Raw genomic sequence first — 72,089 nt, 5'->3', positions numbered from 1 at the left:
AATAAATGTCAGTGATGAGCTGGTGAAACGTTGACTGACTCTTAAATGATTTAAAATAGTTGTAAATACAAATATAGTTTTCTGTTATAATCTCAGCAGGAATGCCTGTCAATCCCAGGAATTGTACCATTGTCCTACATACACAGCTCAAAGGTTCTCTGAGTCTGTTAACCCATTAGAGAACATGTTATGACTGGCTTTATTTGCATGCCAGCTTAGACCGTTATGTTTGGATCCAGACACATATGTAATCGCTTTGAGTTGCTTTTATTTTCTACTTTTTATTATAGTGATTTTAGAGATCATGTAATCTCATGCAAATGTTTATCTAACTCTTTGTAATCAATAACCTGTTTACTACAAGAGTAAAAATGTTTGTCTGTAAGGGTTAGTATTCACATGTGATTATCGGTTCGATGATGTTTGAAAACCTTTTCCTTTTTACATGATGTCAACATATAGTAAATTGGGTTTATATAAATACATAGATGATGTTTCTTGATTAAGCTGCAGACCTTAAGCATGGTTTAACCTTGACAAAATTATGGTTGTTTTGAAAAAAAGTTAATTGTATATAACATTTGAAATAGGATGTTTGTGAGTTTCTCCATGTAAGTAAATTGGTCCCGCAGTTGATTGGGTTTTGTACAAATTACTTTCCTTAGGCAATAAACTCACTACTAGTGATATCCCCCTTCTCGTTACTACATGCCTGTCAAAAAAAATATTTTCGGTAACAATAATTCTTATAGAAGTAACGCCATTTATTTTAAAAAAAATCTTATTTTGAACGTAATAAGCTTTCAAAGCTGAAGACTACAACCTCGACTAGGTCTAAGCCATCATAACTATTATTGAAATAACGTAATCGTAACTTCTACCTTAATACGATCACTTGAGATATAAGAATAATAAGAAAAGAGTAGCAACTCCTCAATATAATTTGGATAATAGAAATAGAGACGGTTGGATGTTAGCAGGGCTTTGTAACTTGCCCGTACTTCGAGAAATGAGTCGTCGGTTCGCTGGGAAAGTTTGGGCACAAATTCCTAGGTTATGTGTGAGTTTAGCAAGGTGTTTAGGGATGAAATTGGCTCGAGCCCGATGCCTCCTTTTATAGATGAAATTTGGCACCCATCGCGTACAGTGATGAGGTTGGATATGTGCTTGTCGCGATATGCGACGCCACAATCCCTGCAAGCCTGTCATGTGTTGACACGTAGGTTGTGAAATCCTGCCATATGTTGGCAAGTGGTTGGGCCAGTGACTTAATAAGGTATTCGCATGTCACGATGGTCCAATTGGTTTGGCTATCGTGTAGCACGACACCGCCATTTTCTCAGTTTCGTTGAAGTTCCATGGCGTATCGTGATGGGACTATGATTATCCCGTTGCGTAGCATGATGGGTTTAGAAACTCAAAATTTTCATTTTTATCCTCTAACTTTAAGAATTGACATTTTCGGCCTAAACTTAAACAAGGAATTTTCAAGATGTTACAATATTGCTCTCCTTTAGAGAATAATAGGATCACTGAGATTATTTCCTTGTACTTCATCAAGTAAAAGCCTCATGTAGGTTTAAGACTATACCCGTTCAGATATTACTCAAATTAAAACACACTAGATATTTCTAGGTTAATGTAAAGTATCTAAAAGAGTATTAAAATATCTATAAAGAAAACAAGAAACTACAATTTAGAAGTGAGAACTCAAACGATTGATTACTCTAAAATTTGTTATAAATAAAAACAACATAGCTGGCCCCCCATCATTACCGTAGGTGCGACTCTCACAACATACAGCTTGCACAAAGACTCCTAAATTCATCCCGAGCCGTTTCTTCCACCTCTCCTCTCCAATCCTCGAGTTGCCTTATATTTTCTTTATCGGATCGGATTTATGTTGGCTTATCGCGTAGTTTGTTACCTCAGCTCCAAAATGATAAGTTACCGTGGAAATGATAAAGTTGAATGTAATTCATAATTGCATAAAAGGAGGAGAAGTAGCTGCTGCAACGCGTTGAGGCACTTCTTCGACAGTTCCAGGGCAGTTTTTTGGATATATTCTTATGTCTGCAGATAAATCTATCTAATGGAGGAGCCATTATGAACTGACAACAACGTAAGTTATAATGACATAATGAAATTGTAAATAAATGTTGTTGAAAATTTATCAGGTGATTCAAAAGTTTATTAACTCCATATAACTTATATAATGAAGACGTATTGCGATAAAGTCAACAACCGTGATTTCTCAATCGGTACCATATTGAGATGGGTTGCATTAATATATGAAGTTCATTATTCGAATTAAGGAAATTAAATTTTCATATCGAATACATTCATGATATGTTTAAGAATCCTATAACTAATGGTCTATCGCCCATAAGTACTATGAACGCACTTATAATCATGACGAGTTTAGTGATGACTGTTGAGTCAAAGATTTGACCAAAATGAAGTATATGGAAGATTGGAATCTTCTAACCTCCTCAGAATTCGCTAAATATAGATCCGGCCACACCTTAGACCTCCGAGCAAGCTTTTACTTAGCCGGGTACGATATTTTGTCTATCGGGCAATGTTATCTTCAAGAAGTCTACTTTAGTGGATATCCGAGCAGCGTTTGCAAATTAGTGCATTGTCGAGTAAGGTTCACTAGTTTATGTAAATACGGGCAAGGTTCACTTTATCAAGCATGTCTATTCTTCATAGCCAAGAAAAGTTCACTTCCGAGTAAGCTTTTGGCTAACCAAGTCCATGAAGCCAAGTGATTGGATGATCGGGCAAGGTATTCATTAATAATGGTGGTCCAAACAAGCTTGATGATCTAGATGAATATCTTTAAGTAACATCGGGCAAAGTTCAACTCAAGCAACGAACAGTACTCTCGAGTACACTTTGCTAATAAGTTATGTTATAGCAAGGAGTTGAAATGGACCATTGAAGAACAAGGTTGCTCGTAAGGGTTTTTCGGGCAAAGTCAAGAAGATTGAAGTCTACCCGGTGAGTATTTTACTTGGTAAAATACTCTTTAAGTAAAGTCTACCCGGAAACTGATCCCGGGCACACTTCTATGTTTACCAAGTCCTGAAGGATGACAGAGTACACAGCGTACTTGGAAAATGAAGATTGATGCAAAGCCTACCCGGAAGACTTGTTTTACACTTCGACTCTTTTCTGATTATGTAATTTGAATATGTATTTACGTTTGGGGTTTCTAGAAGGAATGACAGCTGTCCTAGGGTGGCAGGCCTATAAATAGAATGTTTTAGGGCACGTCGCCTAAGATGGATTCTAGCCTCTACACTTTTTGGATAAGAAAGAATATTTTCTTGAAAGTGACGGCTGCCCTAGAATACGTACGGAAAAACCCTCCTTCAAGAAACCCTAAATCGATTATCCAATTTGTATGATGAATGTTATATGAATGGAAATCTTTTGAGTGAATCTTGTTTATGTTGGTTACCTTTGAATACTGATTAAGCAACCGTATGTTTATTATTGATTCCGCCTTTAACAAACGGTTATCTTTCTAAATATAGCAACCCGTCATTAACTCTCTTGTCGATACATTTATTTGTGTGAGTTATGAGATGATTAAGTAAGATCCAGCTGAAATCAAGGGACCAGACAAGTGGTATCATAGCTTGTTGCCGCTATTTTGGAAAGATCGTTGCTGATTGAAGATTTGAAGAAGAATGACGTAAGCAGACCACTGTTACATTGAAAAGTGACATCAGCAGCTCTGTTCTTCATTTTTCTTCCAGATCTACAATCTTTTGGTGTTTTATCTTCCTTATTCAATTTAAAGTTTTAATCATTATATATAAATCTTGTTCTAATCGCATCAGACGACTCAGATCCGAACAATCGATTTCTTCAGATCTGATTATTTTAAAAATTCTGTTTTTTACAAAGAAATTACTTTTGATTTCACAAAATGTCTGGTTACGAGGAACAAGAGGTGTCTACTAACAAGATTCCTAGATTGTATGGACATGAAAATTTCACAAAATGGAAGGTCTTGTTTGAAGCAGCCATTTTCTATAATGATGTTGATATGTGGAACTCCATCAAGAATGGTCCACAAGGGGAAGTTGCAGAAGGTGCAAATCCGGCAGCAACTGCTGCTGTGAGAGAAAGGATGAGAAAAGTAGATGACAAGGCTTTAGCTATGTTGAAGCTAGGTCTGTCGTGGGAAATACTTATGAAGGTTTCACATCATCCCAATGCCAAGGAAATGTATGATCCAATACTTGAAATGTTTGAGGGAAATGTTGAACTCAAAAACATCAAGAAGCAGATATTGAAGCAGCAGCTAGAAAGATTCAAGTATAAAGAAGGAGAAAGGTTGAAATCAATTCTGGAGAGGTTTCTGGGAATTGTGAATGATCTCAGAACAATAGATTATGTCATGACTGACTTTGACCTCAATACCAAGCTGCTCAACTCTATGCCAAAGGAATGGTATACTGCCTGCAAGTTCATCCTCACAAAGCATAACTTCAATGAGCTAAAAGTGGATGATGTGGTGTGTTTTCTTCAAGCTGCTGAGATAGAGATGATAGAGAATGAGATGATAAAGGAGGAAAGACCCTGCTTCAATGTTTCAAATGCATTGATTGCACCTATGGGAAATTTGACTACCAAGAATCAACAACAGATACCTATTATTGAAGAACCTGTTGAACTCAATTCTGATACTCCAAAATCATTTGTTGGTGTGAGCACAAGCAATCAAGGAAACCAGCAGAGGTTCAATGTGCAGCTGATTGATGACACTGATTCTGCCTCTATGGCAAGTGGAAATGTTCCTCACACTAATGGTGGACATGGTCAAAGCAGTCATACACAGGCATTGCTTTCAATGTTCACTGAGTCATATAATTTATTTGTTGCAAAGAAATTAATTCACACAAGTGTAGTACAAGATGATCTTGAGCAGATAGATGCTGATGAATTGGAGGACATGGATTTGAAGTGGCAAGCAGCTATGTTGGCTCTTAGAAGCAAGAGGCTTTACAACAGAACTGGTAGGTCACTACTATCAGGGCCAAATGAAAGAATTGGTTTTGACAAGTCAAAAGCCATTTGCTACAATTGCCAACAGCCTTGTCATTTTGCAAGAGAATGTAACATGCCAAGAAATTTCCAAGTAAACCAATTTCAAAATCAACCAAGAAATCAGCACCCTCAGTATCAACAGCAGCCTCATTATCAGCAGAGACCAAACACTAACAACTTCAACAACAACTTCAACAACAACTTTAACAACAATCCCAACAACAACTATAATCCCAACTTCAACAACTTCCAACCTCAAATGAACAATCATGATCAAGGAGTGCCTTAAAATCAAGGTTTTCAGAGAAACAACAACCAAAAACCTTCAAAATGTTCCTAACAACACTGTTCCAGCCAATCAAAACCAGATCAGAAATCAAGAAAATGTTGCTGTAACAACACAGCATGAAGGTAACTTTGATTGGAGCAATCATGAAGAAGATATTGCAGATGATATCAAGAGGGAAAATGTGGCATTCATTGCTATAATTGAGAAAGAAGATGAATAATCATCTCAGGTACATTCTGCTCCTACTATTGATTTAACTGAAGTTATCAATAAAATGAAAATGAAAGTAGGCAAGCTGGAAAGTGAGTGTTTTAAGAAACAAAGTATTATCAATGCATATGAGGCAAGTGAACTAGTGAGTGAAGAAAGAATGAAAGTTTGGAAGAAGACTGTGTAAACAGTTACAGAGCTCAGAAAAGGTTCACCACTGAAATTGATGGGTTGAAGAAAATGATTATAGAAGAGAAGGTGTTGAACACAAAACTTCAAGCTGACAATGAATTCTTGAAGAACTTGGTCTCCACTGGAAACATCTGTGGAATTTTAAACCAAGTTAAAGAAGAAGACAAGTACAAAGCAGTACCACCACCTTTCAACAACAATTTTATGCCAAAAGTTGATAAAGAAAAAAGAAATGCATATCTACAACAATTCAAAGATGTCTTTCAAGACAAAGAAAAACTTGTGGATTTGTATAATAATGTTGAGGTGAGTGAAGAAGGAGAGTTTCTTGTGAAGAAAGACTTGAAAGAAGAAAAGTCAATTGGAGTTCAAGTCTCTGAAGATGACCTTGGGTCTGATGATTTGAACCAATATGACTTGAGTGATTTAAGTGATCAAATTACTGAAGAGGAACTAAAGCTGCTGAGAGAGGAAGAAGATACAAGAAACCAGAATCAGTTGATAAACTTCCAAAGTATCCACCTGTCACACTAAGAATGAAAGAACAAAGAGAAAACATGTTTCTTTTAACATTTGTGAAAGGAAGAAGATAAGCTACAATGCAGTCAGACCACCAAGCAAGGCTGCATTGGAAAGGATAAAACAAAATAAAAGGAAGATGGTGACTGAAGAAATTGATACAGAAAATTTTATCCCAGTTTATCCAGTCTTTTCTAGTCATGAGGTGTTAGATGTTGGAGAAGTAGAAACTATGGAAGAATATGAGAAGAGACAATCAAGGATTAGAGAAAGCAGTGATGAAGAACCTATGATTATGGAGAAAGTTGTCTTTGTCAAAAGCAAACTTGAAAGACAAGATATCAAGATTGAGGAGTTTGTGCCATTCTCAATTAACTTTGATAGTTTAAAGAATCAGAAGACTCTAGGAGTCAAGTCACCCAAGCCTAGTGAAAGATTCAAGAAACCAAAAGAACATGAAAAATTCAAAGGAAAGGTATGGCGCAAGAAGTGTGATGAATATGGACACCATACAGACTCATGCAATGAAAGATTGAAATTTCAACCATTTCATGTCCCAGATGGAACAAAGTATGGCCAAGACTTTGTTCTGTACAAACAGAAGTATGATGAATATCTGGGAAAAGGAAAAGTGTGTGGAAGTGAAACCATGAACAGAGAAGAAAGCAATCAACAAAGGAGACAAGGATTAAGAAGAAAGCTGATGTCAAAACAAAGAAGCAAGTGACTGAATCAGCAAGAAGAAGTATATCTCCTAAGAAGCATGAGAAAGTGATCAAAAAGAACTATCGGCCTTTGAGATTCAAACAAGATACTCAATCTATCAAATCCGATAGTTCTCTAGGATCATCAAGAAGTGAGAAGACAAGAAGAAAAGATGCATATCCTAGAAAGAAACCAACAGAACTCACTGGTGATGAGAAGTTTTTGTTAAAACATGGATTTGAACCTGAAGGATTCCTTTGGAAACCTAAGATTGAAACCAAAGTTGAAACAGTTCCTGATGTGAGAGATTACTGTGAAAAGGACTATGTGATAAAAGAGTATGCTACTGACTCTACTGAGTAACAGAACTCAACCTCACTAGTCAAAACTCCAAGAGAGTGTGGTTATGAAACAGACAGTTCAGACAATCTAGAACTCACTCATGAAGATCCTGAACCAACAACACTCACTTCCCAAGCTGTGTCTAAAACTGAATCTGATAAGCTGCAAGTTGATAAGGCTTGCACTTCATCACTCAACTAATCAAACTTTTTCTTATGTGCAGGAACAGTCCACTCCTCTGAATGACATATGGTACATGGATAATGGTTTTTCTAGGCACATGACTTGTGACAAGAGGTCTCTTATCAATTATGAAGAAAAGTTTGAAGGTCCTGTAGCTTTTGGTAGTGATGAAAATGGTGGAAAGATTGTTGGAAAAGAAATCTTAACAAATGGGAAAGTATCATTTGATAATGTATTTCATGTTGAAGGTCTTAAGTACAATCTGCTAAGTATATCACAAATGTGTGATAAGGGATACAAAGTCAGTTTTGATGATTCACACTGTTTCATTCTAAAACATGAGTTTGTGATTCCACCTGAAATGATTATGATGATGGCACCAAGAAATGGTAACTTGTATGAATTAAATATGAAAGAAGCTGTTTCAAGAGGAGGTGCATGTTTTGTTTCCAAAGCCACAGAAAATGAATCAAAATTGTGGCATAGGAAACTGTGTCATGTGAACTTAAAGAACATGAATAGACTTGTCAAAGGTGAGCATGTCATAGGCTTACCTACAAGAGAGTTCAAATTGGAAGATCATTATAGTTCATGCCAAAAGGGAAAGCAACACAAATCTACTCATAAGCCAAAGCTCATCAACTCAATTGATCAAGTACTTGAATTACTTCACATGGACCTCTTTGGTCCTGTGAGTGTGCCAAGTATAGGGAAGAAAAGATATTGTCTTGTGATCATTGATGACTATTCAAGATATACTTGGGTTTATTTCCTAAGTACCAAGGATGAGACGCTGAGTTGATTAAGGGTTATGTATCAATGATTGAGAACAAATTGAATAAGAAAGTGAAGATGATGAGAAGTGTCAATGGCACTGAGTTCAAGAATGGAGTTATGCAAGAATTCTGTGAAGTAAAAGGAATACAACAACAATTCTGTTAGTGCACGAAATGGTTGTCCGTAGCATTCGAATAAGTTATACATAGTCTAGATTGTTTATTTATTGTAAATGGAGCATGTGGCCTATAAATAGGTGGTTCCATGCTCATAATTAGTATGCACATATTTATAGAGAGATCTAGATCTAAATTATGCTCTCCATAAGTTATTTCCATCCACCATAATGTATTCATCTATATTTATCAATAAAGTAATAATTTAACGTTTAGATCTTGTATATAATTGATGTATCGTATTAGCGGCTAGATCCGTAACGGGTTCTCACAAATTCTCAGCTCCTAGAACTCTTGAACAAAATGGTGTTGCAGAAAGAAGAAATAGAACTTTGATTGAAGCTGCAAGAACCATGTTAGCAGATGCTAATCTGCCTGTCACTTTCTGGGCTGAAGCCATAAATACAGCCTGCTATGTTCAGAACAGGGTACTTGTCAACAAAAGGCATGACAAAACTCCATATGAAATATTTCACAACAGAAAGCCTTACATTAAGTTTTTCAAGCCCTTTGGATGCAAATGTTTTCTTCTGAACACAAGGGACTATTTGAACAAGTTTCAAACAAAATCCCTGGATTGTTTCTTTGTTGGATATTCTACACACTCGAAAGCTTACAGAGTTTATGTGAAAGACCATTTGAGTTTCATAGAATCATCTGACATCATCTTTAATGAGAATTAATTCAATACAGTTGATGGTGCAGCATGGCTGTTTGATCATGAAAAATTGATAAGGTCCTTCAAGATTTATCCTGAAGACTTTAATGAATCTTTCTACAAGACTAGTGAAATTGAAGAGAAAAAGAAGAAATAATTGGACTTGGAAGAATTATGGAAGAAGGTTGCTAGAAAAAAAAGGAATATACTTTTGTGAAGAATTCCTCATGTGACATTGGTGAATATGATCATACTGAGAACAATCAAGATAATCAAGATGTGCAGAATGATCAAGTTCAGAATGAGGGTGACACAGGCAACCAAGAAAGTGGAGAAGAAGTTGCATCTACTGCAAGATTTCAAGATCTATTTCAAAGATTGAATTTAGAAAAAAATGGTGCATCTACTTCAGGACAAAATAATGATGAAGCACCTAAATTTCATGATGCAGAAACTGATTTGATCATTGAAGAACCAGAGCTCAATGAAACAAATCTTGACACAAATTTGTCTACAAATATGATTATACAAACTCCTTATGTGGAAAATAATCATCCTTCTGAAAACATAATTGGATATTTTCATGAAAGAGTTACAAGAAGTCATTCTGAACTTGCAAATATCTATCTTTACTCCTGCTTTCTATCCCAAATAGAACCAAAGAACATTGCTCAAGCACTAAAAGACAATAGTTGGGTAGAAGCAATGCAAGAGGAACTGGCACAGTTCAGAGATCTACATGTGTAGGATCTTGTTGAAAGGCCAATTGACAGATATGGAATAGGAACCAAATGGGTTTTTAGAAACAAAAGGGATGAAAGGGGTTTGGTGATTAAGAATAAAGGTAGACTTGTAGCACTGGGATGTCTTCAAGAAGAAGGAATAGATTTTGAGAAAGTCTTTGCTCCTGTTGCAAGACTTGAGGCTATCAGGATTTTTCTTGCATATGCTGCCTCAAAGAACATTAAAGTGTTCCAGCTTGATGTTAAGTCTGCATTTCTAAATGGAAAGATTGATGAAGAGGTGTATGTAGCTCAATCTCCAGGTTTTGAGGATCCAATGCACCCAAACAGGGTGTATAAGCTAAACAAAGCCCTTTATGGATTGCATCAGGCTCCTAGAGCATGGTATGATGAGCTATCAAATCATCTTCTTGAAAATGGTTTTACAAGGGGAGCCATTAACAAAACACTCTTCTATAAAAGAAAGGGATCAGACTTACTTCTGTTACAAGTGTATGTGGATGACATCATCTTAGGATCTACTAATGAACAAATGTATATGGAGTTTGAAGGGGTAATGAAGTCAAAATACAGCATGAGTTCTATGGGAGAAATGAACTTCTTTCTTGGATTGCAAGTTCAACAAAAGGCTGAAGGGATCTTCATTCATCAAAACAAATATGTTCAGGACATCTTGAACAAGTTCAACTGTCATGAGTACAAGACTGCTTCAACTCCAATGGACACCAAAGAAAAGATGATTGCAGATGAAAAAGGGGAGCCTGTTGATGAACATGAATGTAGAGCCAAAATTGGATCTCTAATGTATCTGACTGCAACAAGACCAGATATCATGTTTGCTGTATGTGTGTGTGCAAGATTTCAATTAAGTCCAAAAATCTCCCACATGAATGCTGTTAAGAGAATATTCAGATATTTAAAGGGAAGACCAGACTTAGGAATTTGGTATCCAAAGAACCAAACTTTTGATCTAATTGCATATACAGACAGTGATTATGATGGCTGTAACATGAGCAGAAAGTCAACCTCAGGAGGATGTCAATTTTTGGGTGAAAGGCTAGTGTCATGGCAATGCAAAAAGCAGACAACAGTCTCAATATCTACTGCAGAAGCTGAATATGTTGCTGCATCTGCCTGCTGTGCACAAGTTCTATGGATTCAAAATCAGATGCTGGAATATGGTTTGAATTTTCTGAACACCCCTATTCTTATTGATAATACTGCTGCATATTTTACTGTTAAGAATCCAGTTCAACATTCTAAAACTAAGCACATTGAAATCAGACATCACTTCATTAGAGATTGCAGTGAAAAAGGTTTGATTGAAATTCAAAGAGTTGATACAAGTGAAAATTTGGCTAACCTATTCACCTAACCACTTGATAGAACCAGGTTCAACTTTCTTTTGAAAGCCCTGGGAATGATCAACTCTGATGAAATCTGATTAAGGATGTGTGCCTGGTTGTGTACCTCTATGTGCTAACTGATTATTTTATTTAGAGGTTTCACAAATTGAATGTTATGTGAATAAGCTTGAGTATGTTACTGATTATGCTACTAAATATGTAAACTAGTATGTGCTTTAACTGATGATGATTGCATAGTTTTGACATGATTGATCTGATTGATATGCTTGTTTGATTATCAGTTGATGTGCATTTGTGATGTTAGTATAAGTGTCTCTGTTAAGATTTAATTGTTAGAGTAAGCTTATCTGACATCATTGCTTAATTGCTTGAATATGTGCTTTATCTGATCTTCTGATGTTATTAAGATAGGTTAGACTTTGAATGACAGTACTGTCTACTTGTCCTGATAATATTAAGTTTGATTAAGATTTGATTATGTTAAAACTGTTGATGTCAAAAAAATTTTTATGCCAAAATTAAGTGATAAAATGAATTCTATAATGAATTTTGCATAAATACTCTATTTTGGTCAAAACATGAGCAAGTTGATTAATGGTGTAGAGATATGATAAGATTATTCAGTTCAAGCTTTAAAGAAGCTTAAAAGAAGGAGTTTTAAAGAAAAGACTCAAGTAGTTATTTTTGCTGAAAATTATGTCATTTGCCCAGTTGGAAGGACATACACTTGTGTATGTTTGGTCCTTAAATCTCTACAGATTCAAAGGATAGCCATTGACCTGAAAACTGAATGCATTTTGGGTAATTATAACTTGGTTCTTATTCCTTCACTTAAAACTATGTCTAAAACTCTAACTTTGAAAGGACATATATTAACATGTATGTTTGGTCCTGCTAATCACTTGTGGTCAAACAGGATAGCCATTTACCTGACAATGAAGATAAATTGAGGTGATTGAATATTAAACTGCAATTTATTGGGAAATGATAGTACATTGACTACTTATCCAATCATATGGATTTAATAGGCTAAAAGGACCTTAGTATAGTCATTAACATGTATGGTTGCTTTCTCATGATGATGTAAAATCTAAGGTGATATAAACATAATGAATATGCTAATCTTTATGTGGAGATACATGGTTGTCTTTGCATGTCTCAAGATAAACCTCTCCAAATGATAGGCAGAAAAGTGATTACCCAGTCATACGCAAGCCTGTTGTTATTTGGTCAACCAAAAATGAAACATCTTTAAATATGACAAAGAACATGTGTTAGAAAAATTTGAGAAAATATCAAAACAAGAGGAAGAATGAATAAATCAACCAAAAGTTGATAAGTGTATTAAATATTTTATCAAACAAGAGTGTTACAACAAAGAACTACAAAGATGTTGACAAAATATGTCTCATCTTGAATGAAAGGCATGTTATTTAACTGTAAGTCCAACGTTCAACCTTTATACATGTTTGAAAATTAAAAATTACAAAAAGATTCAATAAGATCTGTCATACAAAAACAAGCTTTTTGACCAAATACAGGAGGTTGGAGTCAAATTGGGGTGATTTGGGGAAAGCCAAATAATCTTTGAGAAGAGATATGAGGCATCATAGCACAGTGTTGACCGTTAATGCATTATACTTTAATTGAACCTTAGTCATATAACCAAAGAGATGAAATTCATGCTAAGTTTATACCTACTGTTAACCTATCTGTGTTGTTATAATAATGCTGAGAATGAAGTATTGAGAAAGCTACTTAGTCAATATGATTCCATTCTTGAGATCTTTTCAGAAAATGGAAGAAACTGTTTTGAAGAGAAATATAACTGAAATTTGATCTCTAAATGCACCATTTGCTCTTAAACTATGATCTGTAATGAAAAATATATTTTGACAAATGGTTTAAGTCAAAAAGTGTTGCATTTTGCCTTTAATAGGTTGAATATGTAAGTTCGGGTAAGGTTTGGTGTTTTATAACCTTTCTGGGCACAAAACAGTTGAATATGTTTGAATATGTTATTTCGGGTAAGGTTTGATTTGTGACCTTTCCGGGCAAGCTTAGTCATTTTTGACTAGGTTTATGATTTTCGGGCATGCTTTGAAGTGTTTACACTTTTCGGGTAGAGTACACTCTTGTACTAATTTCCCGAGCAAGCTTGAAGTCTTGAGATGATTATGTGTTGTAGCTAGCTTTTAACAAAGATTTCTTGTTTTGGGCAAGCTTTGCATTTTATATGCTGATTGTTAGTTCAAGCAAACTTTGTGAACTTAGGATTAGTACACCGAGTAAGCTTTGCGATTTGTGTGAATATGTTGTTAGGAAAGGTTAGTTAATCTTTCCGGGCACACTTAGATATTATTATTTAAGTTTGTCATGATCGGGTATGGTTTGATATGTTGAAATCCTTCGGGTAAGGGCATACCTGATGATTGAATATGTGTATCCTAGTAAGCTTATTGCTAACATAGGTGTTTTGGGCAAGCTATTTGAAATTCTATATTGTAGCACACTTATCTGTTTATATGTTTTAATTTCATTCCTAGCATGCTCTGTGATATTTGTGCTTATGATTTCTTTGAAATTACAAGTGTTTTCGGGCAAACTTTGTTTTCCTGACACACTTTATATTTCGGGTACATTTTTGTTCCCTCAATATACTTGGTAATTTAAAAACCTGACTTTCCGAGTACACTGTCTGCTAGAAGTCCTTTTCCGGACACACTTTGTACAATAGGAAAGTTATTCAGGTATACTTTGCATAAGAAGGTTGTTCGGGCACGTTAAAACATTGTGAAGATTGCTCGTGCACACTATGCTTCCAAGTATACTTGACTGGATATGTTTATTAAGTATGTCTAATTGATTATGTTTTTCTTTTTAATAGGGTTTATGCTAGATTAAGTCATTTAATTTGAGTTTAATAAATTTATATGGGGATCTTAATTGATTCCTAGCAAGGATGTTTATTTGATGCTAAATACTTTATTATTTGTCTTGTGCTTAATTTCTCAAGAAATCTGGTATTTCGGGTAAGCTTTCTTCAACAGTGTCTTGACTTTAAATTACTTGGTATGACCAAGCAAGGTTTGATGTTTTTATTATTCGGGTAAGCTTTGTGTAAGTGGAAGTATACCGAGTAGACTTTGGTTATATGTTAAAATTTTCCGAGTAAGGTTTACTAAAAGGGTAAAGAAATGTTTTAATATATCAAGTGGATAATTTTATTGTGTGACAGCTAATAACTCACTAAACGACATAAGGCATTTAAAACCCACTTTCAAAAGGTATATACAAGGGAGTTAGGCAAAATTTTCAACATTACTTTTCCCTCTCTCTCCTTTCACTGCAACTGCTTACTCACAAAGAAACCTAAACCGACTCATCGCATTCAAATTTTAATCCAAACCCTAACTTGATTTAGCCCTCTAATTCCGACTCGGTAAGCAACATTAATGTGTTTTCCGATCACGATTAGACTATAATGGGCTTTGATTATGTATTTGATTACTAATACTCTATTTATGTGATTAGGTTATAAATTTGTCGAAGAACAGGTTCTTGATGATTTCTCTCTCTTTCTTCTTCATTTTTATACCTTGAAATTATTTAAAGCACTGAACTTTATAACTAATTACACTTTGAATATGTTTATTGATGACGTTCAGATATGGTAGAAGAAGACCAACCCAAATACTTCTTTGAGAAGAAGCATAATATGTGTGCACTCTTGCAAGTCACACCTGACAACGAGCCGATGGAAAGAATGATTACATGGATGGCTCGGTCAAATGTCAGTTTTGCCTTTACTGAAAATCCTGTCATCTACAGAAATCATTCACTGGATTTCTGGAGATCTGCCGAACTTATTGAAGATATCAATGGAAAGAGAATCGAAGCATCTGTTGCTGGTCATGAGATACATGTTGAATGATGATGATCATAATCCAATAAACTTCAATACTGATCACCTGATGAGGATCTTTGAACAGACAATGGGATATCAGGGAACGGTACATGATGCGCAATTTCAAAAGGGAATGTTCCCTATGTTGTACAGATTCCTTATTCATCATGTGATACAGGGGTTTGCTCCACGAAAAGGATCATGGACTTTGATGAGTCATGATCTAGCAAATGCCACTGTTGAAATCATTTATGATTTGCCATTTAATTTCTCAAAGATGATCTTTGAGGGATTAGTTTCAAATTTGAAAAAGGCTGAGAAGGATAGATTTTTGCAATACCCAAGGTTCCTACAGATAATCTTCAACAGAGAATTACAAGATCTACCCACTATTGGCATAACACACCTACTGCAAAATCCTGACACTTATAAAAGAATTAAGAATCCAGGTGCTGCCAATAGGTTCAATTCTGAAGTTCCATTTGAAATTCTGTCATGGATGTTAGATCATAACTTGGAGGTGATACCAGTGCCTGAGTTAAGCTTAGAGGAGAAAGGAGGAGATGATGTTAAGAGTGATGATGATGGTTCTTATGATGGAGATGATGACATAGATGGAGATGAAGGAGGAGCTGGAGTAGCTATGGATATTGTTGCACCTAATCAGGGGGGAGCAACTTGAGCAACAAGAACAACCTATTCCAACACCACCACAATCACCACCACACATTGACCAACCCATTATACCATCACCACCACAAACTCCACCACATCAAGCCACTCAATCCCCACCCCAAACCCTAACCATAAGCCAACCTGAAACATCAACACATGAATCACCAACACCACAAACACCACCAACATTTAGCCCAAGTCATTCTGATCCTTTTATTCCAAGCCCACCTCATACACAATCACCACCACTATCCACATTTCAAACCCACACCACAAACCCAGAAAAACCTGAACATGAAACATTCTTCACAGCACCACTCACTTACACAGGCTTGTTCCAAAGAAATTTGGATTTGATGTTAGAAAATGCTAAATTGAAGAGGAGGAATGAGGAAGTGACTCATGAAAATGTAATGTTGATTGAGAAGCTGATGCAAGCTGAAATGAGAATCAAATCTTTGGAGCAGGAGGTTGAGAAGACCTCAGCTGCCCCAATATAGGGGGAGAATGAGAATATCCCAACTGTCTCTGATGTGAATGTTGAAGAAACTGTAATAGTTGTGGAGACTGCAGGCAGTTTAAAACTGATTATGAATGTTTATGATGATGGTGAGGAGAGTAGTGAGGAGAGGAGAGCCGAGGATGATGAGTATGATGGTGATAGATCAGATGTAGGAGAACAAGACTACGATTTTAATGATGAAATAGTAAATGTGGAGAGGGATTGAGAGAATGTTGAGACAGAATACAGGGTTGAAAAGACAAATGTTGAGGAAAATGTAGCTACTACTACTAATATAGCTACTGATGTCTTAATTGACACTCAAACTGGAGTTGAGACATAAGTGTTGAATGAAGGGAATACTGCTGCTGAGGATCCCATCACTCAAACTGAACAACCAGAAAGCTCCAAGAGGGCAGAGTATGACCCTGAGTTAGAAGCACTAGAAAAAGAAACTGATGACTATGTATAGTCTAAGGATGAAGAGGATGTGAGGAGGAGAATTGAGAAAGGAAAGGCAAAAATCAGTGTAGAAGAGCCTGTTAAGGCATATCCAGAAAAAGATGTGTCATTTAAAGATGATGTTATTGCCAATGAAGATGCCCTAAGAGAACAAGAGAACATTCTGAGAGAAACAAGGGATAGGGAGATACTGGCTCAATCCATGACTCCTGAAGAAATGGTAGAACAAGAAATCTTGTTCAAACAAGCCAAACTTGCAAAGGAAATTTTTTGATGATGTAGCTGATCAAGAAGCAATTGAAACACTGATTATGATGAACATAACTGAGGAAGTTGAAAATTCCTTGGCTATGGTGATAAGTATGTTTCAACCACAAAGCCAACCTGAAAAGGAATCTAAAAAGGCTTGTGAATCTGAAGAAATGCCTCAAAAGGAACCTGAAAGGCCAACTGATGAATCTGTTGAGGAAATGATGGCTAATATCACTAGAATCAGGATGGAAAGAGCCAAAAGATTTGAACAAGTGTATACAAGAAAGAGGAAGTCTGATGAACAGAAAAGGAATGATGAGAGGAAAACAAAGAGAGGGAGATGGGATGAAAAGAACAAATGCTATGTTGAGACTCCTGAAGATGAAGGTGATAATGATAATAGCCCAATCAGGGCAATTTCATAGCAAACACTGCAACTAGGACAACAGATTCCAGGTGTTCCTGATGTGCCTGCTAGGTCTGAACAGAATCTAGATCATCCACCCTCAGATGAACCAAAGATAGATACAGTCAATGTATCAACTAAAGAGGATGATGAAACTGATGATTCTGATGAAAACAAGGATGATCAAGGAAAAGGTGGAGAAGCTGTGAATGTTGAATCTCCACAAGTTGAAATGACAGATGTGCAGAGAGCCAACATTGAGTTGAATATGAGAGAAGCTAAAAAGAGTAATCCATTGGTTGTAAAGCTGAGAAGATAGGGGATAAGTTTTGAATCTTTGGCTGATCTTGATGATGATCACTTGCAAAAGAGACTTGATAAAGAGAGAGATGCCTTGAAGAAAAAGATGGAAGAGAAAAACAGGGAGAGTCAAAAGTTTAGAGAATACCTCAGAAGGCATAACTATTTAGAGAAAGATCTATCTCACTTTAACTTTGACCAACTCCAAGATCTATATAACAGTGAGAGAGAAAAGGTGATTGAGAAATGTGTTAAAGAAAATGAAAAACTTGAGAAGATGGAAACTTTGAAGAAAAAAGTATGGAGGTATGTGTGGATATCTGCTGGAGAGAGGTATGAAGCCTGAGATTGTTGAGAACCTATCTAGAGAATCAGTGTTGGACCAGTACAACAAGTTGAAAAGAAAAGAAAATTTGAAGAGAGTCCAAACTGAGAGCTCTACCAAACTGTCTGAACCAACTGATGAACCTCAAGCAAAGAAAAGAAGAATTAAGACCATGAGGGAGAAGTTAAAAGAACAGGTCAGAACAGTTGAAACTCCTACTCCACAAGAAGAGAAACCTGAATCTGAAGAAGAACCCATTGTCCCTTGGGAAAATGAAGAGATGATAAATATTCTAAGAAGAGTTATGATTGATCAAAGGGGAATGAGTGAAGCAGATTTTAATGTCTTGGAGAAACAAGATTTGAAAGAACTTTTTTATATACAAAAGGCTAAATGGGAGAAATCTTTAAGGGAAAGTGATAACCCTAGAACCTTTTTGGATGGAAGTTTTGTGCCTGCTGGATTGGCAAACACTCCTGGTATGGCAAGAATGCTGCTGGATCTTAAATAACTAGCAGGACAGAATATTGTTGATTTGGCTAACCTTCCAACAGAAATGGTGGAGGCCATCTACATTAAAGTTTTCAACTTAAGGCCTGGAAAACCAAAGAAGTCTATCCCTTTTAGGCCTCCAATCTCAAGAAGACAACCACAAGGAGGAAGAGGTGAATCAAGTAGATCTGCACAACAAAGAACAACAAGACCACAATCTGATGTGGATCTTCCAAGAGAAATCTACTTTGATTCTGTCACTGAGTCCTTGAAGGTGATTATGAAAAGTAGGCAATTGAGGGAAATTGTTGTAAGAAGTGACTTCCATGAGTATACAGAAGAGCAACTAGAAAGAATGGCCAATCTTAATCTGTATGACTTCAGAAATAGAAACAAGATGGCTGGAAGGCAGATGAACGATCTGTCAAAATTTTTGAGAGATGAAGCTGACAAGGGGTTCAAGTTCTTAAAGGAAAAGAGAAGTTGGAGAATGTCAACTTCACAGGTCAAAGAGGACAGAAAAGTTGAAAAGAATGGATATTGCTGAAAGAGACTTTGTGATGAATATCACAGGAATGAATCCACTGTCAAACATGAATACATGCATAAGTCTTGGAAGAAGAATGATCCGCCCCAATTACACAGTACAAAAGAATGGCATCATAGCTTAAATTGAGTAAAAAGAAAAGGATGACCATTACTTGTTGAGAAACTCAGATGGAAAAATATTGGGGATCATTAAGAAAGATGAAGACTTGACCTGCCTGCATGATGAAGATTTAATGGATATAAGGGATTTGGTTATACCAGAAAGTCATACTCATTACCGAATCCTTAATATCTTCAAAATGAAAGCTGCATCTGAGATAATCAATAGAAGACAAGCCGCTCATAATTCAAGAAAGAGACAAGATTAGTAGAGTAGTCTTTGTGATGTAATGTCTTCGGACAACTTTTGATTATGTAATGTGCTTATGTTATTTGAATATGTAATTTGACTTTTAATTTGATGTGTATTTTGACTAAGTGTAAGTAACCTTAGAAATGTTTTGGGTCAGCTGAGGTGTTCTAATCTAGGGGAGATTGTTGAGTCAAATATTTGACCAAAATAAAGTATATGGAAGATTGGAATCTTCTCAACCTCCTCAGAATTCGCTAAGTATGGATCCGGGCACACCTTAGACCTCCGAGCAAGCTTTTACTTAGCCGGGTACGATATTTTGTCTATCGGGAAAGGTTATCTTCAAGAAGTCTTCTATAGTGGATATCCGAGCAGGGTTTGCAAATTAGTGCATTGCCGAGTAAGGTTCACTAGTTTATGTAAATCCGGGCAAGGTTCACTTATCCAAGCAAGTCTGTTCTTCAAAGCCAAGAAAAGTTCACTTCCGAGTAAGCTTTTGGCTAACCAAGTCCATGAAGCCAAGTGATTGGAAGATCGGGCAAGGTATTCATTAATAATGGTGGTCCGAACAAGCTTGATGATCTAGATGAATATCTTTAAGTAACATCGGGCAAAGTTCAACTCAAGCAAGGAGCAGTACTCCCGAGTACACTTTGCTAATAAGTTATGTTATAGCAAGGAGTTAAAATGGACTATTGAAGAACAAGGTTTCTCTTAAGGGTTTGTCGGGAAAAGTCTGGCAATGTCAAGAAGATTGAAGTCTACCCGGTGAGTATTTTACTTGGTAAAATACTCTTTAAGTAAAGTCTACCCGGAAACTGATCTCGGGCACACTTCTATGTTTACCAAGTCCTGAAGGATGACAGAGTACACAGCGTACTTGGAAAATGAAGATTGATGCAAAGCCTACCCGGAAGACTTGTTTTACACTTCGACTCTTTTCTGATTATGTAATTTGAATATGTATTTATGTTTGGGGTTTCTAGAAGGAATGACAGCTGTCCTAGGGTGGCAGGCCTATAAATAGAATGTTTTAGGGCACGCCGCCTAATACGGATTCTAGCCTCTACACTTTTTGGATAAGAAAGAATATTTTCTTGAAAGTGACGGCTGTCCTAGAATACGTACGGAAAAACCCTCCTTCAAGAAACCCTAAATCGATTATCCAATTTTGTATGATGAATGTTATGTGAATGGAAATCTTTTGAGTGAATCTTGTTTGTGTTGGTTACCTTTGAATACTGATTAAGAAACCGTATGTTTATTATTGATTCCGCCTTTAACAAACGGTTATCTTTCTAAATATAGCAACCCATCATTAAATCTCTTGCCGACACATTTATTTGTGTGAGTTATGACATGACTAAGTAAGATCCAGCTGAAATCAAGGGACTAGACAATGACCATGTACAACCGCATATCGTACTATGAATGATTAACTATTTATTTTTCCTCACCATTTTTGATTTTGTATGTCTCTTATATACATGTATATATAGACAAATTACTATAAAATCAAAACGTTCTGGTGATTACTTAGGTTTTAAATAAGGACTGCGGTATATATAGACAAATTACTATAAAATCAAACGTCATTAAGGGCTTACTTGAAAATTTTGATCATAATTACTTAGGTTTTAATAAGGACTGCAGTATGATTAACGGGATCTTGAACATATGTTTAATTCGATGATTGTATTTCTCTACTCCAGTTTACGTTTAAAGCTAAGATGAGTCTTAATCCTTTATTAGGCTTATATAATACTCATAATAAAAGATTACTCAGCCAAGTGGGAGAATGTAAGAATGGTATTACTTGAAAATTTTGATCATAACCACTTATGTTTTAAATAAGGATTACAATATGATCAATGGGGGTCTTGAGCTGATGTTTAATTCAATGACTATATTTTTCTGCTCCAGTTTATATTTAAATCTAATATGAGTGTTAAATCCTGATCATGCTTATCTAATACTCATAATAAATGTGGGAAAATGTAATAATAAATAGTAATATATTTTTTATTTATACGTGGCCATTATAATCATTTATATATTATTATATCAAAATATTAACTATACCTTATCATATATTAATTTGATAATTGTTGATGGATCATATTATCCTTAATTAACTAATAAAAGGTTTCGTATGAGAGTTATTGGGGGTTCAAATGATTTAGATCTGGAGGTTCAAGAAACGTGCTTAGTAGGAGAGTTATTGGGGGTTCAAATGGCTGGATTTGAAAATCAGTTAAGAGATATTATAGTTGGAGAAAGGAATGTCAATGGTTTAGGATGAATTATGTGTGTTTAATTAGCAAGGGACTTGGGTTAGAGTTAAAGGGGACGGGTGCAGGACTGCAGGGTGCTAAAGAGGGTTGAATAAATTGAGGTGTGGGGTCTAAGTGCTCTTGGTGTTTGGTCTTGGAGTTGAGTGGTGTGGTTCAAAAGTCTTCACTGCAGCTTGCTAAAGGAATTTTGGAGTTTAGGTGTAGGCAATTGTTATGTTTGTTTGGGTGGTTGTCTCAGCTTTTGGCTGGGTGTTTGGTTCATGTAATCTCTTTAAGTTAATTGATTGATGTTTGCTGTTCAAAAAAAAACTAATAAAAGGTTTCTCCTTGGGTGTATATAAAGAGAGATAAAATTAGCACCATAACCTAATAAAAAACCACACATACAATTTTGTGTGACTCCTCTCACCTAAATCGGGTTCCTTTCAAGAACCCTAACACCATCCTTAACTATACATCTTAAAGGGGATCTCGATTTAGATGACAAACATGTCGACTACACCATACTCTGTTACGGTTACTATTCTCTTCGCTGTAACATGTTCATAGATTTAATATTTATCATGTTTTCGATTACTTTAATGAAAAGCTGATGATACGGTCCCATATCTTGGTCAAATCAATTATTAAAAGAGGGGATAGTAGATTAATGAGTAGCAGAAATTTAGGACTGATTAGTATTCTATTAATAAAGGGTAGCTTAAATTTAGGGCAAGTTATTATTCTACCAGTGCTTATTTATATATTTTGTTATAGGGGTGAGCATAAAACCGAATTAACCGAACCGAAACCGTATAACCGAAAAAACCGAACCGAAGCATTAACCGGCGGTTAAATTTTTAGTTTTTCGAAAAACCGCTTTTTGGGTTTAGGTTAGGTTATCCATTTTAAAAAAACCGAACCGAACCGATTAATCGAACCTATGTTTTCTACGTGTTTTTTTTAAGATGTTATGACCAGAAACGTAACAACAAAAGAATCTACCATTGACGGTGATGAAGATGATCAAGATTGAGTCTAAACTTTGAAGATAAATAAGACAATGAATGAAGATTCGGGAAACCTTTAGTTTTTTTTTATTAAGAACGTTGTTGAATTTTAAACTCTACTACTCAAACAACTTTGTATTTGTTTGGTTCCACATAACACGTGCCTATTTTTGTATTTTGAATTCAATACGTATGAGGTACTCTATTTTTTTTTTTTTGTAATGTCTACTCACAATAAAAAAAACCGAAAATAACCTAAACCGAAACCGAAAATAACCGAAAACCGAATAACCGAAAACTGATTGGTTGGTATTCTAAAATAACCGATAGCTTAGGTTTAGGTTTGGGTTTTACCCAATAACCGAACCGAACCGTGCTCACCCCTATTTTGTTATAGTGATGAGGATGTCGATGTTTATTATTATCGAAGTATTAGGTTTTTTTAACCCTGCAATCGGAGACTTCTCATCTCGAATTGGGTAATCAGAGACCTCCCATCTCGAATCAGGTTATTATGTTTCAGTATTTGAATCGTTTGTTTGAGTCCATATTCTAGATCAACTGATCATCATACGTATCTTGTTTTATAGTAAGTAGATTAATAATTCAGAAAAGACCTTCGAGCAAGATGAGTCATTTGATTTGTTTGCATGTGTTCGTTTCGTTGTCCACTTCCAAGTTCAACATCAACAATATATATAAGGATTGATTCACATATCCTCTGTTGGGTTTTAACAAGATTATAAAAGTGATAAAATCCCTATTTTACCAAAAACGCAGCGGATATAAAAGTTTTAAATCTTGTTAATATGATATGTATAAAACCAATTTTAAACATGCAAAACCCAAACCCGGATCCAAATACGAATTACACACTATCAAATACATGCATGTCACTATAAGTCCATGCATGTTACTACTACCTTTCAATATGACAAAACCGGGTGAAAGAGATGATGATTGAAAGGTAACAACTTGAATATGGAAGCTCCTCAAGCTAGCATACCCCAAGCTTCAACAACACACCACTTCTAGCTAGGATTTGCACTTGAAATTTTCTTCTTCTTTTCTTATGTTGGATGAAAATACCCAAGAGAGGAAGAGAGAAAAGTTTACTTGGAAATTATGTGTGTTATGAAAGAATGAAAGAGAAAGACTTGGTTTTATTTAAAGGCATCTTTCTCTCCACCAATAATAACCATTGCATGTCTCCACTCACCTTGCATGTCTCCACTCAAACATATAATAATATTACATTTGAAAGAGTTGTTATCTTTTCTTTTATAAAACTTTAAACATATATATATATATATATATATATATATATATATATATCCATACATATATACTTTTATAAGTTTATAACTTATAACTTATAAAACCTATTATATGTTAAGAGACATGCTTGGTTATTATTATTCACATATTGTTATTTAACCAACTTAAATAACACTATGTAGTGTTCTTTCATAAAACATAAATCATCCATATGATTTGTTTATTACACAAGTACATTTTATTTAGAAACCCCTTTCCAAATAACTCAAGTGTTAATATTCATTTGTTATGATCACATCATATATGAACGAATATTATCAGTGTTTGTCTAGCTTGTTATTGGGTATGACCCGACTTGGATCATAACGTACTAGCCACATCAATTTAATATGTCTCTTGGGCAGACCGAGTCCAACATCCTCCACACGTTTATAACTTTATATTTCTAAATCAGTATTGTCTCTGAGGTTTTCCCCGCATCCCTCTTAGCTTTCAACTCCTTGAGATAGGTAGGACAGTTTCTCATCCAATGACCTATCTCACCATAACCAAAGCACGGATCCTCAGCGCTAACCTTTAGCCTCTTTGGCTTTGGCTCCGCCTTTGCCTTTCCCTTGATCCCCTTCTTGACTTGCCCCTTACCAACGGCAACCTTTGCTTTTGGTTCCGGGTGATGCCTTTTCTTTGAGCCACCCTCATTGATCGCAAGAACGGGTAAAACCTTTTTACCCATGCCGGCCTCGGCTGTCTTAAGCATTGCGTGAAGCTCACAAATGCTTTTGTCCCATCCATTCATGTTGTAGTTCATGACGAATGTCTCAAAACTTTTAGTTAAGCCATTTAGGATTAAATCCGTGGCTAACTCTTTTGAGACGAGACAGTTAAGCCGTTCAAGCCGATCAATGTGGCTCTTCATCTTAAGTACATAAGATGAAACAGATTGGGTTTCTTCCATATGACATGCATGAAGCGCTCGAACCGTTTCGAATCGCTCAACCCGAGCTTGAGTAAGGAACATTTCCTTAAGTTGGGTTATCATGTCATACGCCCCATGATTCTCGAAATCCTTTTGGATCTCGGGAATCATTGTTCCCAACATGAGGCAAGAAACTTGCACCGAATCCTCGGTGTATTTTAACCAATCCGCATAGGCATCCAAGTTATTGACATCGGGTTCATCGGGAATAGGATCGTCTAAAATATTAGACTTCTTTTCTTGCTTGAGAACAATTCTCAAGTTTCGATACCAATCCATGAAGTTGTTAAAGTTTAGACGATCCTTATCCAGTATGCATCTTAGTGATAGATTATGCACGTGTGGGATAATTGCGTTCGGTGCGTTGTTTGCGGCCATCTAAAAGAATTTTAACAAAGTTCAAATTAGTATTTTCGATATTAATAAAATTTTAATCTTTAATACCCTTTAAATGTCTCCAAGACAATTATTGATTAAAATCTAGACCCAACGTTTCATTCAAATGGTAGTTTGGTAACCTTTATCCTACTATTCGAATTAACAAGGTAGTCAACGTTTGACAATTGCAACCCTTTGCAACTTCTAGTTTTATGGGATCGGTTAAACATCATATGTTTAGTTGGTATGTTAAATCCCATCAACACCTTTGAACGCCATGTTAAGGTGATCCTATAGTCATGGTTCAAATCAAGTCGTCCTACTTATACACACGTGTGAGTTTACTCATACAAGTGGTTAGGTGATCCTAATGCCAAAAGTACTTGTAAAATCACCTTAAGATCACAAGTTTTCTTAAAAGTGCTTAGGTGATCCTAACTCACTTTCAAGTCTACAAGTGACTTAAGTGTCGTATAAAAGGATGGTGTTTAACTTGTTTTTAGAAAGGGATTTTAGTTTTCTAAATTCTAGATTGGAAAACTATTTATTGTACCTTTCATTTGCATGCATTCAAATGTATGGTACTTAGTTGAAAAACCCATTTTCAAAGTTCCAATTAATAAAACCCATTTTTATTATGAAATCATTAGTTATTAATAAAACCAATTTTTATTACCAAACGATTTCTAAGGAACCAATTTTATGCTAGTTGATTTTAAGTTGTTAAGCAAACCATATTGCAAATAATAAGTAAATCAACCATGCAAGCACAAAATATACACAACCACAAGTTCATAATCATAGCCTCCTAATATTGACCACACTTGTTGACCGAAGACAAGTGTGTCAAAAAGTCTCTCCTAAGGGACCCAAAAGAACATGCACTTGTGTCGGTGAACTCCCACTTGATTCCGCATCCATATGCTCCAAGTGTTTACTCCCGGTGTTGTGGTTTTCATCATTTTATTTGGGCTTCCATCCATGCATCTTCTTTTACAAAATATATCCTAATACATTTTTCTAATAAAAGAAATACATCTAATCTACTTATATTTACAAGCCATATGAATGAATAAATAGATTACAAACCCAAATAAATATTACAACCAAATCGAATGAACAAACAACCAACACAATCATTCAACCAAACACAAGGCCATGGCTAGGTTATGAACATCTATTACACATCCAAATATGCAATAATACAAGATCAAAATGGTTCCCCTTTTGCCTCAAAACTTTCGGCCAAAGCTTAAGCAAACCGAAAGTTTTGGGTTTTGTCCAAACAAACTAAACAATCATCCAAATGACTTGGTTTTTCAAGATTACCACATGCATGTAAAGTATAACCTTGAAAAACCATGGGGTAACCAAAACCCCAAAAAGTTTCGGCCAAATGGTGAAACCCACCATAAACCCAAAAAATTTTGGGTCTAATGAAGCATGCATTCGTATAAGCGGCTTTTGATGCCATTGTTGGGTTTTAACAAGATTATCAAAGTGATAAAATCCCTATTTTACCAAAAACGCAGCGGATATAAAAGTTTTAAATCTTGTTAATATGATATGTATAAAACCAATTTTAAACATGCAAAACCCAAACCCGGATCCAAATACGAATTACACACTATCAAATACATGCATGTCACTATAAGTCCATGCATGTTACTACTACCTTTCAATATGACAAAACCGGGTGAAAGAGATGATGATTGAAAGGTAAGAACTTGAATATGGAAGCTCCTCAAGCTAGCATACCCCAAGCTTCAACAACACACCACTTCTAGCTAGGATTTGCACTTGAAATTTTCTTCTTCTTTTCTTATGTTGGATGAAAATACCCAAGAGAGGAAGAGAGAAAAGTTTACTTGGAAATTATGTGTGTTATGAAAGAATGAAAGAGAAAGACTTGGTTTTATTTAAAGGCATCTTTCTCTCCACCAATAATAACCATTGCATGTCTCCACTCACCTTGCATGTCTCCACTCAAACATATAATAATATTACATTTGAAAGAGTTGTTATCTTTTCTTTTATAAAACTTTAAACATATATACATATATATCCATACATATATACTTTTATAAGTTTATAACTTATAACTTATAAAACCTATTATATGTTAAGAGACATGCTTGGTTATTATTATTCACATATTGTTATTTAACCAACTTAAATAACACTATGTAATGTTCTTTCATAAAACATAAATCATCCATATGATTTGTTTATTACACAAGTACATTTTATTTAGAAACCCCTTTCCAAATAACTCAAGTGTTAATATTCATTTGTTATGATCACATCATATATGAACGAATATTATCGGTGTTTGTCTAGCTTGTTATTGGGTATGACCCGACTTGGATCATAACGTACTAGCCACATCAATTTAATATGTCTCTTGGGCAGACCGAGTCCAACATCCTCCACACGTTTATAACTTTATATTTCTAAATCAGTATTGTCTCTACCGATTCTTCCTCTAATTAAAGCTTTGTTTTTTCATAATTGCTTTTGAATAATTTGGCAAAACAATTTAGTCTAAATTATGTAGGAGGTTGTGTATATTAAGAGAAAAGGCCAAATTTATAAACAAAGAGAAAATGGCAACTCACCAGTCACAAGAAGCCTGCACAAACAAAGTTACAAACACAATAGTAGGCTAGATGAACTACAAAGAAAATTATTAAAGAAAATTGACGAAATTAAATTTGCCCAATTTTTCCCGATCCAAGCTTAGACCTCTCTTCTAATAAACACTCACAAAAACGTAGTTGTTTTAATTTCGTTCACCAAGTTGTTCACCATGATATTATTTTATTTAAAAATCTTGTCATTTCTTGCTTTACAAATCACCCAACATGTAAGATATGAAATTACTTAAATAACTATACATTCCTCGATGATTTTCTTGTGCATATTTGGGAAATCCACTATATCCTTCACCATTGTGAATTGAGGTGGGCTCGGAAATTTGTCTCAATCATGAATGATCGACCAACCGACCAAACCTATTGTGTTACCCAACACTGGACCATACCGATGATGTTATGAACATGCCACACAACGGGAGATAAAATATATATTCAACAACACAAGCACAGATAGTTCTCGACTTCTCGTTATCCTTTTGGTATTGTTGTAAGATAATGGTCCGAAATACTGACTCTGCTTATTTTCAATTTGCTTTTGTGTTATAGTAAATAAAATAAAAACAAACACGATATAAATAACTAGTTCAATACTTCAATTTAAAAGTAGATGAAATAATCTCAAAAAATATTAACTATTATATTATTCTATTTTCAATTATTTCACATAAGTCTCAACTGGAACACAAGAACACAGCCGTTCTAGTAGCTCAAAAGCAAAGGAAAATGGGTCCCAAACGAAACTAGGAAGTCATAACAAGTCCGAGTCCTTGTTCAAGTAGGAATACTATGAGAGGTTAGATATCCCACATGGATTGCCATCCCATTCACAGTGAAGAAACACGCTGGAGCATGGAGGATGTGCATTCATTTCAAAGATCTTAACAAGACATGCCCTATGGATACATGTCCTCTTCTTGAAATCGGTCTGAAAGTTGACTCCATGGCACAATTTCGATTCAAATGTTTATTGGGCACATGCAAAGGCTACTATCAAATCAAAATGTTAAGTGAAGAAAAAGAGAAAAATGACAATTATCACAACCTTAAATCCTAAAGCCTTAACTCTTTGACAACCCAAGGAAGTCGCATCTAAAGCTGAATCCAGGAAAATGTTTTTCCAATTAAAAATTGTTGGGGCAAAATTTCAACTGAGTAATGCACTAAGTCTTTGCCCCCCCCCACCCACCCACCTACCCACCCACACAACCCGAATTTAGAAGTTTACGTTGTCATAAAATGTAATGAAGAGAAAGATATATTGGCAGATATGTAGAAAACTTTGGACAACCTAAGGAAGTCTTATTTCAAGCTGAATCCGGGAAAATGTTTTTCAGGGTAGAAGAGGGGTCATGATCTCAAAGTTGGGGTTCAAAGCCTGCCTATATAAAGTTATGGTTACCCGGATGTCGTCACCATCTGTATGGGTGGGAATGTTGAGTGCTCATTACTATTAGCTGCTTCTTCGCTAGGCATGGTGAGTGCTCATTACCCTTTGAAAATAATGTAATTCATTATGATCAGGAGGAGGTAGGGGTGTTCTTCGGGTTTCGGGTCGGGTTATTCGGGTTTCAAAATTTTAAATCTTGACCCGAAACCTAACCCAAATCTCTCAAGGGTGTTTTCGGTTCGGGTAATTCGGGTTCGGGTTTTTTCAGGTTGGGTTAATCAGGTTTCGAGTATCCTAGAAAAAAACCATAAAACCAAAAAATTTTAAAAACTATAATGCTAAAATTAAAACAACATATTCTTCTTTGCTTATGAAAAAGATAATCAAATAGTAAACTAACCTAACTTGATAAAACAATTCAAAAGAAGTTTAAAACTAACCCGAACCATAGCCGTATTCAATAGGGCGTGATTTGGTTGTTCGATTACGGTTGCTATTAGTAATAAACGAAATTCATAAATTAATAATAAGAAATCGATCCATAATAGTTAGAATGACTGTAGGTCCCGTGACCGGATCAAACAACACAACAAACTAAGAACTAGTTGTCTTGGATCAACCTCTTCACTAGTTGGCGGAAACAGCTAGTAAGGACCAGTGTTGTAAAACTCGGCCTAGGCGGCTGAGTACTCGGCGCCTAGGCGCTCCTCGGTACTTCACTGCACCGCTTTTCTTCTCCAAGGTCAAAAAACTCAGAATCGGACCTAGGTGGCTCTACTCGGCCTAGGCGGTCCAACACGGTCTTAACAAAATTTTGACTTTTATTAAAAAACTCAATTTCTCCAAGAGCCCACCTCTACCTTTTTTCCTTTTCACGCTAAAACGCAACCTAATTTCTGTTCTAAAATCGCAACCACCATTATTATCATACGATTCGAAGTTCTAAACTCTCAAACTTGTTATTTAAGTTCAATTGAGGTACGTCTTTCATCAATTGAGACATGTTTTTGAACTAATATGTATGTGCTATTGATTGTTTTTGTATTTTTCGTGTGTATTTTGTAGAATATTTCGTAAACTTTTGATATTTGACGTATATATAATATTCGAAAAATGAATTTCTTTATAAAATACCATGTCCGAGTACTCCCCGAGTACACCCCGCCTAGACCGAGTACTCGCAACTCCCTAGTCGACCGCCCTGGGAGCGCCAAACGACTTTTACAACCTTGGTAAGGACCGAGATCTTGGATCTTGTGGTGACTTAATGGAGGCCGAAAATGAGAGGGGTAGGAGGAAGAGAGAGTTTGTGTTACTTGGATAATATTTAGCAAAAGGGTTTGGTTGGTGTATGAGATACACACACCTTATATATGTGTGTGTTTACTCATACACCTCTTTCATTAATAATGCCCAACGGGCTCCAATTACAAAGGCCTCGGGCCCAAACATACAGACGTAAACAAATAAACAACGTAAACGTACACTAGTTACAAATACGAAAGACTACTAATGAAATGAACCTTACAATCTCCCTCTAGTCTTTTGTATTTGGTTTATTTCCTTCTCACCACTCGCACTCGGACTCATAGTCGAATACATCATCTGGATCTTCTTCAAATGGTTGTTTTTCATCAATTAATCTAACAAACTTGTTGAACTTTCCAACGATGGCGTCCGTGTTAGCACGACGAACATCTTCGACTGTACAGAGGGGTAACTCTATTAGCTTCTTGAGGTCCCGGAGTCCAAGTTCTGTCAATTCAAGCTCATCAAAGAACGTCAGCTCATGACTGCGAGTGCAATGTATGATAACTTTACCGTATTCGTTGTCGAATTCCCATGCAATGAAGTCGTGAAGAAACTTTGACCTCATTCACATGCTTCCCATCCTCCTCACGCTGTAGAATTTTGTTCCTTTTCTTGAGTTTCTTTGAGCAGGTGCAGCAACATGAGTGACAACATGTATATCAACGGCTGGCTCAACATTCTCCCTAACTGGTGTGTTGGGATCGGGAGAATAATTGATGCCATCATCACTTTCATCATTATTTTCATCCACGGCTTTCTCGAATAGAGGGAATGGTTCCTGCAAAAGAACAAACATTTAGTAAAGAGGCGAGCTCAGCCTCCACCGTAGCCTCCGATTCCCTCGTTTTCTCAGTCTCCTTTGACGGCTCAGCATCAGCCGTCTTATTTCCGGTAGCCTCACCGCTACCAATTCCACTACCACTACCATCACCACGAGTATCATCATAGCTATCATACTTATCTTCATCCTTGCCATCTCACTTCTGACTCATCATCGTCTCCATCCAAGCACTTTTCAAGATATATTTTATCGGGTTAATACTTAACAAACAATGCAATGAGGACCTTGTTGTAAACAAAAATCCATTTTGACTAAATACTTAAAAATTAAAATAAAAATTTTAAAATAAAATAAAATTAAAATTTTAAAATAAGTTTAAAGTAAAATAAAGTTTTAAAATGTTTAAATTAACAGATAATGAAACTTTTTGGACAAAAATAAAATTTATACAAAATTTAAAAGAAGTTTTAAAATAATTACAAAGATGAAAACAAAAGTAAAATAACTTAAGAAATAAGAATAAAATAAGATAAAATCAAATAAGTTAGAAGTAAAGATAAAATTTTAAAATAAAGTTAAAAATAAAAGTTGAAAGTAAATGAATAGAATCAAAGAAAATAAAATCAAATGTTAAATGAAATAAGATAAAATAAAATTAAAATAAATACAAGTTAAACTAATTTTAGCATGTAAATTAAAATGAAATAAAAACTTAAAAATAAGGTAAAAATTTGAAAAATTAAGATGAAGAGAGAATTAATATTATATTAGTTATATTAATTAATTTACAAAAATCTATGATACTTGTTTTTTGTGAGAAAGATCACGACATTGAGTCATATTGCCTATAGCGTCCTAGATCACACTTCTATTTGGATATTATTATGCTAAAAACCCAAAGGCGATTGTAGATATGTTGGTCCACTTTAAGCTTAACAAGTAATTTGATTTCACCGTAACACGTTAAGGTATAGTTGAGAAAAATATTTGTGTGGTCCCCTGTTAATCCAACATGTTACATACTCCATCATACCTCGGGCATACTTTGTGTTCATCAGTATCACCCCGAATTAACTCCGACCCCCTAATGATTGATCAAAACGTTTGAGCTTTCATGAACTTTTGCAACTTTTCTTTCAAACATTTGTAAAGGTTGAACCATGGACTTACATGCCGTCTGGACTTACAAGCCTTCATATAAAGTGTTTAGGACTTACTTGTTTGCCCCACGTTACGTGGTTCTAATATACCTCTTTTTGTTTGATAAATTATCAACATTTTTGTTGTTAATTTTTGAGAAATTTGGAGTTTTTCTGCTTTAACAATTTTGATTTTCAATATATGATTCTAAAGCAAGAAATATTATAAGTTTTTATGGAGATCAAACACTAACGGGCTCGTGTATGACTAAATAATAACATTTTACCTTAATTAATATGACTTATTTGGAGTCCGCAACCGCTTCATAAGAGTGTAACCACTAGCAAAGACAGATATTTAAGTTTATATTACAATGATACTTACTCATTTGTTAAGCCTATCTGCACATCAAGCGATGCTCTTGTTAGCTTCTACTCTTTTCATGTGCTATGATCACCTAAGACAATTTCTTATCATGATCCAAAGGTCGAATCGATTTCTCAACTTTTTTTTAATTTTTATATTATCCGACCCCCTCTAAGCAGGAGTTCCCTCTAACCAAGAGATTATATTTTTAAGGTCTTTTTAGATTTTCTTAAAATATAATAATAATATAAAATATTTTTGGAAAGTCAAGTGACTTACTTTTTTTTTTCTTAACAAAGGTAAAATCTTTTTGGTGAGTTAAATTTAACTCAGTTTCTCTCTCTAAAATTGTGACATATTTGAAAGATATTTACAATTTTATATATAAAAAGATAAAGAAAACTTAGATAAATTAAAAGAAAATAGTCTAATTTGGAAATAAAATAAAATAAAAATTAAAATTTGAAACAAAATAAAATAAAACCAAAGTTTAAAAATGTTAAAACTTTAAATTAAAAATAAAAGATTAAAATCTAAAATAAATGAAAATTTTAAGCTAAATTAAAAAGAACTAAAGTAAAATAAACTTTTAAGTAAAGAAAAAATAAAAATAAAATATAAAATATAAAATTATAATAATTTAAGAAATAAAATAAAGTAAAAATAAAATGAAAATAAAAATAAAAATAAAACATAATTTTGTACAAAAGAGATCATGCCAAGTGACTCAACGAGAAACAAAAATAGGGCACGATCAAAGGCTTTAGTAAATAGGTCTGCATAGTTGTCATCAGAATCAACCCGTTCAATTGAGACAAGCTTTCGATCAAAACAGCAAAAGAAACGTAATGCTTAGTAATGTTCCCACCTATATCACCAGCGAAAGAAACGTATCCACCATCAAACGGTTTAATGTCAAACAGCAAGGATTCGTCTCCTGTCATGTGTCGGGTACAGCCACTATCCAAGTACCAAATTCTATTTACAGAATGTCTTGGCTGACCCTTCACACATTAACAGTTTAATTAGATACAGGTTCCCGAGACTTAGTTGTCTCGGGAGGGTCAACCACAAGGTTGTCAAAAGTCATTTTCTCATCTTTATTTATGAAGTTATGGGACGTGTCAGAATCGGAGGAACAGTCTCTAGGACTCCATGCACATGCGGGTTTCTTGTTTTGAAATGATTTTCGAGACTGTCTTCTCCTTGGTTTCAAAACGAAATCCTCGGATTTTTCAATCTTTGGATTTCTTCTCTGCTTTGTTTACAATGAATCCTTAGACTTTTCAGTCTTCGAATTCCTTTTTGCTCTCTCCTTTTTGGTTATCCAAAAAGGATGATTATCATTCTTTTTATTTCTGGATCTCACATCATTTCGCTGGTAGAACTGTCAGGTTGGTTATTTCTTTTTCTTGAGCTTGGTTTAGCTCTTGAACGGAATTGATTAAACCTACTGTTCGTTTCTCTTTTCATCTTATGCCAGCTCTTGCAATGTCTTGAAAGGTGAGACGGGTTACCACATACAAAACAAAGTTTTCTTCTATCTTCCCTATAGAAATCGTCAGAATGATAATACATGGGTTGTGGAAAATAAGGAGATGGTTGTACGGGAACAAACAAGTTGTCAGATCTATGACCCCGATCATCAAAAACATGTGTATAGAAAGAGTTAACATAATCTTGTGGATAATAACCGTAATAGCTATTATCAAATTGATTGTACAGTTGAGGTTGATAATATTGATTAGTAGATTGATAAAAATTGTTTCTATGAGGCGGGACATATTTACCATATGTACTTGCCTTTTCCTTTTCAAAACAATTTTCATTAACTTTGGTTTCCTCAACTTTACAACTATTTGACGAACAACTAGGTAAGTTAGTATTCACGTATACCTTTTCATGCACGTTTCTATCAACAATTGTTTCATCAAAAATAGTTTCACAGTCACTATCATAAATGGAAACATCATTTTCATTTTCAAGAGTCGTGCCAACATGAACACTCTCATCAAATACATCATAGTTCAAAATGATTTTGGAATCAATATTATTACAGTCAGGGTTGACAATAGATGAATCAAAAAGTACGTTTTTATCTCCACAACCCTTGTTTGTTTCCACACACCCCTTTTCTTCTACACAACCCGCTATAGAAGATCAACTACTATTAGGACTAACTGAAGAAACAGCTGAATCAACAGTCTTGGGAGCAGCGGGTACAAATGTCTTTGACTTTGGCACATGACCAATGCCATAGAACATTTCATCCTCAGGTGGAGAATTAAAACTAAAGTGAGGAAGGCTAGTATAGTTATCATTGATAGGAGGTGGAACTGCAGAACTATCATAGCCTATTTCTAACTTTACTCTTAATCCCATCTGTGCCCCAATTAGTTTATTTAGTTTTTCAGATGATAACTCAAAGTTTTCTATGAAAATTTTTCTTTGGGTTGATTCAAGTTCTAACTTGACAATCTTATCGTTTAGCTAAATTACATGATTTTCATGACGTTTGGCTAAATTTGTAGCAATGGTAACTTTTTCCCTAAGATTTGCCATATCATTACCATGAGTTTTAATCCTAGTAGCGTAGATCTTTTCATCCTTTTTATATTCATCATTCTGACATTTAATGCTACGTATTTGATCTAGGATTTTAAAATAGTGATCTCTATAGTGAAGGACTTTATCAATACAGGCTTGTGAGCAGAGTTTGTGTACCTCGGGAATGAGAGAGGCAGGTGTAGGAATTCCATCTAAGGTGCTTGAAGAGGTGCTTGCTTGACTACTTCCACTTGCAGCACACTCGGGGATGATAGGACTTGCTTGACTGCTTACACCCATAACACTTGTCTCATCTTTATTTTCTTTTGACTGATTGTTTATTCGAAGATTGGCATCCATTGATTCAAAAGACTTGATCGTAGAAGTCAACTCTGAGAGTGTTAAGGTATCCAGGTTTGTCATTTTCCTTATGGTAATCGCACTGCTGTTCCATATATAAGGCAGTAAATCCGACAACTTCATGTTGATCTCAGATAACTCATGGATGATACCAATTTAGTAACGAGTGACTCAAATCTGTTGATGAGAGAGGCAACCGATTCTCCTTGAGTATGTTTAAACATGTTGAATTCTTCATTTAACATGTCCTTTTGGCATTCCCTCATGTTGAGACTTCCTTCAAGCTTAGAATTGCAAGACATGTATCACTAATAAACTCCTCCTTAAATTACTCGTTGTCTCCCCCTCGGCCAACCGAAATGCATAAATAGTTGTCCGGAAAATATGTCAATAAAATTTGAGAGAAGAGTACCCAATACACTAGGAATATCCCAGAAAAAATTCGTTTAAAACAATTTTTTTTGATTTTCCCACCAAAAAAATCACCGAAATTATCAAAAAATAAATATTTCTGCCAAAATTTTCAGGAATGAAGTCTCACTTTTTTTTTGATATTGTAAGCGAGTGGACTTGTAAGCGAGTTTGATGAGGGCTGGGTTGTAGTGACAGAAGTGTATGCCAGTTCGGCTAAGGCAGAGGGTTAAGGATGAGATGTATGCGAGTTAGGCTAAGGCTATGGGTGGGCTGAGATGTATGCGAGTTGACTGAGTTGGTTGTGTAAGTGTATGCGAGTTGGATGAGTTGTATGTGTATGCGAGTTGGCTGTGGGTGTATGCGAGTTGGGAGTGTGTATGAGAGTAAGGATGATTGTAATCTAAGTCTGATGTAAGCGACCAATGGTGGAATTGTATGCGAGTAGGATTGTGAGTTGGGGCTAGGGTAGTTGTATACGAGTTGGGAGCATTATATGCGAGTGGTGCAAATATATGCGAGTGTATAGGAGAATATATATGCGAGTTGGGTAGGGAATGTATGTGAGTATGAAGTATGCGAGTTAGATGAGGATGTATGCGAGTTAGATGAGGGCTAAGGCTAAGGATTGTATGCAAGTGGGACTAAGGCTTAAATGTGGGAAGTGTGAGAAAATGTATGCGAGTACATGGAGAAGATGTATGCGACTGATAATTGAATGCTAGTATTGGTGATGTATGCGAGTTAGATGAGGGTTGGGTTGTAACAAAATGTATGAGAGTTGGTTTAAGGCTGTGGAAATTGTATGCGAGTAGGATTATGGTTAAGTATTGTATGCGAGTATTGGTGATGTGAGTGTGTGATGAGAATGTAAGTGACTCAGGATAGATTGTATGCGAGTTAAATGAGGTCTAAGGTTGTATGCGAGTTTGGCTAGGGCTGATATTGTATGCAAGTTTGGCTGAGATTGTTGAATTTTGAGGAAGCTTCTCCAAGAAACATAATTCACAAATGCCAAATTCTCTACAATTGAATCGATTGCAATTGAGTTCACACATTCAACTACAAAAATGAAGGTCACCAACTTACTTTCCATCATCTTTCTCAAACACATCTATTTTCATGTACAACACAACTTTTGAAGTATTCTTTCACATGCACAACAATACAAACACAAATATTTCAAGATTCACACACCACAAACACCAACTTTAACAACATTGAACTATCTTCTTGAACATGAACAACTTAAATATTTTAAAGAACTTCAAGAACTCAAAAACCCGAAAATCACTTATTTTATCCAAAATCCGTCTTTTCACATACAAGACCAAAATCCAAGGTTGTGACCCAAGATCTACAACTAGTCGATCCCGAAAGCTCTTATACCAATTGTAGGTTCCGTGGTCGGATTAAACAACACAACAAACTAAGAACTAGTTGTCTTGGATCAACCTCTTCACTAGTTGGCGGAAACAACTAGTAAGGACCAATATCTCGGATCTTGTGGTGACTTAATTGAGGCCAAAAATGAGGAGAGGGGTAGGAGGAAGAGAGAGTTTGTGTTACTTGGATAATATTTAGCAAAAGGGTTAGGTTGGTGTATGAGATACACACACCTTATATATGTGTGTTTACTCATACACCTCTTTCATTAGTAATGCCCAATGGGCCCCAATTACAAATGCCTCGGGACCAAACATACAGACGTAAATAAATAAACAAAGTAAACGTACACTAGTTACAAATATGAAAGACTACTAATTAAATGGACCTTACAATGACAAATTCGATTATAGCTAGATTCTGATAACTTTAGTGACTAAGACTTAGCCTATTATACATAACATTCTCCTAACTAACGGCTATAAAGACTTAGCCTTAATAATAAGAACCGAGAACCCATGACCGAGGACTCAGGTCACTGAGAACTCAATGGGAGCACGTGACCGAGAACCCAATGTCTGATGCTTTCAGCTCATTTTTTTTCTATCTTTTCATTTCTTTCTTTTCTCAGGTAGCGGTTGGTGGTCCATATCATTAATTTTAACCACGTTTTCTACTCTTCTTAATTGTTTTACACCCATTACATCATCAAGATCTAACCCGTTTTAGGTATAAATCTTAAACCTTTATCGATTGTAAATCGTTTTAGCTAGGTCTTTAACTAACGAGTTGATTAAGTCCATTTTTAACATCAAGTTCACATTTTTATTGCCTACGGATGACCGATTTGCCTTCATATCAATCCTTAGGGCAAACGGACTCTAAAAACGTAATCTTTAAGCTAAAACGTACCTTTTAGGTTCACTTCGAGTTACGGATTAGCTTCAATACGTGATCCTAGACTTGTATCTTGGTTATATAAACAAAGATCTAGCACGAATCCTTCTTTATTTGGATTCGGAAATAGGCCGCCGGCAATGGAGGTGTGTTTGGCTTAAGTGTGTGCTTTGATGATGTAGGCAAATGTGTAGAATGGATGGAAATGGAAAGGATTAGGGTTTAAGGGGTATTTATATTCCCTTCAGCCCATGTACCCAAGGCCCATCTTTCTTTTTTGGTTCATTATTAATTCTATCTAACTAGCCTACTTATCCTCCCATCTTTATTATTTTTATTATTTCTCTACTAACTCAAGTAAACTATTCCATCATAAATAAATAATATATTAAATATTATTCTTTGAAATTTCGGGATTTTACAGATTTATTCTTACTCTTACTAGAAAACTATTTTTTTTTACTATAACCCACCCATATATATATATATATATATATATATATATATATATATATATATATATATATATATATAGGGTAAGAATCCTAAGATAACCATTTCAAAACTGAGAACTTTGAGAACCATTTTAGACCACAAAAAAACATTTAAAAAATTATAAAATTATAAAACAAAAAAAATTAAAGTAAAAAAAACCAAAATTCTTATAGTTCATTCCGGTTTCATAAAAAAACAAAAAAAACTTTGTATTATACACATGTGTATAATTTCATTTAATCTCTAGCTACGTAATGTACACATATTTACATTATAATTTACCTTAAATTGTACATATGTGTATAATAAAAACATATTTATGTACATATTATGTAACATCCTACTTTTGGTTATAATAATAAAATAAATTTCGTCTATTTTATAGTGGGTCGTTATCGGTTTAGATAAATAGAATACGAGTTGGGCTAGTGTTGGGTAAATGGATATGGGTTATGCACTTGGGTTAGGAAAGAAAGATGGAAAGACCATGGGCTTAAGCCCATGATCCATAAATATATAAACATTTAATCACCATTTAATTCCTCATTTACACATATTCCATACACCACCAAAACACACACTTAAGCTTTCTCTCTAGTTCTCTCCCTACCTAAACTGAAACCAAGAAAACTGAGCACTGATCCAAGGTAATGATAGTATGATGTTGTTTTAGCTTAAACCCGTTAGATATGGTAACGAAACGACGAGCCGACACCGTTAAACCGTTTAAATCACGATATCCGGATGGAATCGGGTATAAACCGAACCTAGGATGAGCTTAGGGATCACCCTAACTCAGATCTGGATCGAACGGGACGAAAACGGTGAAAAACGGGGTAAACAGCGTTTTTCCGGCCACCGCCCGGTTTTCCGGCACGGCGGCGCCGGAAAGGCGGCTGGGGTATTTAAGGATGTCAGGGAATGTTCCTGACATTCTCTGACAAAACCTAACCCTAATTCGCTACGGGTTAATAACGAATGAGCTTCAATTCGTTATGTGGTTCGTTACAGAAGAACCCTGGTTCGTTAGTCTAGTTCTCTAAGAAAGAATAACGAACCAGTTGAGCGATTCGTTATGATTTCTAGTTCGCTATGAAAGACCTCTTCGCTATAAAGTTCAATTCGTTAAGAAGGTCCATAAGTGGTGATTCGTTGTGGTATAACGAATCAGAACTCCATTCGTTATAGAATTCTAATTCGTCAAAAGACTGAATAACGAATCTGATAACTAGATAACGAACTAAAGCTTAATAAAATGACAGAATGGTCCTTGGACTTAGAAAAGAATGAATTAATTAAAAATAAGCCCTTGAACTTTTGAGTTAGCGAATTAAATAATAAATTAAAATCCTAATGGAAAATGTGTTACGACAGTTAATGGAAATAAAATTTTTCCAAGCTGACCTGGCAGCTCGACCCCAGCCAGGGGTCTGCCCCTTGGACCCTGCTAGGGGCTGCCTCCCCTAGACCCCGCTGCCAGGGGCGCTGCCCCCCGGACTCCCGTTCGTTGTGGGTTATAATTAGAATAGAAACGCGAGATGAGTAGTGATAGTTAATTGATGCATGTAATTATTATACAGTTAGCCGCGCCCAACTGAAGAAAGGAATAACAATTAACGGTGAACGTAACCGACTTCAGGTGAGTTTCTAGCCCCATTCCTTGTTATGTTTTCGGGGCTGTGTGCATACTCGATGTGATTAGTTAATACACTTATCCTAAGTGATAAGTGTATGCAATATATGTGTTATGTAAAATGTATGAATGCTTTCTTGCCAGTACATGAACGATCTTCGGAATTGCATGTACTGCCAGGAAATGGTTGATGTTATATATTTGTTGTAAGATGAAGAATGAATGATGTATGTACGTGCGAAACTTACGATTATGTATATAGAAAGTATGTTAAGGAGGTATGGAAGAAAGGGTACCGGACCCTAATAATATCCGAGGATGGAGGGTGACCGGACCCTAATAATATACGAGGATGGAGGGGACCGGACCCTAATAATATCCGAGGATGAAGGGTGACCGGACCCTAATAATATCCAAGGATGGAGGGTACCGGACCCTAATAATATCCGAGGTATGTAGGGCGAATGCTCTTTATAATGCAAGGTTAGTTATGAATGTATATGAAGGACTGACGAACAGGTTAAGTATGTAATGCGTACCTTCGGGCACGTGTATGTGTATGTAAAGTAAGTTATGTGATTAACTAGAACTCACTTAGTGTAGCTGACTTTTAGTATGCACGCAGGTTAACAGGTTGAGACAATTGGTTTGAGCAGGACACATGGCAAGATCGAAGAGGCTTGCATCTGAAGAGTTGTCATGATGTTTTGATATTATCATTTATGTTATGTTTTAAAGACAAGTTAAGAATGTTTGTAATGAATGGTTGACTATTATTATTATTCCGCGAAAGTTTTAATTAACTCTGATTGAGAACTATGTTTATGAGTAAATCCAACACCAAAGTAGAGCTACCGGTAACGGGGCCTTACATATTATGCATATGTGTATAATTTAGCTAAACCGAGACGGTTTTTTTTATGAAACCGGGATGATAAATAAGAATTCTGTTTTTTTTTACTTTTTGCGTTTTTTTGTTTTATGAATTTTTTTTTATTTTTGAATTTTTGTGGTCCAATTTCTTTATGGAACAATATCATCTTATTAGAAGGAGTAAAGAAAAAAAAAATCACAAAATATGATTTTTAAAAGAAGTTAAAATAATTCTTTTGTAGTTCTCTAGTTCTCTCTAGATCTCACCCTATATATATATATATATAGGATCATGATCATGAGAGAATTTTTTTGAAACTGAGAACTATGAGAACCATTTTGGACCACAAAAAACCCAAAAATAAAAAAAAATCATAAAATAAAAAAACACAAGTATCAAAAAAGTAAAAAAACCAAAATTCTTATTTTATCATCCCGGTTTAAAAAACAATAAAAAAAACAAAAAACAAACTTGGTTTAACTAAATTATATACACATATGTATAATATATACATATATGTACATTTACATGTTTTTTTTGTACACATGTGTATGATTTAAGATAAATGATAATGTACACATGTGTATATTACGTAACTAAATATTATATAAAATTATACATATGTGTATAATACAACGTTTTTTTATTATTTTTTTAATGAAACCGGAATGAAATATAAGAATTTTGGTTTTTTTACTTTTTAAAAATTTTTATTATTTTTTGTTTTATGATATTTTAAATATTTTTTAAGAGTGTTTTTAGCGGTCTAAAATGGTTCTCAAAGTTCTCAATTTGCAAAGGGTTATCTTAGGATCCTTACCCTATATATATAGGATGAGTATCATTACTGAACTGTTAAATTATTTAAGTACTTGAAGGAACCCTTGAAAACTAACGTTTTTTATAAAAAATTTTGTATGTCAATGTTAATTGAGTGTAGTTTTATCATTTTTCTATATCTATATTTACAATTACAATTTTGAAAATTAGTTTTTATACATACCTATGCTTTTTTTTTACACCTATGAAAATTTGTTAGTTATAAATTTTACACATATGTAAACTTGTGATTAACATATGTAATCAAAACTTTTTATATAAAATATGATAAAACTACTATTAAATAATGTTAATACATAAAAAAATTAAAAAATGTTTTGTTGTTTAGAGTTCCTAAGAGTTCTTAATTATTTTAGAGTTCTTAAATGATATCAACCCTATATATATATATATATATATATATATATATATATATATATATATATATATATATATATCATTATAGAACTCTTAAATTATTTAAAAACTTAAAGGAACCCTTGAAACTAACGTTTTTTATAAATTTTTTGTTTGTTAGTGTTATTTGGGTGTAGTTTTATCATTTTTTATACATATATTTATGATTACACTTTTGAAATATTAGTTTCTATACATATCTATGTTTTTTTACACATATGTAAATTTGTTAGTATATAAATATTACACATATGTAAAGTTGTGATTAATATATGTAATACAAATTTTTTATATAACATTTGATCAAACTACTCATAAATATTTTTAATATATAAAAAAGTTTTAAAAAAATGTTTGGTTGTCAGGAGTTTCTAAGAGTTCTTAACTTTTTTAGAGTTTATATATATATATATATATTTATATATATTTATAAGAAGGTTCAAATAAAAAACAATTGTTTTGTGAGAAGTGTGAGAAAGTTTTAAAATCAAACACACCATTAAAATAGGACACTATACCATGTAAATAGGAAACTATAGAGTATTTAGAAACTACTAATCTCAACCACTATATCCTAGATCCAATGGCCAAGATCTATTTTTATGCTTCTCACAAAACAATTGTTTTTTACGTTAACTCAACCATATATATATATATATATATATATATATATATATATATATATATAGGATCAGGATCATGAAATAACTTTTTAGAAATTGAGAACTATGAAAACTATTTGAACCACAAAAACCCAAAAATTAAAATATATATATATATAAAATAAAAAAAAGTAAAAAAAAAAAACAAAATTCTTATTTTATCATCCCGGTTTCACAAAAAAAACTCTGTTTAGCTAAATTATATACACATATGTATAATATATACATATATGTACATTTACATGTTTTTATACACATATTTATAATTTAAGATAAATGGTACTGTACATATGTGTATATTGCGAAACTAAAGATTAAATAAAATTATACATATGTGTATAATACGACGTTTTTTTAATGAAACCGGAATGAAATATAAGAAATTTGGTTTTTTTACTTTTTTAAAATTTTTGTAATTTTTTGTTTTATGATTTTTTTAAATATTTTTTAAAGGTGTTTTTAGTTGTCTAAAATGTTCTCAAAGTTCTCAATTTGTAAAGGGTTCTCTTAGGATCCTTACCATTTATATATATATATATATATAGGATTGATTCCTTTTGAGAACCACTTTGAGTTTTAAGAACTCGAAAGAACTCACGTAACAATTTTTTTTTCGAATTTTTTTACACGTTTAATACGTAAGTGTAAGTAATGTACAAAAAAATTACAGTATTTTTTTACACACTGAATCGACTTTATACATATGTGTAACTAACGTTTAAATTTGTGTAATTATCAAAAATATTTATTCTCTCTCATGCTTCATTTTTTAATTAAAATTAATCTCAGCCACATATATTTCATATCATTTAATTAAATGTGTGGTTCAAAATTGATTTCTTAAAAATTTAAAACTCACCGTGGTTCTCAAAATAACCCCGCCTATATATATATATATATATATATATATATATATATATATATATATATATATACATACATATATAGGAATGTGTTATAATAAAAAGAAATAGTTTCTAGAAAGAGTAACAATTAATAAATCTAGGCCATTGGATCTATAATCTAGTTGTTGAGATTAGTAGTTTTTTAAATTGCCAAATAGTTTTCTAGATTAAGGATTTATGCTACATAGTAACCTAACTCTAAATTTTGTGTAATTCCTACTCTTCCTACAAAACTATGTATTTTTATTTTAACTCTTTTCTATATATATAGTTGATTTGTTTTGAGAACCTCTTTGGGTTTTAAAAACTCGAAAGAACACAACGTGACATTTTTTTGTATTTTTTTTACATATATGTATTATATGTGGGTTATATGTACGTAGAAAAATTACAACATTTTTTACTCACCGAGTCGACTTATTATATAAGTCTAACGGACGTCTAAATTAGTGTAATCATTGTACATCTTTATTATTGTAATGTACTCTCTCTTGTTTTTGCTTTTTTGAATATCAATATTTTTCCGGTAAGATATTCTTTGTTTTTTCTCCATTTACACAGCTTGTTGTAATCACATAGATCGAAGTGGTACGTCGGAAAGTCTTCCTAAGCCTTTAACTGGTTTGAGAACTTGGTTATAAATTGTGCGCATAATGCGTGATGCGTATGTTCACGGGTGAGAGCACATTGCGACGGTTATTGCGTTGTGATTACAAGATGCGGTGAAAATGGGCCAATTTTCGCAAAATGTGCTGACTTGCAGATTAGGGTTTTCTATAATTTTGAAATTTGGTCAAATATTTTGATAAGAAATAGGGCTTCAGTTGAATAGCAATAGCGTAACACTTCAAATCATCAGTTGAATTGATAGCGACTCTTGAATGGTGTTCTCTTTTCAATTTTGGTTCTTTCAAATTCAATTGAATCATACCGACTGCCGTGATGCGTTCGCATCGCGCAACAGATTTGAGACCAATTACATTAGAGCGCATTTCGCAATTTAAAACAAAGATTAGAGAATTATTGTTGGATATTTTCAGGTCCAACGGAAACTAGACTAAAAGCTATAAATGCTATTCATGTGACACAGAGGCTTCATTGCATTAATATTTTTGAAAAAAAAAAAAACATCACAAAAATGAAAAGGTTAGAATGAAACAATAGATGCCTAATGAAATAGTGCCAACTTCATCTATGAAAGAACGATAGAATCAGGGTAATTAAGCAGAAGTAATGATTCTGTGTAAGAAGCCATACTTAAGGCCGAACCATAAATCCCAAGACCACTAATGTGTTTTGAGTAGGGATCATAAACTTCAAGTTCTCTTACAAAAAGACCACCACGTATGTACAATTGGTCAACTATCGGTTGGCCATTCTTCAGAAATCCAATTATTTTACCATCTTCCAACTGAAGTGTAACAGTGTATAGTTTTGTAAACGGGGATTTTGGAACGCCATTTTTCAACATTTTCCACACATCACAAACGTGTTTACCTGCGTCATCTTCAGTGTAGTGAAGCACAGCAAGAGACTCATTGAGCTTAAATATGTGCGGATTAAACACACTTCTAGAGTCCGCTAAACTATCCGGAAGATCTATCTGTCCAAATTCTTCACTTGTCAAGTTAAATGAAATAATCATGTATTTCTTTGTAACAGAATCATAAGCACGCCAATGAAGAACCCCATCAATGATTGCATGGGGATATGAAAACTTAAGTGATTTATAAGGCAGATTCCATGATAAACTCCTCCAAGCCCTAGAGCTTAATGTGAAAACGTCAACCTGCCACTTATCATATGTAATCTTGACAATCTTAACGTCGCTAGTTTTTGGACAAACCCCAATGCCAATAGCATCAGATATAGACAATGTTATACCAACAGATTTCCTGATTGATGGATTCCAAATAACAATAATCTCCTTTTCATCCATACATAATCTATCAACATAACCATCCAAATACACCAATCCATGAGAACAATCAAACATTAAGGAGGTGCTAGCAGGCTTAACGGTGGGAGGAGCAGTAGGAGAAAACTTCTGGTGTTGTGGGAAACTAACATCATCAACAACAGAAACATACATCGCCTCAATAATTTTGTACCTTATCAGCATATGATGCAGGTTGACGCTGTGATGGTGAGTGGTGATAAATTCGGAGCTATGAATCACAGACTTCCACTGTTTCGAAACCGACCTGAATCGAATAAGAGATTTGGCAGGAAGATGTTTGATGATTTCTATCTGGATATCCAAAGGAATGTTGGAGGACATTGTGACTTGAGTTTGATTTTAGGTTTTCAATTATAGATAGGATTAATTTTATAGATAACGAGGGATGGAAACTTGGATGACAAGATTAATTCGTAGCCCATGAAGAAGTTGGGTTGGTTAATAGCCTGTTTAACCTGAGTTCTTTTCAATTATAGGATTTATCTCTAGATTTTAATTCACGCTAACCAAGTTACAAAATTGAATTTCTTCTTAGGTTCGACTCTTTATTATAAATACATATTTTTATACGTATAATCAAATATACATTGAGAACTGCTCTTGTAGATAAGAAGAAAAAAAGCGTGTTGCAAAGTTGACTTGAATTCGATCAATATCGGGTTATGCCACCAGAACAAACGAAAAACGTTTCGCCAACATCCATATACAACAAATTAACATATTTAAAACAACGAAAAATATTCTGTACGTTGCGGTGGTGAACCAACACGAATTGGACGGTATCGACGGTAACAAAAAAATAACTCTTGTTTTGCGGCGTCAACATGACACGAATTCCTTCGTTATCAATTTTATTAGCACTAAAACATAAACATAAAGATCGATCGGTCGCCATCAACATCAACACTAAATAGTAAACATTTATTCCAAAAAAAAAATTAAAAGCTATAAGATGGCAATATGAGATTAGGCCACGTTGATCTATATAAAGAATTGAGACACAATGCCATGGTTATTGAATCTATTTATAATTATACTAGATTAGACACTCATGTGTTATACGTGTTGAAAAATGAAAATGGTATAATTCAAAAACTTCGTAACTATAACTACGTATTATAGAAATTACGTATTACGTATAACAATGAAAAATGAAAAATTATATACTAATTCGTTAATTTCCAATCACTTTTTTTAATAACTTGAATTAATATTTTAAACATTATATCTAAGAACTTTTGGATCTTAGGCAACCACATATTAAAAGAAAAAACATCAAGTTAAGCTAAGCTTGGCCCATTTGCGACCCTAAACCTATTGACCATTAGCAAACGACAAATTTTAAAGATAAACATATTCATTATATAGAATCATCTATATAACATGCGGCTCAACTTCCAATTTAGTTTCTAAACTGTAATGCTTAGTTATATAACAAACTGTATTATTTTACAAAGTATAAGAATAAATGGCAAAGTGCTAAAAACAACTTTGTAAGATCTATGAAAAGAAAGGCATCTCAAAGACGTGTAAAATGAGCAAAAACCACAATCTTCTCAGGGGAGATTTTTGCTTTGGTAAATACCGTAATCACCGAGACGTCGCTTGACAGTTGACACCCTGACTATACAACCATTACTTTTCTCGGGTTGCGCCATCACTGCATAAAGAAGGACATAGAACAATAAACTACTTCACAAGGTAACTAAGTTCCTAATTAAATGTGTACCCACATAAAGTAAAAAATATTTTAGAGAACAAAATTAACATCTAAAAAACACATGACACATAGTTTATTTAGTTTATTGATTGTTTCCTATATCAACTGGCCAATCACTGCATAAATGTAAAAAACCATAAACTTTATACCGTTCAAGAACTTGAGAAAAAAAATAACTTCCAACATACATACACGCTGTACTTCATAATTTAAAAAAATAAAAACCTAATAAAAAACAACTAATAGATGGCAAGCTCATCAATTTATATCAATCTAATTCCCAAGTGAAGTACCTTCATTAGATAGATTTACATGCTAGAATATAAGAAAGATAAAAAAATAAAAAATTAGTTGAAATAAAACCACATGATTATCATCTATACTATTTAATAAATAAAGCATTCTAAATGTCACATGTCAATACTATGTTGATCCTTACAAAACTTTCTCTCATCTCTCTTATATTAAGTATACTAGGGTATAGCCCGTGTTACACACGGGTGGAAAAACATGTCAACAAACATAATAAATTTAAATAACAAATTCAAGCACACAAAACTTCTATAACTTTCGGACCAAAACGTTAACCATTTACAATGCCTAGTTATTAAAAGTTTAAGGTTAAAATAAGTTAGTGTACACCAAACCACAAAAAAACATTAACAAAAGACCTAAACATGTTCTTACATATTAAACTACCATCAACTTCTTCAGATAGTCTAACAAAAGAAACTCATGTTGCTTCACCACCTGAAAAATTATAAAAACAATATAATCCAAATTAAATTTACCATTAAAATAATAACATGTTTAATAATGAAAGCCCGTGTTACACACGGATGAAAGTTATAAAAGTAAAAAAAATATAACATGTAATACGTAAATTGAGTTATATTATATAATGATTTTTATTTATGACTTTTATAATAAGTTTTTGATATATTTATATATAAGGCCCCGTTCTCGGTAGCCCTACTTTAGCGTTGGATTTACTCATAAACACAGTTCTTATAAATCAGAGTTAATTAAAATTTTCGCGGAATATAAAATATTAATCATTCGTTACAAAACATTTAATCTTTTCTTTAAAACCATAACATAAGACACCATAGTTAAAACATCGTTTCTTCTATCTCCATATGCCAGTCGTTCAATCCATGCCATGTGTCATCCTCATGCCTTCTCGATAAACATATATACATGCGTGCATACTAAAAGTCAGCTACGCTGAGTGAGTTCTAGTTAATCAGGCGACAGACAATACATACACATATCTTACATACATATATCTTAACCTTGTATAAATATCCATAAGAGGACGTCACATAATATCTATTTAAAGAACTATTACTATTATCCTACTGTCTATATTCTCCATAGAATGACACTCTATATATATATTCTCCATAGAATGAACATCCTATATACTTCCATAGAAGGAACACTATGCTTTCCATTTAAGGAACACTAGGCTTTCCATCAAAGGAACACTGGGCTTTCCATTAAAGGAACACTATGCTTTCCATTAAAGGAACACTGGGCTTTCCATTAAAGGAACACTATACTTTCCATTTAAGGAACACTCTATATATTATCCGTAGAGGGAACTCTATATATAAGCTATCATTTAATATCCATATAAGGAGACAATCATCGCTATTCTTGGCAATACATGCAATATCCGAAGATCGTTCACGTACCGACAAGTAATCATCCCTGCATTACATACAATATCCATATCTTTATTTATAACCTAACGGTACATGCACTATCCGAAGATCGTTCACGTACTGACAAGCAATCAATCGTATCTAACACATATATCATACATGGCATACACTTACCATTTAAGTTAAGTGTATTAACTGTCACGTCGAGTATGCACATAGCCCTGAAAACATAACAAGGAAGTGGGGCTAGAAACTCACCTGAACTCGGTTACTTCTTTCGTTAATGGTTACTCCTTTCTTGACTGTGCACGGCTAGCTGTATAACAATTATGCGTATTGATTACTATCACTTTCCATATCGCGTTTCTAGTTTAATTATTACCCTCAACGAACGGGGGTCCGGGGGGCAGTGCCCCTGGCAGCGGGGTCTAGGGGCGGCAGCCCCTAGCAGGGTCCAAGGGGCAGAGCCCCTGGCTGGGGTCGATCTAATAGCTCATTCGTTATCAAGTCTCACGAATTGGGTCCATTAGAAAATTAAATTATTATTTAATTCGCTATCTAAATCTCTATAACGAATTAAGCCTGATTCGTGGTCTAATTCGCTATTCTGATTCGTTATCTCATCATAACTTGATTCGCCGTATGGTTCGTTATCCTCACATAACGAGTTGGCAAGTAACGAATCACCTGATTCGTTATGCTAATTCGTTATCTGAACATCATCTGATTCGTTACCTTAGCATAGAGATTGAGCATATAACGAATTACCATATTCGTTATCTTATCTAACGAATGGATAGATAACGAACTAATAGCTCATTTGTTATCAAGTCTCACGAATTGGGTCCCATTAGTTATGAACGCGTAACGAATTAGTCAATCATAACGAATCACCTCTATTCTTATCCAGACATTGACTACAGGGTCAAAGTCAAAATCACCAAGAACGTAAACAGTCAACCTATCTCAGATCTGCAATTAAATCTTCGTTTCTTAACGAAATAACATGATTTAGGTACCGTTGGAATCGCCTATGCAGCGCCTACAAACCCCAAGGGTCCAATCATCCAGATATTCGTGTTTGTAGGGTGTGATTTAAGCATCTATAATACGGGTTATTTAGGTTAACAATTTACCTATCAAACGTTAATCAATTTCAGTAAGTTTGGCTTTGTTGGATTCGTTTTTACCATACTAAAACAGATCTTTGATTTCTAGACTAAAACCGAACTTTACGAACAATTTCTTGATAAAAACATACCTTAAACGAGACGGTTAAACGAACATGGTCTAGTCTTGATGTTGTTTTGGTTCTTCACGACGATCTAGCGCCAACGGGTTCGGGTTTCCACCTTAGAATCTTGGCTCGGGTTATAGGATGGTGTTTGTGTGTGTTATCAAGGTGTAGGCTATGGTGTGGATTTGGATAAAAATAGAAAGGATTAGGGTTTAAGGGGTATTTATACTCCCTTAAGCCCATGGACCTAAGGCCCGTTTTTCCGTTTTGGTCCATAATTAATTCCATCTAAAAGCCTACTTATCCTATCATATTTTATTATTCTTATTATTAACCAAACGGAAAAATTGTGATGTTACATTATACACTATTAATTATAAGCTATAATTTTCGAACCAAATCTTACTGTTTGATTTATTTTAAAACAAAACATTCATATCGATATTATTATACTTTTTATGTGTATAAAAATAGTTTTTAGAAAAAACGTTGTCACATATTAAAAAATTATGTCTTTGTATAATTTTGGAAGAATTGGAGACAAAGACTCAAACAGTAATGTAAAATTTGAATATTTTTCAATGGCTAGTAACATGTGTATCATACGCGTGAAAATTATATATAAATATATATAGCGACAATGATAATGATAATAATAATAATAATAATAATAATAATAATGAATTGATAGTGTAATATTTATAAGAACAAATAATTTTACATTCATTATAAGGTATTACATTGTTGTTTTTATTAAAACAAAATAACATACAACAACAAATAACGTAAAATGCTAACTTAAAACATGTTTCTAACTTAATCCATGAAGTCAAAAAGATATATCAATAACTACATCATGATATAGGAAGTCATAAAGTCTTGTTTATTAAACAATAATCGAAATATAAAGAAATGTGTTGTAACATTTTATACTTACAAAGAAGAAAACTAAAATAACTACAAAATCAAATTCAATGTATTGTTTATAAGAGAAATAAAAGTACAAATACAATTTACAAACTATAAACAAATCATAAATCTCTATGTACATCCTTGGAATGAAAGAATGAATTTTATGATAAAAATTATATAGAGAGAATCATTATATTATCATACGGTTAATAATAGAAGTTATTTGACAAAATTATTAAACTGTTTTTATTTATAGATGATTTAGATAAACTTTGTAAGGATGTGATCGAATTAATTATGATGTCAGTTTTTGTCTAAATCTGATTATTAAATTTGAATATTAGAGTGTGCAAGTTTCGGTTTAATTTAAATATTCAAATTTTGTCAAATTTGGTTACGAAATAAATCTGAATATTAAATTTAAATATTAAAGTGTGTAAGTTTCAGTTTAATTTAAATATTCATATTTTGTCAAATTTGGTTACGAAATGATTTATGTATGAAAAATGAATATGTCTTTTTAGTTAAAAAAATAGTATAACTTAAAAATAACTTGTGACTACACGAATTCATACCGAACAAATTTGATATTCTTTTAAAATTAACACAACACGTTTCGAAATAATTACAAGATATTAAAAAATGGTTAATTAGTCAACTTCAAGAAATTATGGAAATGTTTTTTATTTTTGAAACATCGATATCGGGAGGTTTATTTTAGAATTTAATTTTGAGATTTAGACATAATAAAAATGGTCAAATATAAAAAAATGGAAAGTTTGTTGAGATTGAAGATTATGGAAAGCTTTAAAAGTTTGTGTTTAATTTGTAAAATTCCGTATTAATCGGGTTTAATTATGTTATGACTATTAACCATAAATTAAACAATTATAGTGACTATTTGAAATTTAAATATAATTTCGAAATGGTTTATTTAAATTTCGTATTTAAGCAACAACTTATTATATTTTTAGTAACTTAAAAGTAACTTATAATGATGGTTCTAATTTGAATTTCGAATAGAAGATGAAATTATTAATTTGGGGGTTTATTTTTAGACATTAATTTTAACATTTAGGCGTAATTAAAAATGATCAAATATAAACAAATGGAAAGTTGGTTGACATTGAAAAATATGAAAAGCTTTAAAAGTTAGTTAGTAATTAATCAAATTTCGTATTTAATCGGAAATAAATATGTTATGAATGTTCATTATTTATTAATTAAGAAAATTAATAAAAAAAGATAATACTTATATTTTGGTCAAGCTACGTATTTGAAATCATTAATGCTGGAATTAGGAAATAATGCTAGAACATATTTTAGGCATCAAAAAGCTATAATTTTATACGTATTTAATCTTATTAATTATGTCATCAATATTAAGCAGAATTTAAGTAACAAAGACTTGTAATTTAAGTAAGATTTAAAAAAAAGGTCAAATGACTATCTTCATTTAAAATTTAAATATCAATTGAAATCGTTAATTTTATTTTAAAAGATAATTTGGAAAAAAACTGGAAAAAGTTTGATGTAAAAAGTATATTAAAAAAAGAATGACAAACACTTTTAAAATTGATAGAAATTTTCAATAACATCCACACATGTTAACAATCAAAACATGTTTACAATTAGTAGAAATAGGATATTACCCGTATTACACACGAGTGTAACATATTTAAAATGTAATATATATGTAACATCATATAAATTTATTGAAATGTAAATGTCGTATTTATAAATGATTATATCTTACATGAATTATAAATTTGAATAATTTAAGAACCAAAAGGGCTTTATTTTAACCAATAATTTGACATAATTAACTTTGATAATATAATCTTGAATTTGAATTCAAATTCAAATATAATCGTGCAACAATTAATTGGTACTTTAATGCGAGATTTTACAATTAATGCGAGATTGGAAAACTTGGAAAGAATTTTGAGATTGGAAAACTTTTAATGTGAGATTTTTAACTTCAAAATTGAATAATTAACATAACAATTCAAATTTAACAAACTTTAACATTGTATTATGGCGATACTGCGAAAAAATAACAAACAAATACAAGAAAATATCAATACTTTACAAATTAAAAACAAAGAGAAATTAAAAAAACGGGTTAACTAAAATACAATCATAATGGCCAAAACAAACACAATCAATCTACTCTCAATCAAATACTTTTTCCATGCAATTAGCTAATCTACCAAGTTGGGCAGCCATAAACTAAAATTATTAAGAATAAATTAATGTTAGATATACTGAACTATTAAAAAACAAATCAATAAGAATTATCAATGGATGTTATCGGAATAATTATTATAATAATTCCGATAAGGAAATAAATCAACAATATTTTCGTATATCTCAAAACCTTCAACAAGTCAATTGAATCTTTGAGTTTGATGTAGAACCTATATAGATTATAGTAAAATTAGATTACAATTAGAAAGAATACAAAAAACAAAGTGGAAAGAAATTGAAATGACAATGAAAATAACCTGAAAGTTATAAAACAACCATTGTTATAGGTATAAGACATTATGTTGGAATCCGATTCGTATCAATCCAATAACAATTAACAGATCTCAGATCTGTTTATAATATATTAATACCTTAAATATAGATCTAGCTCATAATTAACTTTGATTCAGTGTTGTATGTATGTATTATCAGTATGTATATAATAGTAATTGTATAATATTAGGATGAAGATCGAGAGAGAATCTGGACAGAGTTTCGTTAACTATATCTCAAAACTTAAATTAAACGTGAACAGTGTTCACTATATATAGAAGATAGGTCTGGTTCTCTAACATCCCCTACCGAACCAGACGCTACTTTGTTACATACAATAATAAGACGAAACACCCCCTGAATCGTTAACATCCCCTAACGAATCAGGAGGGAATAAGCTTAAATCTTAGTTCGCTAACATCCCCTAGCGAACTAGACCTTACACATAAAGAACTAGACAATAATTAAACTAATTATTACATTAAATATAAAACAAATACGTTAACAACAATTACAAAGACTCAAGACGCAAAACCGTACACTAACAGGCACCCCCTCATCTTGAGCTCTTTGTCTTTAAATTACTTGAAGCGCTTGGACTGCCAGTCTCTGCAACTATGAATTCCATTTTCATGACATACACACACAACGCGCTGGAATTGCATAGCCAGGTCGTAGTCTTCATTGCGCTCGATCAGAATCTGTTTCCTGTGGAGCACGTCATTGTCGGTCTCAAATAAATTAATCAACCACATCGGGTCGATTATCTTGATGAGCTTAGTCTTCAGTCCTTTACCAAGGACAATGACGGCCTCGCCAGTACGATTGTCATAGTACCAGCGGTTGAACGTGAGATGCATCTGTTGGGGCATCATCTTCACAGGAACCCGCTTCATCGTCTTCGGCAGCTTTACCTTAAGGACAAGTTTCCTCTAGCCAGTCCTTGGATCAATCTCATCAATGTGTTTGCGTCTCGGGACCTGGGGCTTGAAGAACTTGAAGTCATGATTGACCTTGAACAGTAAGTGTTGATGAAACCACTCAGCTATTCGGTAACCCCCACGATTGATAAATGGACGTCTCGCGAGGGTACGAACATCCCATCGCGGTAAAGTAAGAATATCCTTTATCGTTTCGTAGTACTGGATCCCTTTCTCCCACTTAATTATACATACTTTAAGCTCAGGATCATAAAGCCATGAGACAATATCACCATGTACCTTGGAAACAGTCTTGAAAGAGGTCATTTGGTTTTCTTTAACCCATGAAGCAGCAGTGTCTTTCCGTTCTTGATCAACATATAGATACGCACTGATAATTTTACCCACTTTCTGGCGTTTGAACCATCTTGCAATATCATCATCAGTTATGACTTCAAGTGAATGAACTGTCCGCTTACACTTCAACACCTTTTACAATTCATCCTCGGCAATTTTGAGCGTTTCCTCATCAAACACAGGAGCACCTTGATCAACGTTTGTATGTTGAAACAAGTCAGGATACTCCTCAGCAGTTACATCTTCCATCTCAACATCCTCATCTTCATAAATAAAGTCCATATTCATCTGAATTGACGGATCATCCGATATACCTTCTTCATTCACCACTTCGACATCAGGCTCAGTCTCTAAAGCAGTCAACTGATCGTCATTCAACCCAAGCAGTATGGAAATCTGCTCCCATGTCAGAGACCTATCGACAAACTCACCAACCTCTAACTCATCTCTGTTCACCACTCTTCTAACCACCCCCGAACCATCTAAAAATATCACAGTGTTGGCTGCAATCATCTCAATTGTCTTAGCGGCAGTTGGATCTTGATATATAATAATCTGTTTGCCCGAGTCTTCACCACCACTAGTACCAGCACCGGAAGATGAGCCGTGCGATTGTTTAGGCTCACCTCCTGCACCAGACTCATCAGGATCTTGATCATCATCTTTGAGTTTCTTTAGGGCATCTTCTTTGCAAGTCAACTGTAAGATCAACTCTTCTTATTCTTTCATTTTCACCCCTTGAGACTCAACAATCGCTAGCAGCGCTTTAGTCTCCTTCTGACAAAATGAGATATAACTCATCATCCGTCGTTGATTCTCCATAAGACGTTCTTGATTCTAACAGTCAGCTGCCATTTGGTTTTCATAAAGGTGGAGAAGATTCAACAGCATCTCAGTCTTACGGTTTTGTGGCAAGTTATATAGTGATAGATGAACAGGTTGAATCGGTCCCTGAGGCCGAGTGATTCATATAAAAGAGACATCACTGGGAGGAGGAGGAGTAGGAGGACGAGGAGGCAAGAGGCCTCATTGATGGTGTTGAAGGGACAACAGATAATGTAGCAGGAGGCCTTGGTGTCTCAGATAATGCCATTTGAGGGATTAAACCAAGCCTTTCATGGGAAACCAACGTCGTTGTCAATGTAAGCATCGGAGTGCTAGTAGTGGCGGCACTACCGAGCGTTGAGGCGTTGATTGACGTGGTGGCAGAACACCAATAATTACCCCAGCCCCTGCTGAAACACGTCTTTTCTTCGTTGGCTGTTCCGTTGCTACCGCTTTCCCTTTCCTCTTACGTTCCTGTTGAGCTGCAATGGTGGCAGCTAACGCAACATTTACTGCCTCTTGTTGCTCTTGAAAGGCAACATCACCAGCTCCACTATCACCATCATTACCATTATCATTCCCATCATCATCGTTCCCACCTTCTCCCCCTCCACGTTCGGAATCCGAGTCGTCTTGGATCCAACGTCCATCAGGAGGACAGACATAGTTAGGATTAATGATATGACCAATCATTCGTTTATCTGCTGGCCTCCCTTTTCTATAAAGTGACATTAGACGAATGGTATCGGCTGTCATATGTTCCATAGGGAGCACATCATTCACCAAGGTTTGATCAATAGCTAAATTAGGTATCAAATCTTGAATAATCAACTGCAAGAATCGAGGATACATTAAGAATTTCTTCGACTGAATTGTCTGCTGAACTTGTTCTTTCAAATGATCGAAGACGAGCTCAAAGAAGTTAAATGGCTTGTTCAAAATTAACGCTACAAAGGCTGACTGCAAACTGAGTCGACATTCGTCAAAACCGCCACGACGACCACTCATACAATGAATAAGAACGTGGAGAAGATACTTGTATGGTGGGCATAAACCATTCTTGTTCAACATAGATTTATTAATATCTCCACCATAACGCACACGTGTAAACAAACCCTTGACCAGTTGCTTGTCGAATTCACTCGGGTTGTTATCATTTTCATCAAACCCAAGCACACGCCGAATTACTTCAACATCAATTATAATTGGAGTTTTATTAATCATTGCTCGAATATGATTTTCCATCTCCACAAACTCAGCAGTAGCCCAAAACTGCCTGATAATACTCAGATACACTTTAGGTCGAGCAGTAATGGCATAATGTATCACTGATCATCTTAGAAAAGCCAACATATCTCCATATGTAGCAATATCAGCAACATCTGAGTATACATAAGCACATATGTTGTGCTTTTTGTCAGAAGGTAATAAAATGACAGCTTCTTGTTGTGCTTGAGGTGGTTGATCTTGTTTCCCTTGATCGGCAACCGATGGATCTTGATTTACTTGATCATCCATTTTAACTGTATAAATATGAACGAATATAAGGAATGTGAAGACGTAATATGCATTTAGCACCAATATATATCTAGTTATTTATAAATGGTGTATTCGATTTATTTACGCGTTTAGACGGTTGAAATACTTTATTTAAGTAACGAATCAAGCGATTCGCTATCAGGTAAATAAGTTAACGAAAGAGACACAACGAATCTACTATACAAGTTTAACGAACTGAAGTCTAGTTCGTTACAGATTTGGCGAATCCAAATTTGATTCGTAAAGAAACTGATTCGCTGCGCTCGTTCGTGTATTTCCTTAATGAATTGGACACGAAGCAGTTCCAGTTCGCTAATGTGACAATCGTCAATTTCAGGTTAACTCCGTTAACTCAACTCCGTCAATTCAAACTTAAGATCATTGAATCTATAACGCACACTTCATTACATTTAAACTAGGGTTTAAATGACGCTTAACACTTACTACATGTGTAGTCTTTCGGGATTTGCACCGAAACGCAAACGAGTGACGCAAACGATTGATGAATAAACGAAAAACGTCAACATAATAATTATGTTATAATAAATTTGTTACTTGATTATATTATGTGTAATGCTAGACAAGAAACAAGAACTAAATTAGTTTAAGCTAGGAAATGTAATACTTAGAAGTGGAGGGGCCAAGGTGTAACATAGTAATCTATAAATACATCCTTAATAACTTAACCCTAACTTATTATCATAACCCACAAGATCCCGATCGGAAATCCCCTTGAGAACCTTGGCTGCTGTCGACTTTTGCACACACATACAATCAAGAAATCAAGTGTTTGATTGAGGAACTAGGTGCTAGGAATGTATAACTGATTATCCTATACATTCTTATTACTTGATTTTGATGTTTGTTGGGTTAATTGTAAACCCTAAGCTGCCGATTTCATATATACATGTAATCAATATGATTGTTGTTGATTGAGTAATGATTTGATAAGTAGAATTGATATTGTAACATGTTGACTGTTGTTGAAGAAACGTGGATCTACTCACTGGTAGCAGATCTACTTTCCTCGGGTGTGATTATACTATTTCACCGATGGTTCTTCTGGATCTGTGTTCTTCCACCTACAAAATGAACAGCGCCGTTACTTACCCCTCAGAAAGGGACAGAGGGGTCCTCTTTGGGGTAACCCTCCGGCGTGAGAATAAGTATATGTAGGAGAAGATGATAATGTGAGAGTAAGGGAATTTTGGGAAGTATTGCTTAAAATGCTGAATACTGTATGTTACTCTGTATGATTGTGTGATTGAATATGTTTCAATGTGAATCAATGTGTCTGTAACTGTGTACGTTATGATGTATTTATAGTGCTAGGGTTTCCACTGATTGAGCTGAGACCAAATTAGGGTTTTGTTAGCCTCCTCCAATCGATTTGCGCCACGTGTCCCTGGAGACACCTGGTGCTTTTTCATTGGTTATGATCACGTGGTAACCCATGAGTCATGCTGAGCTGTCCACCTTTCATTTAGCAGCTGTCAACATCAGCATATCCTTATTCCTTAAAAAGATGCCTTCTGGAAGGTTGTCTGACGTGCACAATCAAGGTTGCCCCAATCCTGATTTGGATAAGGACGAGGTTGATTATGTGCACGTGTGATATGCGCCCATCCTGAGGATGCGCGAGGTCTTCTCTTTATTCTCACGCGCAGATATTTCATGCGCAGATGTGATACGCACAAGCATGTAATACGCGTCACGCGCGGATGCCCCACGCGCATGGGTGGGCATGTATGATGCGCGAGCATGTGATATGCGCCGCGCGCGGATGCGCCAAGCACGATGTGATATGCATAAGCATATATGATGCGTGAGCATGTGATACGCGCGAGCATATGTGATGCATGAGCACATGTGATGCGTGAGCATATGTGATGCTTGAGCATATGTGATATGTGCAAGCATGTGATGCTTGAGCATAAGTTTTGGCTTTGTACCTTGATAATATCTTTGACTTCTAATGTCTTGTATATATCTTGTGGGTTGACCCGCCCCGTTCGGTGTTGAGGCGGGTACATACCTCTTCAAGCCCCCCCAGTCTAATGTGTGTCTTATCTCGCGCGAGCGCGGTAAGATAGATATTAGACTTACTGATTTGGTCTTTTAATGGGGTTTTGTCGTTTTCTTGGTTGTTTCCATCGTTGCGCGAAGTTCTATCCATTTGGTTGAAACGAAGGGTCCAAACACGTGGTTAGTTGGTGGTGACGTGCGCCGTAAACGTGTCAGACGTTTCGTGTGCTCGAGGTGCTACAGTTGCCTTTCATGTCCCCTCGCACAGCTGTCTTGAACACGTGTCGCGCTCGCATTGGTTTGCACCTGCGAGTGGGGGCGCGTCTCTGCTCCGTGGCAGGTCCGTTACGTTTTCATGTCACCTCAAACAGTGTCAAGGACACGTGCCGCGACCACGTTGGCTTACAGCTGCGAGTGGGGGCGCGTGAAATCCGATCAGTTGCCAAATTTCTCTCTCCTGGGCCTATAAAATCAGGCCCTTAAGAAATTTTCTGTCTTCATCTTCATTGTTGCAAATTTTCGAATTTCTGCCTTTAATATTCTGATTTGAGTGTATTCATCGTTTCGAATCCTCGATTATCTGCTGCTGCAGTTGTATGTCTGATAGTTCAGACTCCTCTAACCCCTCCATCACCTCTATTGCCTCCCGAAGACGCCGTGTGAAATCTGTGGTGATGTCGACATTGAAGCAGAAGGGCAAGGGGAAGAGGGTTGTTGAGACCACATCGGAGGAAGTAGGGAAGACCAAGGCCCCGAAAAGGTGGAATGAAATCCCCTGCAAATTGAGGCAGGCCGATCTCGACAGCCTCATCTCGTCACAGGGTTTTCCCGCCCTGTTTGGCTGCATGTTGCCTGGGGCCGGGCAAACGGCGGCGGACCCGCCTGCCGGCTATATTTCACTGTACACCCATTTTTTCACCCACTGCAACCTTCGTCTTCCGATGACAAGGTTTGTAGGCGCGGTGTTACGTTTTTTCGGGATTCATATATCCCAAGTCCATCCGTTTGGACTTGTGCGCATGACTCATTTCGAGTTCATGTGCAAATCACAGCGCGAGGAGCCCACCCCTCGGCGCTTTCAATTTTTTTACAAGCCCAAGATCCAAGATTCTTGGATCTCCTTTATTCCTCGCAGTCAGAAGGTTAAGTGCAGCACCGTATCATTCAAGAGCCTTCATGACTGGTCTGAGAGGTTCTTCTACATCAGGGCTGGTGTAATCCCCATCCGCATGACGATGCGCGCGATCGATTCTGCGCCCGCGGATGCGGATGTTATTAAGAACCCAACCGGCGCCTGGGTTAAGAAACTGTCCGCCGAACCATCTCCCGCCAAGAAAATTCGCGAGGAGGCGCTGGTGGGGGTCGGCATGAGTAGGCTGTGGGCCGACAGCGCGCTTGAGCCCGTTATCCAAGTCGACGGGTTGTGTAAGTTTATTTCATTGCTTTATTTCTTTTTCTGCGTGAACATAATTCTTTTGCTGATATCACTTGACTTGTTTTTGCGCAGTCACCAAGGATTATATCCACGCCGCTTATGATGATCAAGTGGAGGGTGGCTCCGTCACGCTTGGCGCTGGAGAGGTTGGTTTCCCAGATCGCTTCGATGACATGTTCATCCCAGTGGATCTGGAATTTGACTTTGATAGTGACGCGCCTGGTAAGCCTTCGCACTTATGCTTATTCCTTTAGAATACCAAAGTTTATTAACAGTTCTGTTGCTTGTATTTGCAGATGCGCTCGAAAACTACGAGCTGGAGCTCGCGGAAGAGGAGGAGGAGGAAGAGGAGGCGCCCCTACTAAAGCGCAAAGCTAAGGGGAAATCTGGCGCAGGGGGCAGTAAGAAACAGAAGAAAGATGACACCCCTGTCGCTCATCCCCATGCTCAAACGAAGGGACCTAAGGAAACCCAAGTGTTTACCACCAAGGTTTCTTTAGCTTCCCTGCCTGTGAAAGTGGGCAGACCTCCTGTCCACTTGAGGTATGGTGGCGTCACCTCCTCCGTTCGCGCGGCTGAAAAGAGAAGCAGTGCCGCGCCTGCGACAGGTATACTTTGCTTATCTTCATCTGATTGAATTATTATTAAACCTTTGCTCCTTTGAATGTTTGCAGGACCGGCGACGGTCGTAGATCAGCTGCAGGCGCCACAAGGTGCTGAGGCTGCGCCGGGGGCTGCTTCGAAGTCCCCTGTTCTACCCTCTGAAAAGGGTAGAATGAACTTTATGGCGATGTTCGCCGCGCGAACAGAATTGCGCCAAGGTATGTTTTGCACATTTGTCTTCTGACTTTTTTCTTTTGGATCCAGTCATAAACCAATTTTCCTTGTTGATTTGTTCATAGGAGTTGTAGCTGGCGTACAAGTTGCTGGTGACACTCCTGGCGCCGTTGCCGGCGCCGCTGGTTCTGCTCCTGCTCCTGCTAGTGCTGAGTCTCCCCTTATTGGGATTACAAAGGAGCAGGAAGCCGTATTGCGCGCCGAAATGGCGACGCCGAGACCTCCCTCGCCTCCTCCTACACGCAGCCCTCCCCGCGAAACTGGTTTGGAGCCCTCCAGGTCGCAGGAGAAGAGGCCTATTGAAGAAGATGAGGAGGATGAGGGGGCTCAAGCTGAGGACTCCTTGGGAGACCGCGCCAGCCCTGCGATGCCACAAGACTTCGCAGCGCAGACTTCAGGTGGGGCTGGCGCTGACTTTTCTGCTTCATCCCCACAGGTATGTTTTAATTTGTTGCTCCGCTACGCGTACCTCCATATAAGTATGTTTTATGACTTAGAACATTTCTTGTGTTTTGCAGGGAGGTGACCACGTTTACCGCCCGAGATGGAATATTAATGAAGACCGCTCCTTCCAATCCATGGGCGTATGCGAGGACTTCTGGGCTCATGCCGTGCCTCCTACTGAAAGGAGGTATCAGGAGGAGCGCACCCGCGCGGACTTGCTGAATGACCATATTTTCACTGGGTCGGCTTTCTTTGCTGCCTCCCAGGAGCTTCGTCGTGATTATATTAAAGTACGCGATGCTCTTGTGGAAGCCCAGCGAGAGGCTAAGGTGGCCGCCTGGAACCTTTCTGATGCTCGCGCACGAGCTGAGAAACTCCAGGCGGAGCTCAGCGAAAACCGAGCAAGTGCCAACACCGCCTTTATTAAGCGCGGGCATGAGCTCCAAGCTGCGCGGGAGAAGCAGCAGGTGGCGGAGGCCGAAGTTGCCAAGTACGCGCGGAGAGTGCGTGTCTTGGAACAGCAGGCGGAGGCGCGTGACCAAGCTATCGTCCAGAGTATCACTGAGAAATCATCACTGGAGAGCGAGGTTGCGCGCCTGAAGAAGGAGTTGGCGGCCGCGCAGGCCGATAGAGATGAGGCCTTGGCGACGGCAGCGTCCAGCCAGGAAGCACTTGATGCTGCGCAGGCGGAGAAAGAAAAAATTTTGGTGGCAGCAGCGTCTGATAAAGAGGAGCTAAAAAAGACCAAGGAAACTGTTGAGTTATTAAACTCCCAGGTTCCTGCCCTCGAGACGTCTGTTGCTGGCCTCGCGCAGGATCGCCAATGGCTGGTGTCACAGGGCATGACTCGTTGCGCTTTGGCGATGAAATATTCTGCCGAGTTTCAGGCCCTTGTGATGGACTGCAATGCTGCCGCGCGCTTGGTGGGTCGAGCTGAAGGGTTTACGGATGGGTATGAATATGGCATGTTGAAGAAGAACCCATCCGAGTACCCTTACAAGAGCGACGCGGCCTGCGCGGACATGGCCGCGGTGGGGGAGAAGTATATGTATACTCCCATCCCCATCCTTATGCAGGTACCTCGACCTTAATGAGTTTTTCTTGATTAATTTTCCAAGTGTTTTGTACTCAATACTTTTCTAATGATTTGCAGATAGCTGCGCTTGCTGACCAGCCCGACCTCGGCGCGCTAAAGAAGTTGCTCGATGAATGCGAGAGGGCTGGTGGCGATGATGGTGGCGCGGGGGATGTTGCCCCTGCCAGCGGCTCTGGCGCGGCGAAAGAATCTGCTCCTGACACCGTTGTGATAGAAGACTCCATTGAGGAGGAAGAACTTGACTATGGTCAGTTCGGAGATGAGGAGCGGGCCGCGCCAGATGCTGAGGGAGATGATGAGGGTGATGAAGCGGCTGACGTCGACGTGGAGACTTGAGAAGCCCTTCATCAAATTTTATATATATTTTTTTTTTTATACTTGTAATTTGTAACTCATCATACTTGTAAATTTCAATTGTATGGAATGAAACTTGTTTTCTCTTTTTCACATCTTGCGCATTTCCATTCATCTCTTCATGTTTGCTTGTATAGATATAAGATATGCTTGCACGTTAAAATAAGAACAAGGTTGTAAGGAAATTATTCACTTAACCATAGTCCTATTTTGTAAGTGGTTTCGCAGTATCTTGTTTATGCTGACATGCGCGATATCTTTTCTCAATTCCTTTTTTGCGCGTCGTTGTCGCGCGGTTTTTATATGGAAGTATGAGTTTTAGCCATTACATGTCAGCATGTGTTACTCAGATATCCACTATGATTCCGCGCGCGACCTCGACCTGAGATCTTAACAACTATGATATGGCATGTACTTTGCCTTAGTTGTGTTTAAGGATTTTTATGATCAGGCTGCGTGGGATGTAAGATGGATGTTTGTGAGTGTTTTGAGCTAAGGCTCTTTGTTTTGGGCTAAGGCCCTGACGTTTTTAGAGTTAAGACTCATTAACGTGTTTGAGCTAAGGCTCGTAGGTTTGGGCTAAGGCCCTGACGTTTTAGAGTTAAGACTCGTTAACGCGTTTGAGCTAAGGCTCGCGCATGTATGTTTTACTTCGTTTTATTTTGTTTTGAAGTCAATATAGTGTTGTCATATTGCTCCAAATTAATAAAGGAAGTGTGAAACATGTATGCAAAGGTAATAGAACAAATATTGAAAGATAGCGCGAATCATCATTCATGATGGCTTAAAAGCCTTGATTACATATTTGAACTTTTACATGAAGCATTTTCTAAGCTGTGCCGCGTTCCACGCGCGCGGTATCTTTTTTCCATTCAAATCTTTTAAAGTGTACGCGCCTTTCCCCAAATCTTCTGAAATTTGATAAGGTCCCTCCCAATTGGGGGACATTTTTCCTGGGGGTATCGCGCGGCTAGCTTCATTGTTTCGAAGGACAAAATCATTTTTCTTGAAGTGGCATTCTTTAACGCGCTGATTATAATATTTTTCCAGCTTTTTCTTGTATTTGGCTTCATTGATGATAGCCGCTTCTCTGCGTCCTTCAAGCAAGTTGAGGTCCAATCTTCTTTCGCGCTCGTTATCAGTCTTGCTCATCATGAGTACCCTATGGGATGGGCATCCAATTTCTGCTGGGATCATAGCCTCTGTCCCATAGGTTAGGCTGAACGGGGATTCGCCATTGCTAGTTTTGCTTAATGTCCTGTGCGCCCACAGGACATTAGGTAACTCTTCGACCCAAGAATGGGATTCTCCCTCCAACCTTTTCTTCAGCCCATTTAACAAACTTTGATTCGCGCGCTACACTTGGTTATTCCTTTGAGAGTGGTAGACCGAAGTGAAGATTTGGTTGATGTGCAATTCTTTGAGCCAGCTGGATATCTTCCTGTCAGTGAATTGTTTGCCATTGTCGCTCACAATTTCCATAGGAAGGCCAAAACGGCAAATGATGTGGCTCCAGATAAATTGCTTCATCGCCTAAGCTGTGATTTTTCCTAGTGGCTTGGCCTCAACCAATTTTGTGAAATAGTCTATCGCCACTACCAAAAATTTCACTCGCCCTTGCGCTTGCGGCAGGGGCCCCACAATATCAATGGCCCATTTGTGGAAAGGCCATGCAGAGGTCACCGGAATCAAGTTGTTCTTTGGCCGCATGGTGTTTGGCGCGTAGCTCTGACATGCCTTGCATTTTTGGATTTCTTTTAGCGCATCCAAGTACATGCCTGGCCAATAGTAGCCTGAGCTCATTGCCTTGGCAACCACCATGCGCGGGCCAGCATGTATTCCGCAGATTCCTTCGTGAATCTCCCTAATCACATAGCTTGCTTCTTCAGCATCCAGGCATTTCATGAGCGGTCCAAGGTAAGAGCGTCGATATAATGTACCATCAAGTAGTTCATAGTTCTGCGCCTTGTGTCTTATCTTTCTCGCCTGTGCGCGATCGTCCGGTAACTTCCCCTCCTTCAGGAATTCCATTATTGGAGTTATCCAGGATGAAGGGGTTGTATGAATTACAAGGACAGATTGCGTTTGCACTGACGGGTTGCTCATCACTTCCACCCTGACATCTTTGCCAAAGTGATCAAAATTAGTTGAAGCCATCTTACTCAACGCGTCAGCAGACTTATTTTCGCTGCGCGAGATGTGTATGATTCTGAAGAAGTCAAACTGCTCAACGAGCTTTTTTGCCTGCTCTAGATATAGAGGCATTGTGTTCTCCTTGGCGTCATAAAGGCCGTTGACTTGAGCAGCTACCAAGTAAGAATCAACATGGGCCTCTAGCCTTTTAACTCCAAACTTGCGCGCAATGCGCAGACCAGCCAGCAGGGCTTCATACTCAGCCTCATTGTTGGTACTCTTGAAGTCCAATCTAATAGCATAAGTATATTCATGATTATCAGGGTCCACCAGTTTGAGGCCTGCGCCGGACCCTTCGCTGTTGGAGGCTCCATCAGTGAATAGCCTCCAAACATCTTCTTCATCATTTGCTCGCGGAGGGTCTACCTCGCGCTGAGCTTCTTCAATCTTTCCCTCTGGGATTTCCGTGATGAAATCCGCTAAAACTTGACCCTTTATTGCTGGACGGGGCTTATAGGTGATCGTGTGTTCACCTAATTCCAGCGCCCACTTTGTCAGCCTTCCGGAGAGCGCGGGGCGTCGCAAGACTTGCTGGATGTTGTAACCAGTCAGAACTTCAATAGGATGACCATTGAAGTATCTATGGAGCTTGCGCGACGCGTGTGTTAGTGACAAAACTAACTTTTCCATGATGGAATAGCGCGTCTCAGGGTCTGTCAGCACCCGACTCACATAGTATATTGGCGTTTGGATCCCCTTGCGATCCACCAATAACACTGCGCCGATGGCGCGGTCTCCAGCTGACAGGTACAATGTAAGGGTTTCGCCAGGAAGTGGAGCTGTTAGCGCGGGCAGCTTTATGAGACATTCTTTTATCTCACTGAAAGCTTGCTCAGCCTCAGGCGTCCACTTGAATTGGCTTTTCTTCAAGCAGTTCCTCAAAGTGTTAACGAATGGAGTAGATTTGCTGGCGTGGTTCGCTAGGAACCTGTTGATTGACACCAATCTACCATTCAGCTTCTGAACTTCTTTCATGGTGGATGGTGAAGGCATGTCAAGGATGGCTTCCACCTTTTCAGGGTTCACCTTGAAACCATCCTTAGTGACCATCACACCAAGAAATTTCCCCTCTTCCGCGCCGAAAGTACATTTGCTCGGGTTGAGCTTCATGTTAACTTCCGTTAGGCGCTGAAGAGTTTCCTCGATGTCTTTGAGCATTTGTCTCTCCTCCCTGCTCTTGATCACCAAATCATCAACGTAGACTTCTAGATTTCTTCCGATTTGTTCACTGAAAACCGAATCCATAAGTCTCTGATAGGTGGCGCCCGCATTCTTTAAACCAAAGGGCATTTTTGTGTAACAAAAAACACCCTTGTCGGTTCTGAAGGCAGTCTTGTCTTCGTCCTGTGGTGCCATTTGAATCTGGTGATAGCCTTTGTAGGCATCCAGGAAACATTTGAGCTTGAATGGCGCCACGGAGTCCACCTTTGCGTCGATGTTTGGGAGGGGGTAACAGTCTTTCGGACATGCTTTGTTGAGGTCCTTGAAGTCAATACACATCCTCCATGACCCGTTGCTTTTCTTTACCATCACAGGATTGGCTACCCACGTCTGGTATCGGATCGGGCGGATGATGTTTGCGCGCAACAGGTCCTCCACTTGCTCATTCATGGCCTTCGCCTTTTCATCCCCCATGATTCTCTTTTTCTGAGCAATTGGCTCCACCGACTTGAACGTGTTAAGAGAATGTTGCGCCAAGTCTCGCGGGACCCCCGTCATATCGGAGTGTTGCCACGCGAAAACCGACGTGTATTTTGTGAGCAACCTTTTCATTCTCAATCTCGTTTCGTCTGAAATGGTAGCGCCAATTGTGACCGTTTGCTCTGGGAATTTTGGATTTAAAATCCACTTCTCTGGCGCATTGTCCGCCATTGGAAGTTTCATTCTCCCTTCCCGCGGCGTACTTGTCACTGCGCACAAATGATCGCGGTAAACAAATGTTACGCCTGTTGGTGTAGGGAACCCCAATGCGCCGTGCGCTGGCGACGGTACAGCATTAAATTGGGCAATCGTTCCCCTACCCAGGATCATATTGTGGCATGACGTGGTGGGCAAGACCAAGAAGTTGACAACTTCGGCTCGCTTGTGCTCATCATCCCCCATAGTTAGTTCAAACTGAATCTGGCCTAGGGGATGGATGATTTCATTTGAAACACCACAGATTGGTGCGTTCACAATTTCGAGCCGCGCTTGGTCTGCCGGGTCTAACTTTCTGAAACATTGCTCATACATAATGTCAGATTCGCTTCCAGTGTCCACCAGGACCTTTGACACTTCGTAATGAGCAATGTGTGTGGTGATGACGAGAGGACTGCTTATTGAAGGGCCTCCCCTGATTCTTGGGAAGATGACTTGCTGCTCGCGCCAATCTCCGTGGATTTGCGCGCTTCTCTTTTTTGACGTCTGCCCTTGTCGTCCCCCCTCAGCCACACAGATTCTTTTGTATTTCTTGCTGGCAGAGGCTCCTTCCGGTTGCTCATCTTCTATTCTTTGGTTTTTCACCAAGTGAGCCAGCCTGCCTGATTTTACATCCTTCTCGATCGCATCCTTTAAATGATGGCATGCGTCAGTGTTGTGGCCCGGGGACCTGTGAAATTCACAATATTTGCCACTGTTTTGCGGTCCCTTGTAGTGTAGTTGCTTGGGGGGCTTGAATTGAACATTCTCAGTACTTAACACCTGTGAAGGTGTTTTAGTGAGGGGAGTCCATATTCTTGGCAGAGGTCTGCTAGGATCTCTGCCGCCCTCCCTCTTGTCACCCTCCCCGCGATTACGAACATCTTTTTGGGGCTGGGGTGAGCTTGGTTGCGCTTGCTTTTCTGCGGAAGAAAAACTTGTTGGCTGCAACCTGGACCATACAGAGTTCTGTTTGGCCCTCTTCTCTTTGCTGCGCGGTGATTCAGCCTGATGCGCTCTTTCTCTTGCCCTATCTTGGGCAATCTGTTTTTCATTTCTCGCGAAAACTCGCGATGCCTCCATTAACTTGGCCCATGTGGTGGGCATGCCATCTTTGCTTACGAGAGCTCGTCGTAATTGATCACTGCGCGCGCCTTGTATAAAGGCCACGCGCAGGAGTTGCTCGGTTATACCTCCGATTGCCAGAGACTCCTGATTGAACCGAGTGATGTAATCTTCAATCGTTTCATCATTCCTGCGTACGCAGTGCATGATGTCATCAGGATCGCGCGTGTGCCTGCGCTGCTGTACGAAGTGGGCTTGGAACTTTTCTAATAGTTCATCGAACCCATCAATTTGCCCAGTCGGCAAGCTCTCGAACCATACCCGCGCCGCGCCCGTTAGGCAGCGAGCAAACATATGACACCATGTTGGCATCGTCCAGCTCTCTAGGTTTCCCGTGTTGTAAAAACCTTGCAAGAAATCGTCTGGATCTGTCGTGCCGTCATATTTACCCAAACCACTTGGCATCTTGGTCTTGTGCTGGATGGGAGCCTGCGCGATGCGCGCAGTGAACTTTGAGTGTTTCACCAAGATGGCTGGTCTGTAGGGTGTGGTTACGTCCACTTGCCCTCTGACTGGTGGGCTGTACGGCATGTGCAGATCCAGATCGGCTCTGGCTCCAGGCGCCATGTTCACAGGCGCGCGGAGCTGTGAGCCTCCTGCATGAGTATCCCGCGTCTTCCTCATGCTATGCACTTCTTCATCACTGAACTCAGTGTGTGCAGTGTGAACAGAATGTCCTTCTTCCGGCGCGCGCGGCCTTTTTGTAGTCTGCTTATCAAACGCTTGCCTTTGTGTTTGGTCGGCTAGCTTCTTCTGTTTGACCATTTCATTGTACTTTTCCATCAGACGCCGCTGCTCGTTTATGAGCCATTCATTCGGATCATTTGTTTCTTCTTCTGGACCCATTGGTCCTTTCAGTTTCGCGCCGGCCATATTTTGTAACGTGAGATCGTCTGGAGGAGTTTCAGTCTGGCCGTGAGGGGTTGTGACGAAGGGACGGTTGCTGGTGGTACGCGTAGAATCACACGGAACCCTCAGAACCTGCTGTCCGTCGTTAACACCCTCACGTTCAATATCCTCCAGAGCTTGATCAACGTTACGAACGCCAGAAACCATGGTGATTGATTTTTTTTATGTAGATCTGATGAGATCTGATTGCCGATGTAACAGTGGATGGCGCCAATGAAGAAACGTGGATCTACTCACTGGTAGCAGATCTACTTTCCTCGGGTGTGATTATACTATTTCACCGATGGTTCTTCTGGATCTGTGTTCTTCCACCTACAAAATGAACAGCGCCGTTACTTACCCCTCAGAAAGGGACAGAGGGGTCCTCTTTGGGGTAACCCTCCGGCGTGAGAATAAGTATATGTAGGAGAAGATGATAATGTGAGAGTAAGGGAATTTTGGGAAGTATTGCTTAAAATGCTGAATACTGTATGTTACTCTGTATGATTGTGTGATTGAATATGTTTCAATGTGAATCAATGTGTCTGTAACTGTGTACGTTATGATGTATTTATAGTGCTAGGGTTTCCACTGATTGAGCTGAGACCAAATTAGGGTTTTGTTGGCCTCCTCCAATCGATTTGCGCCACGTGTCCCTGGAGACACCTGGTGCTTTTTCATTGGTTATGATCACGTGGTAACCCATGAGTCATGCTGAGCTGTCCACCTTTCATTTAGCAGCTGTCAACATCAGCATATCCTTATTCCTTAAAAAGATGCCTTCTGGAAGGTTGTCTGACGTGCACAATCAAGGTTGCCCCAATCCTGATTTGGATAAGGACGAGGTTGATTATGTGCACGTGTGATATGCGCCCATCCTGAGGATGCGCGAGGTCTTCTCTTTATTCTCACGCGCAGATATTTCATGCGCAGATGTGATACGCACAAGCATGTAATACGCGTCACGCGCGGATGCCCCACGCGCATGGGTGGGCATGTATGATGCGCGAGCATGTGATATGCGCCGCGCGCGGATGCGCCACGCACGATGTGATATGCATAAGCATATATGATGCGTGAGCATGTGATACGCGCGAGCATATGTGATGCATGAGCACATGTGATGCGTGAGCATATGTGATGCTTGAGCATATGTGATATGTGCAAGCATGTGATGCTTGAGCATAAGTTTTGGCTTTGTACCTTGATAATATCTTTGACTTCTAATGTCTTGTATATATCTTGTGGGTTGACCCGCCCCGTTCGGTGTTGAGGCGGGTACATACCTCTTCAGTTGTGTCTTTGATTTGAGTTAAAAAAAAAACCCTAATCATGTATGTAATGTGTAATTGATGTGCATGGATGGTGTTTATGGAGTCTAGAATGTTATATGAATGCATGATAGTTCATAGATTGTTAATATGTTGAGTTTGGATGCAAACAGTTTCTGGACAGAATGTGTATTTGATGTTTAAGTGACTGTAACGAAGTGTAAATGTGAAGATTGGTTGTGATTATTGGTACTACAGTAAACTAGGTTGAGTCTAGTTTCTATAGAGTATAAACTTGTAATTTTTGGATAAGTAAAAGTTAACTTTTATGATTTTACAAAAACGTTGTGCAAAGCTGAGCTGTTAGACCTGCTGTTAGGTTGTTTTGTAAATGTTGTATCTCATGACTACGAGACCAATTGGGTTGGTTCCACTTCTGGAAGTTGACT

General features: G+C 36.7%; 1 protein-coding gene across 1 annotated transcript; it reads right to left on the bottom strand.

Moving 5' to 3' along the window:
- Nucleotides 1–45,605: 45,605 nt before the first annotated feature.
- LOC143615648 (putative F-box protein At1g47790) lies at nucleotides 45,606–46,694 on the bottom strand. Its single transcript, XM_077088726.1, has one exon. It carries the CDS (start codon nucleotides 46,692–46,694, stop codon nucleotides 45,606–45,608), a length of 1,089 nt encoding a protein of 362 aa, XP_076944841.1.
- Nucleotides 46,695–72,089: the final 25,395 nt, after the last annotated feature.

The sequence above is a fragment of the Bidens hawaiensis genome, unplaced genomic scaffold (assembly GCF_021521415.1).
Source record: "Bidens hawaiensis isolate Kalapana, Puna unplaced genomic scaffold, B.hawaiensis_p1.1 tig00043691_1, whole genome shotgun sequence".
Classification (NCBI taxonomy): Eukaryota; Viridiplantae; Streptophyta; class Magnoliopsida; order Asterales; family Asteraceae; genus Bidens; species Bidens hawaiensis.
Note: the sequence above shows the minus strand (reverse complement) of the source record. Positions and strands in the feature narration are given on the sequence as shown.

Coding starts and splice junctions, on each gene's coding strand:
- LOC143615648 (XM_077088726.1), bottom strand. CDS start 46,694: ATGTCCTCCAACATTCCTTTGGATATCCAGATAGAAATCATCAAACAT.